Source organism: Crocodylus siamensis, chromosome 4, assembly GCF_052110815.1.
Source record: "Crocodylus siamensis isolate JL-2025a chromosome 4, ASM5211081v1, whole genome shotgun sequence".
Lineage (NCBI taxonomy): Eukaryota > Metazoa > Chordata > Crocodylia > Crocodylidae > Crocodylus > Crocodylus siamensis.
The window spans coordinates 79,201,762-79,273,850 of NC_143398.1; the positions used below are offsets into that span (position 1 = coordinate 79,201,762).

At 43.3% G+C, this 72,089-nt stretch overlaps 1 protein-coding gene across 2 annotated transcripts; it reads right to left on the reverse strand.

Moving 5' to 3' along the window:
- Positions 1 to 22,873: 22,873 nt before the first annotated feature.
- On the reverse strand, positions 22,874 to 31,393 carry LOC149865891 (endogenous retrovirus group 3 member 1 Env polyprotein-like). Of its 2 annotated transcripts, none has more exons than XM_090042633.1 (2): positions 30,550 to 31,393; positions 22,874 to 25,540 (listed from the first exon to the last, which is right to left on the reverse strand). In XM_090042633.1, exon 2 carries the CDS (start codon positions 25,161 to 25,163, stop codon positions 23,517 to 23,519), a length of 1,647 nt encoding a protein of 548 aa, XP_089898759.1. In that variant the 5' UTR covers positions 25,164 to 25,540; positions 30,550 to 31,393; the 3' UTR covers positions 22,874 to 23,516. The 2 variants fall into 2 exon arrangements, with proteins under 2 accessions (XP_089898759.1, XP_089898758.1); XM_090042632.1 differs by having other exon boundaries at positions 30,481 to 31,393.
- Positions 31,394 to 72,089: the final 40,696 nt, after the last annotated feature.

Consider the following 72,089-nt stretch of genomic DNA (forward strand, 5'->3'; position numbering starts at 1 on the left):
AAAATGCTGTTATATGAAGCTCCTTCTTGTTAAATAAGGATCAAACATGGATTGCCTCTGTAGTTTTAAGGGATGTGACTGTAGTATTAATAGATTCATAAAATTATTTTCTTAAAATAAAGTTCATGAATATACATTTACTGAAAGCAAATTTTGAGTAAAGAGCAGTATTTGTGCTGATGTTTGGTAGTTCAACACTAATATCATCAGAAATTCAAAAGAAGTTCTCCAGTATATAGTCTATTCCAGTAAAATCGGAGGCATCATTAGGACTGAATGTACATTTTTATTTCCATTTCAAATTATACATAAAGTCTACTTGACATCACATGATGCAGCCTCCAGGAAAGTCCCAACAAAATCCAAAAAGTTTGCAATAGCACAGTGTTATTGGGAGTGAATCAGACTGTATTGATCTGTATCCAGGTAAATGTTCCCTTTTACTTTAGTGCATAAATATTTGGAAAGACTTTCTCTTGATGTGAATGCTCTAGTTTCATTAACATATACTATTTCAGCGTTTGTTCTACAATACAGTGGATCATTCCCCTGACCCTGCAAACATGAATAGTAATCATTTTATCCTTGTTGAGTAGGGCCCACACATGAATTATCTCATTTGGACTGGTCCCATATATTTGTGGAGTGAGACACATTATCCTACATCTGCTTATGAAGAGATCTCTAATCCATCCATCTTCCTCCAAAAGAATACCATTATTTAAACTAATTCAGAACAGATTTGGAGCCATGCAGAAGGACATGCTTTAGAGAATATGCAAATATACAACCAAGTTGTATCACTTTGTACGTATGTACTGCTATATCATGATGGTATAGCATGTTCTATTGGACAAGTCAGTGTCATTAGTCTAACAGATCATTCCTGTCTCAGCTACTATGATCTTGCTTCTAGGTACCAGATATTTGTAACTGATATCACTTAACTACTTCATGCATTTATTTTATTATTTTTTATGTGGTTCAGTTCAATTAATTGTAAATGAAATTAGAAGTGAATAAGCAATCAGTGACATTTTTGTGATTTATTGTATTCACTGTAAAACTCTTTTCACCAGTATTCTGCTTAGTTACCCCATTCAAAATTTTTCTTGAAATCATTAGGTAGCTAGGACATATACCACAAAGGAGCAACTGAAATCATTGTGACAGACTTCTGTACTTTAACATATATTGTGGTTCAGGGCTGTCCAACTGGTGGCCCATGGGCCACGTGGCTGGTGAAAAGTTAACATGCAATTTATGGGCCCCAGAAAGATGCCATGCATCACCAGCACAACCCATGCAATAGGGCAGGAGTTGGCATCCCCTGGCCCACATGCCAGAAAATGGCACACAAGGCCATTTTACTCAGCATACCACATCTGGCTGGGTTCTGGGTAGCTGCCACCAACCACAGAGCCCGGGCTGCTTGCAGCAGGCAGCAGGGAGGCTGAAAGCCCTGATGCAAGCAGCCCAGGCTCCATGGCCAGCAGCAGATGCCCAGAACCCAGCTGGATATGACAGACAGGTGCTAGCTTGGAAGCAGCTGAACTACAGCCTGGAGTCCCGGGCCAGGTTGTTGCCATGCATGCCTCAGGGACCACTGTGGAGAAGGGCCCAGGGCCATACTCCAATGCTAGGGGCTGCATGCCTGCAAAGCCTGGTATCCCTGTGGGAAGCAGGAAGGGGGTGGAGAGGGGAAGCAAGGGGAGCACATCCCCATCCCTCCAGGCCCAGCTATAAAAGGCAGAGTGAGCTGTTTGAGTGTGGTGGCCCCATGTAGAAGGGCTCCAGCTGGGTGGCTCTGGCCCTGCCACTACCATCCACATCTACTAGGGATAGGCAATGCGGCTGGAGGAAGGTGCTCAGGGGTGGTGGCTGCCCCAGGCAGACCCAGGGAGGCTCCCCTGCCTACACCCAAGCACCAGTGAGCCAGGCCAATCTGTGCTGCCAGCCCCAGGCCCTGTTTTTGCCCCCACTGTGCTGGGCTGGGAGCTGGGCCACTGTTGCTGGGTAGTACAGCCTTTGTCTGTGGCCCCTGTCTCTGTAATGGCCTGGAGGTGTCCCAGTGGGGTCTGTGCATGTACACCCAGAGCCTGGACTACAGTAAGGAAGGGGCCAGCCCCCCTCCCCATGCCCTGTCCCCTTCCCCACGTGTTCCCAGAGACATGTCTGCAGCTGCCACCAACAATAAGTGGGGTCAGGGCTCTGGACCTCAGTGGAGCTGCTTGCAGGCTCGTGGCTGCCTGCTGGGAGCAGCCTGGGTTCCCCAGCAGATGTCAGGGGCTTGTCCAGAGCTGGGGCTGCTGGCGGCAGGCAGCCATGAGCCTGCAAGCAGCTGCACCGGGGTCAGAGACCCAATCTTGCTTGCTGCTGGCAGCAGCTGCACACACGCCTCAGGGCAGATGTCATGGAGAAAACTGGGGCTACACTGGCATAACAAGGATTGGACATCTTGCACCTCCCCTACTGTCCACCCCAGCCATATCTTCAAAGTCCAGGTTGCTGAGGTTTTTGGCATTTGGTCCAGAAACATTGCTAACACCTGCAATAGGGGGTGTGAGGGGCTGTGTGCCACTGGTACTGCCAAGAGGGATTAAAGGCTGTACACTATTGGCACTGCCCACACAGCAGGGGGCTGTGTGCCACTGGTACAGCCCACATGGCATGGAGGGATTCCAGAGGGCCACCCACGCAATGGACAATCCAGGCAGTATGCAGTCCCTAGCCACACCAAAGCTAAACAGCCCTGTCATAGCTCATCCTCAATATTTGTTTCTCTGATTTATGAATATATTGTGCCATGGTGACAAGCTAAGACTGATGTAGTTTAAGGAGTAGGGAAAAAAACATCTATGTCCTCTGCCTCTCCACTGTAGCCCTTTTATGATGCTTGCCCAACTCTACTGCCCTTGGGTCACAAACCCTGTCCTGCATGTGACCTCACTCTTTTTAAAGTTAGGCACATTAACCATGTACCATAGCTACAGTTTTTTGGACCATGACCCCAGAAACTTGGCTTCCCAAGTGAAGTGCAAACATTCTTGAGCACCCACCCATATACCACACGAACGATCTGCATCACAGTTACCTGCTCCACCTAATGCAAGTGAGTGGAGGTCATGTAACTACGGTCTAGGGTTAGGAGAGCATTCAATAGTCCCTCAGGATGAGCCAGCAGAAGCAGACTGTGCATTAATGGATTTGTGGCAAGAGACAGTGGCTCCCAGACACAACCAGACTGAGTTCTAGGTGCCTGTCAAGTTACATACTCTTATGAATGACCCCAATCAGGTAATGATTTCTTCATCATTGACTCTAGACTGGACTGTGAGCAAAAAGACCATGAAGAAGACCCTGGCCAAATCCAGGGACAGGAGAATCCTTCCTCTTTTTAAAGCTTGCCAGGCATGAAATGTTTTGCATTACATAACATCTGTGGCTTTTATGATTAAAACAAGTATCGGTCATATCAGCCAGTCAGTCAATTTACACATTTTATATTAATCAAAATATTAAATTCAAAATTAAATATTAATTCTTCTTTTGATCATTGAAAATGGACGTTTCCAAGATTGGAAGCATGCAAACATATTTCTTCCTGTGAGACTGTTTTGGTATGTGCTGATTATTTCCCCCAAGACTCCCCTGAGAAGTATAAGCTCCATTTTAAGAGATTCTTTTCAAAACACTGGACACTCCTTCTCATTTGTTGTCATCATCACTAGTAAGCCCTAGAAGACTTCTGAGAATAACTGAGTAATTCTGCAATAGTTTACAATTTTCCCAAGCTGATATATTAATACATAACAGTCTCTACGTTTTTTTTCAAATTCTGTAAGCAGCAGAGTTGTAATAGAAAGGGTAGGGATAAAAGAACACAGCTAGTTTTAAATTTGCTTATAAACTGGAAATAGGCATAAACTAGAAATAAAGTAGAATAGGTTCTTTCAGCAAATCCAGCATCTTTTATTAGACCAAAATGCATTTGTAAATGAGTATGTGGGTGTTTGCAGCAAATCATTCTACCAGCTCTTTTCCTCTTCCTTTAGGTTTGCATATATTTTAATTTTCTTAAAAGCACCTATCATCATTAAATATTTAGCACATATGAACCTTATTTTATGGTTATCTGTGTCATTTTGTGATGCATTACTTTTTCCAGTATGGCTTTGCCTGCATTTTGTTTCCCTTATTAACATGCAATATGAACTGAAAAAAGTGCAGTTGATTTGTGAACCCAAAAATTTGTTAAAGTTCTGCTTTCTGTGATTCACTTCAAAATGAAAGGGAAAAGTTCATTAAAAATTCATGAGCTAGATCATCAGCTAGTGTAAATTGATGCAGCTCTGTCTTCTTCACTGAAGCTAAAAATCTGGCCTACTATGCTTTTCGTACTTCAGCTTTCTAATAACAATGATTCTCTGTACTGCAGACACTGTAAATGGAGGTAATTGGCTTTCATGCCATTACATGCCCTCACCTGAGGCTCAGGTTACATAACTCAAATCATAGTCCATTATTTCTATAAAGTGCCTGTCCCATAGGGGATTGCTACTTAGATGGATGACTGTGCTAGCAAAAATTATCTGTGTCATCATTTATGTATAAGCACTTTTAGATAATTAAGATAACAGTGTAGCTTGCTGGGAAGTAGAGGGGATGTGTGTGTATTCACTTCAATTCTGATATTTGTGTTCAATTTGACACTTCTCTTTTCAGTAGTACAGAATTAGCATGGTCTTGTGTTATTTAAACATTTGAATGTATATGTTTTGGCCACTCAGGTGGTGCAGAAGGTTTTTAATTTAAACACTTATTTAAGTGATTTCTTTCTAACACAGAATAAGTAAAATAAAAGTCCAGTCCTTCATTCCTTACATGTGGGGAAAATCTTTATTTGCACATGGAGTCACTGTTAAGCCTGTGAAACCATATGCATTCAAAGAAAGGATAATACAATCCATATATAACTCAGTTACCACTGGTAAGAGAAAAGAATTAGACTGAAGTATATAGGTCAAATTCTGAGGCTCTCAACAGTCATAAAGGAGGGCAACTCTGGACAAACCTATATTGAGAACTGAGATTTTCATATGGCTAGAACTCACAAAGACCCAGAAAAAAATGGATGGAACTCCATTGAGATCAATGGAATTTGATTCTTCCCTTTTCCAACACTTTCTCCCGTATCCTGGAAGGAAGCTCCAGCAGTTTGAAAAAGCATGAAGAAAAAGGGAGAAAGATTATAGGGTCACTATGGACTTCCTGTAGATCAGCTGCTTAAGAGAAATATGGATGGAGCCAATTGTGGGAAGGATTAAATTGTTCCAACTTCTGCTTCTGGCAGAAATAGTGAGTGTCTTCAATCCAGTAGGGTCCTGCTTGAGACACAATAATGCAACCTGTTTTACTAAGGTGCTCGCTAAGCACGGACAGAATCTGACAAAACAGACCTGGTCACAGATACAACTCTGTAATATACAGCCCCTACTTTAATCAATAAACAGTTATGCCAAATCTATTCTAGCCACTATACATATATAATAGATAGATAGATGCTTTTTTTTTGGACATCTACTCCAGGTCTCATCCACTCTCTGAGCATAGTTACATTAGCACAAATAACTAGTTGAATTATTTTTAGGTCTTGATGTACTTTGAGATAAATGATACTACAGAAATCCATTTTGAGATACCAAGTGCGGACTGAGCAGTTATGATATATATTAACAGGAGGCTTTCCCCAGTTAAGTTTTTGCATTTTTTAAATAATATTTTGTGTGTGTGTGTGTGATGTGTATATATATATCATATGAAAACTTAACTGGGGAAAGCCTCCTGTTAACATCAAGACCATGCTTAAGGGTATGTCTACATAGCACACTTCAGTGAAATATAGGGACACCTGATTGTCTTTCATAACATACCTATTAAGATAAGTATGTCTATGTTACAGTGCAATCTGCAGTGTGGACATAGCTTGCATACTGATCAAAATTGGAATCCTTAATCGTAGTCTTACAAAATATCAGGTAGAAATTCATGGAAAGCATTACTCTAAAGATTAATCCTATATTCATAAAACTAAGAATTAATAATACCAACTAATAATACCAACTGGTAAATCAGCCTTTTACGTGATTAGGAATATGCACGTTTCTCATCTAAAAGTGTTTATAAGTATGTATATGCACTGGAGTTCTTCTTTTTCCAGAGTACAAGTAGGAAATCTCTTATATAATTAAAATTAAATAATGCTTGTATACATGTTGTGCCAATTAAATTAGTGAGAGTGTTCTGTTATTTACCAGCTAGATTAAGGACATTATGAGAGTTTTATGAAAATCTTGCACAGGTGCATAGATTTTTATTAATTTCATTCTTTTTCTTAAGCACACCTGACTCCCTACACTGCACCATACACTTTACTAAAATACAGCATCTGTCAGCTACAATGTGTTCTTTACATGGTCACCTCTAAAATTTGCCAGTTAGTCAGAATAACATGAATGGTTACTATATTTCCATTAACCAACCAAAGTCTGTCTAAAGAACTTCTGCCTTTTTTATTTTTCCATTTGGGTTTTGGTTAACTAGAATGTTTTCCCAACCATATATCACCATATAAAGCTCCATTTCTGTCTTGGTTATTTAATACTGGGATTCTCAAACTGTAACCCCTGAAAGCGGGGTCGCAAACTTTGCTTCCATCCTCAATGCACAAATTCTCTGCCTGCTCCCCTCCCCCAGCAGCAACACACACATTCTTGGATTCACCCACATTGGAAGTGTCTCTTTGTGTTTTCTAATCTCAGCATGTACAGGTTAGTGAAGCTCAGTATTTATCTGTCAACAGTTTGATTGATCATGTGTGATTAAGTATGAGTTTTCCCTTCGCAATATCCTACAAGTGTGAATCAGGGTTTCTAGCAGTTGCTGCTATAAAGAGCAAATACCAATCAAAAATAAGTGTGGAGTACAAAATGAAACTGGCAGTCTCAAAAATAAAGCCCAGGTTTGAAAAACTAAGCAGTACCAAGCAAGCTCATCCTTCTTATTGAAAACTATTAACAGTTCTAAATGTGACAGTGTGGGGGTTTTTTAGTGAAACAATTTTGAATTATTAAACTTTATAAAGTGTTTTTTGACAAATATAATTTAATATACAAAGGTAGATGTTCTTTATTTATCTCCTACCTAATCCCAATGAAATCAATAGCTTTAATCATGGGGAGTCGCATAAATGTATATATTATTTTATGGGGTTGCAGTATCACAATGTTTGAGAACCCCTGGATCATTCTATTCAAATAGTTTGTTGAGGCAACTCAAAATTACGCTGTTTAAGGCTTTATTATCATTTTGAGATTGGCATTGTCCTCCTGGATACTAGCTAGAGTTCTGCCTTTCCTTTTATCAGTCCACAACATTGTGTCTCTTATTGAGTCTTCGCAACATTATACTTTTCTTTGTAAGTATGGGGAATAAGCAGGAGGAAGTTGCCCTCCAGATAGCTAGTTCAAACCCGAATGTAGTAGAGCTCACAGAAACCTGGTGGGATTCATCCCATGACTGGACAGTCAACATTAGGGGCTATAGGCTATCCAGGCTCCCTGTATAGATAGAACAGGGAGGAAAGGTGGGGGTGTGGTGTTCTATGTCAAAGAGCAATACACATCCTCAACCAGCAGGATGGGGTCAGAGGAGGGGCAGGCTGAAGTGCTCTGGGTCAGAATACAAGGGGGTCGTGGGGAAAGGGACTTAACAGTGGGGGTCTACTATAGACCTCCCAAACAAGGGGAAGAGCTGGACCATGAATTCTGGGATCAGCTTGCGGAGGCACTTAAGGCAAGGGATGCAGTTGTCATGGGTGATCTAAATTACCCGACATCTGCTGGGAGGAGCAGTCAACCAGGTTTGACTGCTCACAGAGGTTCCTGGCCGAGATACAGGACCTCCACTTAACCCAAGAGGTGCACAGTCCTACAAGGGGGAATGCCCTGCTGGACCTGGTCCTGGCCACAGGCGATGACCTGGTGAGGGGACTCCAGGTCCTCGACCACCTGGGCAATACTGATCATCACTTGCTGGAATTCACCATCCTGTGCACGATGTCAAGGGCCTGCAGCAAGGCAGTAGCCTTAGACTTTAAGAGGACCAACTTCAATAAGCTGAGGAGATTAGTGGGAGAGGCACTAGGGTCCTGGAGAGTAGGGGAACTGGGTACGCAAGATAAGTGGTCGCTCCTTAAGGAGACAATACTCAGAGCCCAAGGGGTGACAATCCCAACAAGAAGCAAAGGAGGCAAGAGTGCCCAAAAGCCTCCCTGGCTCACCAACGGCATTTGTGAATGCCTGATTGCCAAAAAGGAGGTGTACACCCAGTAGAAGGGAGGGGCTATCACCAAAGAGGAGTATACCTCCACCGCTTGGGTCCATAGGGGGGCTGTTAGGAAAGCTAAGGCAGATATGGAACTAGGGCTAGCATCAAGGATCAGGGATAACAAAAAGTCCTTTTTAAAATACACAGGGAGAATGAAGAAGTTCCTGGGTAATGTAGGGTCCCTGTGGGATATGCTTGGCAATCTGGTGGTCACACCAGAGGAGAAAGCAGGCCTCTTTAACAATTTCTTCACCTCTATTTTCTTATACAGTGACCTGGACTCCCCTACCAAGATTCAAGATGGACTCGGGAGAAATGCCAAGCCTAGGGTCAGGGAGGACTGGGTTAGAGAACTCCTGGAGAGGCTGGACATGTTCAAATCAACAGGTCCAGGTGCTCTCCACCCCAGGGTGTTCCTGAAGTGCGGTGCCCAGAACTGGACACAGTACTCCAGCTGCAGCCTGACCAGTGTCATATAGAAGGGGAGGATCACCTCCTTGGCCCTGCTTGTGATGCATCTGTGGATGCAGGACAAGGTATGGTTAGCTCTCGCATTGTCAGCCCATGTTCATCTTGGAGTCAATAATGGCAGTAGAGTAGGGGAACTGGGTACGCAAGATAAGTGGTCGCTCCTTAAGGAGACAATACTCAGAGCCCAAGGGGTGACAATCCCAACAAGAAGCAAAGGAGGCAAGAGTGCCCAAAAGCCTCCCTGGCTCACCAACGGCATTTGTGAATGCCTGATTGCCAAAAAGGAGGTGTACACCCAGTAGAAGGGAGGGGCTATCACCAAAGAGGAGTATACCTCCACCGCTTGGGTCCATAGGGGGGCTGTTAGGAAAGCTAAGGCAGATATGGAACTAGGGCTAGCATCAAGGATCAAGGATAACAAAAAGTCCTTTTTAAAATACACAGGGAGAATGAAGAAGTTCCTGGGTAATGTAGGGTCCCTGTGGGATATGCTTGGCAATCTGGTGGTCACACCAGAGGAGAAAGCAGACCTCTTTAACAATTTCTTCACCTCTATTTGCATATGTTCTGGCCAGGTGCCGGATGACTGGAAGAGGGCCAATGTTGTCCCTATCTTTAAAAAAGGGAGGCGGAACGACCCAGGCAACTATAGGCCCGTTAGTCTTACTTCAATCCTGGGGAAGCTCTTTGAGAAATTTATTCAGGAGCACATCTGTGATAGGCCAGCAGCAGGGATGATGCTCAAGAGCAACCAGCATGGTTTCATTAAGGGCAGGTCCTGTCATACCAACCTGATTGCCTTCTACGATCAGGTCACAAAATCATTGGATGCAGGTGTTGCAGTGGATGTAGTCTTTCTGGACTTCAGGAATGTCTTTGACACTATCTCCCACCCCATTCTCATTAAAAAGCTAGGCGACTGTGGCATTGATGCCTACACAGTCAGATGGATTGCAAATTGGCTGAGGGGCTGTACTCAGAGAGTGGTGGTGGACAGGTTTTTTGACCTGGAGGGAAGTGGGCAGTTTATTAGCGACTTGGACAACAGGCTGAAGAGCAGCCTGTTTAAATTCAGAGATGACACCAAGATGAGGTGGGAACTCTAGAAAGGAAGGACAGATTACAGCAGGACCTGGACAGGTTACAGGGGTGGGCAAATGAAAATAGGATGGGATTCAATAGTGACAAGTGCAAGGTGCTGCACTTGGGCAGTAGGAACCAGCAGCATACTTATAGCCTAGGGACCTCCCTTCTCAAAAGCACAGTGGCAGAAAGAGAAGTCCATTATTGACTCCAAGATGAACATGGGCTGACAATGCGAGAGCTAACCGTACCTTGTCCTGCATCCACAGATGCATCACAAGCAGGGCCAAGGAGGTGATCCTCCCCTTCTATATGACACTGGTCAGGCTGCAGCTGGAGTACTGTGTCCAGTTCTGGGCACCGCACTTCAGGAGGGATGTGGACAGCATTGAGAGGGTCCAAAGGAGGGCCACTCGCATGATCCGGGGACAGCAGGTCAGACCCTATGAAAAGAGGCTATGGGACCTTAACCTGTTCAGCCTTTACAAAAGAAGGCTAAGGGGGGACCTGGTGGCCATCTATAAACTTACGGGGAGGACCAGCGGGGTTTGGGAGAGACCTTGTTCCCTCAAGTGCCTCCCAGAGTAACAAGGAATAACGGCCATAAGTTGCTAGAAAGTAGGTTTAGACTAGACATTAGAAGGCGATACTTCACAGTCAGGGCGGCTAGGATCTGGAACCAACTTCCAAGCGAAGTGGTGCTGGCTTCTACCCTGGGGGTCTTTAAGAGGAGGCTTGACGTTTAACTGAATGGGGTCATTTGAGCCCAGTTTTCTCTCCTGCCCAGGGCAGGGGATCAGACTAGAATATCTACAAGGTCCCTTCTGACCCTACATCTGTGAATCTAAGAATCTATGAATTTTGCTCAAGAAGCATGGGAACTTTCAAGCATTCAGAATTGGACTAAGTGCATACATGTCATGTAAAATAAGAACATAAGAATTGCCATTTACTGGGTCAGACCATAGGTGCATCTTGGTCATAGCTATCTAGTGTAGCTATCTAGTCTAAGAATAATAGTAAAAAAGCAGCTACAATGGGGAGAAACTAGTATTTAATTTACTTTGTTTTAGGAAACTAACACATTCTCACCAGGAGCATATTTTATGCAAATACTTTACTCATATATTTGGGGGGGGGCTGGGTTAGAAGGCTAGTGAACTACTGCTCAAATTCTCTTTGGCTGGGTGAAAGGGAAGAAAAAAACATGAAGCATTTGGACATGAAAGCAAACTGTATTACATATGTTCAGTTTCAGAACTGATATGCCCAAACCAGAAACATACAGTTGTTCTTTCCTCTAGTGTCTTAAATACTCAGGAATTTTGTATTCTGATCCAGATACAAATACTGTGCTTCTCACCTTTCCATATTGTGGGCCCAGTTGAACAACCAAATTCTGGCAAAGTTTTTGAGTAAACTGCAGTGGAGGCAGTCGGGGGTAGGCACAAGGGGCAAATATAGGAAGGACAGGTGCTAGGGTGTAATCTGCCTGCACCCCTCACTTCCTGCCCCCTTACTGTCTCACCCACTGCCCCTCATTGTCCCTCACCACCTGATCTACTGCATAAAGTAACACCATGACCCTTATAATTTATTTTAAGATACGCAACAGTAGACTCAATTTCTACTTCAGGACTCTCAGCATTTCACAAAACCAATTCTGTCACTGCAGAGTTCAAAAGTAGGAAGCTAAACCACTGCAAAAAAAGTCTCTCACAAAGAGCAGCTTTAAACCAACCCAGGAGCATAACAGACCAATCATTTTTTCAACAGTGTGCTTCTATGTAGTTGAATTACTTAGATATTGCGTGAAGTATATAAAGTCAGGTTTGATTTTATCTGTTTAGTCTTTGAATTCTTATACTGGCATTTCCCTCTGACTCCTGAGCATGGCAGGAGACATCACATTTCTAAAATCCAGAATATTTGTCATTGTTTAAATTTAATTGTTCTAGATTTACATACATAAATGACTGTAGTCTGGAGCTCTAAATTAAAATAATACTTCTAATAAATCTGGAGTCTGCTACACTTAAAATAATCTGCTTCTTGAATACAAGAATACATTACAGGCTGATTTTTAAAAAAGGTATTTACTTAAAGCAACCTAATGGGGTGAGGCAAAGGTAGATGACTGCTTAAATAAGTGCTGCCAAGATGAAAAGTCTATGCTTTCAAAAATATATATTATGGAAGGTGAACCCATACTGTTCTCTTTCTTACATTAGTTCAAATCAACAGGAACTCAGTTGCTTCTGATGGAATTATACCAGTGTAAAACCAAGAAAAGAGGAGGATAATCAGCCTGGGTCTGTCACTGAAGTGTTTGCAGAAGGATGTCAGTTTAAAGCAGCAGTACTGACATGCACAAATACTTTCTATTGTAAGGGGACCAGCAAGAACAATGACAAATTCAGGAACCATCTTTGTACTATGAACAGGGGGATGCAGATGGGCCTCAAGAAATGGTTTGGTTAAGAAAAGAAAGGAGGCAGATTGAAAAGTAGGAGAGGACAATAATTAGAAGAGAGTAAACTTCTGGGGATAAAATGGGAGCTCGTTGTTGTCTCCTAGCCAAACTCAGGAAGTAGCTCAGGAATGAAGGAGACAAATGGTTTTATAACTGTACTCATCTAGGGACTTCCGCAAACGGAAATCAAAAACAGCATGAGGAGTCTGGAAAATCTTCCTCTTAGAACATGCCTGCGTATAATTTTGCTTTTTGAAAACCAAATTCAAAAGACACCACAAATGCCATTGTGCCTGGGACACTACACTGAGGGGAAAGTATCCCAAAGAAATGGTAATTTGAAAAGTGTCTTGGGAATCTCCTCCTGTTCTTAATTACTAATGCATTCTAAAATGTTATTCTGGGCAATTCTCCCTCCCATCCCATCCCCAGCCCTCCTCCTACAGCAAGTAACTAGAAAAGCTTTCTATAACAGAGTTGGATGATGGAGGAGGGTCTGAAACTCCTCTTCCCCCACATCTGACCCACAGAATTTCATCTGCGCCAGCTCATTAGACCTGACTCCCAGGCTATTCTTAGAGCAGCTAGACAACAAGACAGGAGCGAAGACCTAAGAAACCATTCTTTGACCTAACGGTTATCTCAGGTCAATGCCGGGTTATTGACACAAGGGTCCTGAGTTGTACTAGGGCCTAAAAGTCCTCTTTAACACTTTCTGTTTCATCTTTGTTAACAGGAAGACTCTTGGAAGGGACGGCAGATACCATCTGGAACAATAAGAGAAGGCAGCCTTAAAAAGAATGATCACAGCAACCTATTCAAGCAACCTATTCAAGCAACCAATCTTTTTTTTTTTTAATCAACTGAGGCATTTTTTTAGTACATATTTTTAACACTCACCCAACCTAAAAACAATTTATTAAAGTGATATTCATATTTTCTTATATGTACCCCTCAAGCCCCATAATTTTTATTGCCCTTTTCTGAATTCTTTCCAATATAGCAGCATTCAAAATGGACCCACCTGAAAGGATAGGAAGGGCTGCCCTGCAGAGGGACAGAGTGTGAAGGGACAGAGTTTGTCCCAGTAGGGACGCTGTTTTACTTGAGGGTGAGTGAAGCTGTTTTAGAGGTAGCTCTCTTTGAAATGGGAGTGGTGATGTAACACCAGCAGGGTTTGAATGAGACACATTAGCAAGGAAGAGCCCTGGCGTGGGATTGGCTGAGAGGCTTGGTTAAAAGAGGGGAGAACAAAGGAGGGGGGAGGGATGAGAGACAGTCTGGAGACCAAGGAAAGGGTCTCCCCATGCCCGTCTCCCCTCAGAGCCCCTGGCAGAGCCCTGCGGAAATAGCAGTGAGAGGCTGCACCAAAGAGAGATACACTGTGCCTGTTCTCCCTCCCTTCCCCTCCAAGCCCTACCGGGGAAGAACAAGCAAAGAGCTGCCTGTGAGGAGACTCGGAGCCTAGAAAGACCCTCCTGCAAGACCCTCCTGTAGATGGGTGAACGCAGCAGTGGAGGGGACATAGGGCCAAGGGAAGAGGCTGGAAATTGCCCTAGTTATTCCCCTGTGAGTGAGAAGGCCCCGGGAAGGGGCAGGCTCAGGCATTGAAGGCAGCCCTGGGCTAGAGGGCCAGAGACTGCTCCAGCCACCGGAAGCCCCAGGCCAGGCAGGGCCCAGGAAGAGTGCTGTGAGGCTGTGCTGGGCAGGGGAAACTGCTACAACCTGCACCCCAGACACCGCTCCCTGCTGAGCCAGGGAAGGGGGCAGGGCAGGAATCAGCTCTCTTGCAGGGACCGCAGGGGAGGAGCCACCGCCTGCCACACCAAGACCCCTGGAGCTCATGAGGGACACCAGTACCCAGGACCACCCACAGATCCTGTGCAGGGGCACAGTCGTAGTCCTGCTCCCTGAGACACCTAGCCAGGGGCTGTGCACACAGTGTCTTCAGAACACACTGTACAAGTTATAGACCGTGTAAATGGTCTTGATGGTTTATTAGATGGAGTATCAATATGTATTGGTTCCTTAATTATCATGGGTAAATTGTGTACCTTCCCCTAATGTAAAGTGTATCCAACAAGCATTAACCCTTAGGACACCATCACCACGTCAATTTGTTCTACTGTATTGGTTATATGTTACTTTGTAAATAATTGAAATCTGTAAATAGTTTTATAATGGTCTGCAAGATTGTTTGATTGTAAGGGGAGGCTCTCTGCTCGGGGACCCTGTAGCAGCTACACAGGGAGCTGGGTGGGGCCACTGGCTACCAGGTACCCCAGGATCTCGCTATTCAGGTGAAGGCACAGGTAGTGTCGTGCCAGGGTTACACCAGTAAGATGACACTTTTTAGGTAAGATTTTGAAAAGAAAATGGAGTAGTTGGGTACAGTTTCACTTGAATCATACAGACAGCAACTATGACACTCCTACTTTATGCTGTTTCATGTCCTCTTCCAATGAGCACCAAGAGTGACTTGGGGATAACCAATTTATTTAACTGAATAGGTAATAAACCATTGTAGAGTGAATTTATATCAGTACCCTAATAACAACATGTTGTATTATCGATTATAAGAATCCTGATTTTCACAGCTACTTTTCCCAAGCAGTTAAGTCATTCAAAGACTTTAATGCTCCCTGCCTTTCTGTCAAAGATATTATGGGCCAGACATCTATGAGCTGTAATACCAGAGTTATGTTCCTTGTTTTAGGGGACAATCCAGGCAATCTCATTCAGGTGCTTGTGGATATGCCCACACTATTAGTCAGGAGCTGAAGACATGAAGACATGTCAAAGTCTAAGTAGGACAATCATCCATGCATTAACCCTCTAATGACATACCTTACCTGCAATTCTGGTTATACCAGTTAGCACTGCTGACTCTTAGAGCTTGAGGCTAATTCAGATTCCTAACATTCCTATCCTCGTGGTGACTGGTCTGACCTACATGTTGTGGGGCACACTATAGAGAAGTCCACCAAACTCATAATTCCTCACCGAGTTCTACTCCATCACATCTATCACTTCTTTCTGAAGTCTGGTTTGGGCTCATTAACTCCTTATTTACTGGGTAAATCCTCATGTTCTGCAAGTAGTACCATCAAGTTTGAAGGCAAGGCTCCAAGAAAAAAAAGATATGATGGCCTTATCTGGGTAGAGTAACACAGCACACCCTAACAACACTGTCAGAGCATGCTGAATTGCATGATTTCATAGAGACCTATAAAATGGGCAGATTTATGTTGATATATCAATGCATTGCATAGATCTGGGAATCCACAGGATTAGAGATCAGAAGAAGAGGCACCACTCAGGAAGTGCCAAAGAGCCACAGGACTAGATAATATCCAGAAGTCCCTTCCAACCCAACTTTTTTATGATTCTGTGTCCTGGTGCCAAATCATGCCTGATTCTTGGCATGATGAAGAATAAACAATAATTGTTCATTGTTATGTTCTCTGTTATTTCCACCAGAATTTTCTACCAGTGGTCTGTCAGAGAGCAAATCTGGAAAATGAGTGGGATGGAATGTCAAATCTGATTAAAATTACTTTGGTTTGTGCTGCAAGAGTACAGTAGAGGAGAAAGTCTAATACACACATCTTTGGACAGGCAGGATAATAGTATCTTTGTGTTTTCCTTTCTAGGGCACTAGAAAGCATTAGCAGGTCAGACACTGCTGAAGTTTCATCTGAGCCTTTCCTCAAGGACCTAGCAATGCAAGGCCAAGTAGATATATGTGGTGGCTGAATTCCTGAGCTCCAGCAGAGATGAGTTCCTTGAAATAGTGGCCAAGTTCAAGGCAACAGAATTACAGGTTCTAGATTAGAAGCAAATAGAGCAAGAGCAGCGAAATAAATTCTGGGAGAGGAAGGAAGCAGAATTGAAATGGGACTGGTTCAGCTTGAGGAAGTTGTGCTCTGTCATGCTTGCCAGGCAAGTCAAACAGAAGCAAAAATATCATTCCAGCAGGGATGCCTGCATCAATATGGGTACTTGTGCATTTCCTCTCCCTACAGTTTGCTACCCTCTCCACACCTGGGGAAAGATACTTGGAAAATGGTGAAACTTCCTGTTTCCAGCATCCCCTGTTCTCCAACAAGAGCAGGAGGGCATGAGGCTAATTGCCATACATGTCTCATTCTGTAGCCCATACATTAAGTTGTCCATAATCCTCCATATTTTTCTTTTTGCTTACAGTGATGCTTTTACAAAGTCCAAACAGCCCATATATGAGCTCAGATCTAATTCATCTCTAATTAGGCCCCAAATAATCTCTTATTGAACTTGACCCAGATGCACTTTTAGCTTCTTTGTCTATTCTGACTTAGTCTAATATTAATATTTATAAGATAAAATACAGGGCCAGCCATGCTAACACACCTCATAATACCCATCTTGGAGTTTTTGTAAGAAAGAAAACAAGCCTCCAAACAAATTGAAGAAATAGAACAGCATAGACCATATGCCCCTCACAATGGGCAACATGAAATCTGGGTACGTGGTACAGAACAATTGAATACTATCCTCATATGACTTAAAATAACAAATATCTAGTGTGGTCAATGAAATTTAAGTGTCAGGGATCATCCTAAGCCTAAGGGCCTGAAGGACTAGCACAATTCAGTAACACCAGCCAACAGCTGGCTTGACTTCCCTAATTGGAACAAACAGTATACCTGTATAGCCAGGCTGACTGGAGGAAGACTTTATCATGAGTCTGGATTAGATGCTGAATTTACATCTTTGGAGCTGTAGCAAGAATCTGCCATTAGGTTACTCAATTTAAATAGTGTAAGATATGGACATTAAGCCATATTATAAAATCATACAAAACAGCTGACACCTAGCTTCAAGTAACATCCTTCAAAATATGGCTATGAAGAACTGAGTAATCTACTGCAACCAGTTTCCTTTGGAGACTCTTCTTTTAACTTCCCAAAGGACCCAAATTTACAAAACAAACAAACAAACAAATACATCCCAGTTTACTACTGTGCTTGCACTTTACCTCTCTCCACGGACATTTTTTTACGCCATTTTGGGATGAAAAATAATTTTTAATTTGTTCCTTTGTTTCCTTTATTAGCTTGCTGTTCTTTTTAGAAATATGGATCAGCATTAGGCAACAATGGTTAGTGAAGAGGTTGGAAAAGTTGAGTAATCACTTGCTTATTTTAATTTACAATGGACATGGCTAAGAGAAAATTCATCCCTGACAGTTTTATATAACAAATACAAAAAAGATACATTCTATCTACCTTTGCTCAACACCCTAACACTGGGTCCTCATGGTGAGTAGTCTGACCTACATGTTGTGGGGCATACTATGGAAAGGAAATAGAAAAATGATTGGAAATATTGTTTTATCCAATGAAGCTCATGGTCACAGTATATCACCAAAGCAAAGACATTAATAGAACACCACAGGGCCAAAAATTCATTCAATTTAGGTGCACAAAGAAAAATCAGATTCCACCCTAAATGTCTTAGCAGGATTTCTCTTTTAATTTTAACATACTAACATAGACATTAGCAACTTTTAAAATTCAGTGCCATTTTTTGGATCAAAACCCCATGACTTTAAAGAAGAAAGCTGACTATGACTTTTGGCACAGCATATTTTACCCATAAACCCAGGTCCCAATGTTTTAATTCCAAATGTTCCATAGCAATGTGAGAATTGAATGAATAATCCAAAAAGGACACAGCGGAGTAGCATTCAAATTAAAAATAGGTCAGAGCAAAATTCCTATTAAAAATATGCTGGGACCTCAAGCATCTCCTGAAAAGCATTTTTCTTCTACCTACCAAGAATGTTAACTTGGATTCTGACTTCTTAATATTGGAAGGAATAGCTTTATGTATTAAAATTTAATCTAATGGCACCGCTTCATAGGGAGACTCAAAAGCTGCCAACTGCTTTGTTTTGTTTCCTTTTAATTTCATTTTGCTCTCTACCATTAAATTTGGAAAAGGGGAAACTTGTTACATATAATGGTGCAGTCAACTCTGCCAGAAGGTGACCTTGTGCTACACTATTCCCTAAATACTCATTTACAATGTTAAGTTTTCTGCCAGCATAAGTAAATGTATTCTAATTTATTTGTACTTGACAGAATGTTTCACATTGATAGACAGCTAGTTGAGAAGTCTAAAACTGTTCTGAAGCAAAACCTCTGAACTTTCCTTTTTTTAATTGCTGAGGGAGTTAAGAATCAAATATATATATTTTTAAAGTAAGTTTGCCTTTTAGTTCAACAAGCTGACAGGATATATAACTCATCTGTCGTGGAAATATACATTTCTAGATCACATCAGAGACTTCAAAAAAAAATTGAAAAGTTTTCTAAGATTATAGAATTTGCAAGGGCCTCATGCAGACCTCAGGAATATAACTTTGTGTTTTTGCCTGGCAGTCAGGGGAATGGAAAACTTTAAGCAAAATAGTGTCTAAATGTCAAGCTTTCAGGCTCCAACCTCTTACATCACAGAATGAAAAAGTTCAACCCCTGTTAAAGAGAACCTTAAGTCTTTTTGTCTGTCTTTCTAAATGGACACCGAAAGGAAGGTCAGCTAAGAGCTCTGAGACCTTCTCCCTGTTTTGTGAGCCATTTTCCTTCTATTGCTTTGGTTTCCCTCCCCCACAGTCTCACTCTTTTTCCACTACAGCCCCTACACTTTTCCTTACTTTTTCCTGCCTTTTTTCACCTTTTTAAAGCCGTTCTCCTACAATAACCCTCTCCCCTCCTCTCCCCCTCCCTCTGGGTTTATTTTGTTTTTCCCCCACCCTCACTGCAGCTGCTCTGCTGCTTATTCTTTTCCCTTCTCCTCCCAAGCACATTGCTCATCTTTTTCACCTCCTCTGGTGTTTGGCTGTTTGTTTTCCAGCTGCTTTGTTCCCTGCCAGCAGAGGGCTGCCCATCCCCCACCTCTCTGGCTTCTTGCAGGGTTAACCCCTTTTTTGCTGGACTGGCTGAAGGCAGCTCCCAGCAGTTTACTGCTGGGGCTTCTGCCCCTCTGGACCAGAGTGTTGGTCTCCAGTTTCATGCCCCTCCCTCATGGGAGGGAAGGAGTGTGCTGCTGCTGGGGGTGCTAGTAGGCTGCAAAAATGACCTTTATGCTGACCAGGTAAGTTTGGTCCCTATTATTTTCCTTAGCTCCCTTGCTTTGGTGCTTGAGGTTGTGGTACAGGTGTGTCTATTGGGGGTATTTTTTGCCTCACAATGCCCTTAGATACAATGGCCATTTGGGTGGTAGCCTCCAGTGTTCCCCCATTTCTCACGACGGACAAGCTCACCAAGTGCCTGAGCCCTCATGGCATAGTGCCAGGTCCTGTCCATAGACTGCTGCTTGGTGGCAAGATCCCTGAGCTCCGGCATGTCCTGGCCTTTAAACAGCAGATGTTCATGCTTCTTGACAGGGAGAGTCAGAGTTTGCCCCACTCTATGTCTTTCCTGATTGGTGGGCAGTAGTATGAGGTTTACCTCACCATTGGGGATACCTCATGCTTTCACTGTGGTAGCAGGTCCCATCTGACTACCCAGTGCCTAAAAACGAATCCAGCCGCAGTAGAGCTCCCTGCAGCTATGCCTGATAGTACCCGATGGCGGCTCATCTGCCCCTGGTGCAACAGCCCCATCCAGTATTTGCAAACGGTTCTCACAACCTGAAATGGCCGTGCTCTCTGCCAAAGCTGCAGCAGAGGTGCTGCACTCCACTCCAGAGATGCAGTGTTATAGTTTTTGCCTGAGCAAGCTTTTGGGCTGTGTTGGGTGCTTGCTGCGTGATGCACAAGCTGGCAGGTTGTAGGCTCCTTTTTTCCCTCTCCTGTGCACTCACCCATCTCTGGTGTTCTTGTCTGCTCTTTTGGCTTGCCTGTCCCTCTTTCTACACCTCTCATACATGCCTGTATGGGCTTTGGCTGTCTCAATGCCACTGGCTACCAAGCCCCTGTGATGCAGATGGCTCTCTTCAATTTCCTGAGCCAGAGCCAAATAGATGTCACCTTTCTGCATAAAATGCATGCTGCTGTAGCAGCTGATCAAGTTAACTGACGTGCGGCCTGGCAGTCTGTTCCTGGGTCATAGCAACTCTCTCAGCACAGGAGTTGTAATCCTCTTGTCACCACATCTGATACCTAAGTCAGCGGTTTCCCAAGAGGTCGTCCCTGACTGCCTGCTGACTGTATTTTGCTGGCACTATATTACCTCCTCCTCATTACCATCACTGCACCTGATGTTGGGTGGGAACAACTCACCCTCTTTTCGACCCTGGCTAATTTTTTACAGAGAGCAACTGATGGCAACAATCTTCTCCTTCTTGGTGGCAACCTTAATTCACACAATCAATGAGCAGACTGACCAGAATGGGCTGGAACCCCATCCATCCTTGACCCAGCAGCTGCAGACTGTTTGGAGAAAGTGGACTTTGTTGCCATCTGTCCATTTCCAAACTGATGTGAAGCAGTACACCTGGCTGATGGTGACCACTGGTACAATTGCCATGGCATGCCATGGCCACTTTTGCATTGCCAAGCTTTACCTGCCAGCCCTTTGGGGTGGCTGCCTCATCTCACCTAGACTCTTGGATTACAGTCCATGGATAGTGACTTGGGCAGTGGGCCCGGTACTTCCTTGACACTTCCTGTGCCTCCTGACAGCAATGCTGGGGCTTTGTCTTGGTGTGCTCTCCTGGAGGGCCCTGTACAAATAGGCAGTTCATGTCCACCACACCCTCATCTTTGCCATTTGTCCTGAATGAGGTGGCAGCAACATGTAGCAGCACCACCCCTTGGCACCTTGCTTGTAGCACCAGACTTGGGCCTCTCGGACGTTGCTTATTGTTTGTGTTCTTTTTCATGCCAGGCAGCTGAGGCAGATGCATCTGCCTGGTCAACTTTGTGTTTGGGTAGGCCAAAATGGCCACTCTTTAGAGCTAAAGGAGTCAGTTCACTGGGGCCAGTACTGATTCTGCCCTGTGAGTCTTCTGTTTTTTGGTCCAGACACGCTTCTCACTGCAATTCTCACATGCGGTTTTCCAGCAGGCAATAACCACTTTCCAGGCATGCTGGGCCATTTAGGGGGCACTCTGAGGTATTGAGGGTGCCCGTTTGGCCCTCCTGCTGTGACACTGCCCTACCACACACTCTTCCTGGGGTACCACCATGGGCCCTAGTGGATTTCTGTGCTACTGGATGTTTTTGGTTTTTTTGTTTTTGCTTGTGAGGTCAGGCCTTGTGGGCCAGCCCCAGGCTCTGTCCTCTGCACCTGGGCTCCTGTGTGGGCTGTCCTTTGTTGTTTTACTGTATTGTTCCCCCCTTTCCCCTAATAAACATTTATAAAAAGTCAAAAGTCTTCCTTCCTTTCTTCCTTTCTTCTGCTTCCCCTGAGGGACGGGTAATTACAGACCCAGGCAAAATAAGTGAGCACAATGTCATCTTCTATTGTGACCTGTTTGTGACTGAGCCGTCCTGCCCCAGGGCCATGTGGGAACTCCACTAGGGCTTCCCACATCTCTGTGCCCTGGAGGCCAGAGAGCTTGAGTGGGAATTGTCTCTAGAGGAGCTGGCAGCCACCACAGCTGGCCTCGCCTCTGGCAAAGCCCCAGGCCTCAATGGGTTACCTGCCAAGTTCTACAAGACCTTCTGGCCTCTCCTCGGCCCCTGTCTCCTGTGCATTTTCCAGGAGAGTCTTGCTGACAAGGTCCTGCTGATCAGCTGCCACTGAGCAGTGCTCACACTGCTGCCCAAGAAGGGAGACCTTGGCTACATTAAGAACCGGTGGCTGGTCTCCCTACTCTGTGCAGACTACAAGATTCTGGCTAAAGCACGGGGGACCCACCTCCACACCATCATGACCTCCATCACTGGGCCTGAGCAGAGCTATTGTGTGCTGGCAGGCCAACTTTTTGTACCCTGAACCCCTGAATAAAGTAGCTAAAAAGTCAAAAGTCCTTTCTTCTGCTTTGGATGCCTTTGACTGGGCTTGCTTGGAGCTGCGTGGGAAGATCCTGAGGGGCCAACTTTTTGTACCCCAAACCCCTGAATAAAGTAGGAAAAATTCGAAGACACACTATACTGAAAGTAAATGATTTAAAATTTTTGACCATAGGGGTTTAATCAAATCAAACTGTTTATTTGATACATGGCAATGCCTATCCAATGAATATGCTGGATGTCTTTATGTGTTCTGTATGTGTTCTGTATGAGCATCTATCACTGGCAACTTATAAAACACTAATTCAATTTAAGCTTTAACTGTGTAGTGTAACATTAACGTTCGTTCCAATCCAAGTAACAGTTTAATTTATCTTGCAGAAAGAATCTTTGTCATTAGAGATGTGGCTTTTGATTGTCCTAGTGAAATAATATTGAATCCATCACACATTTTTTTCTTTTATTGGACAATCTCTAATTATCTTGAAGTAAAAAAAACTCTCTCTCGGTTCGTTTTCTTTGGAGGCTCATTGAATAACAAATCCTTAGGCACACATTGTTGGTGAGACAAAAGGTATATATTTGCAAATAGGGTCAGAGGGAGAAGACAAAAGATCAAAACCCTCTGCCCCTGAGTACAATCATTAGCAGGCTTTTATCCCCTCTTTTCTGGCACGTGTACAGAAACAGGAACTCTTACAACTCATTTCCGGTTCATACAAACATGCATGAGAATACGTCAGATCATGCATCCCATGTGTATTATAATTAGCTACTTAAGTATGCGGGGCGGATAGGCTTAATATGTATTAGGTTATTGCGCTTGCCCAGAAAGCACTGGAGGTTATGGAGGGTTTAACCTCAAGGCTAAAATGGCAATTATTCTTATCTTAGCCTAAAAACCGTGGGAGCCATCAAGGAAAGTGTGATTTAGTGTAACAAAGAGATAGTAAATTTGCAGAACAAAGAGAGCTCTTGGAGTTTTTCCTTCAGTTTCCAACCCCCCCCTTCCCTCTCTCATTAAGGAGACAAGGAGGGCTGGCAGCCTTGCTTATTCAAAGGACAACCCTATTGATGGGAGCTAACAGCTATTGATAATGCATTTTTAATAATATTTCTAACAATATTCCCCCCTCAAGATGCTTTCTGATCTTTACTTCATTTGGGCATATCAAGATAATTACGAGGAATTTTTCTGAGGACCATGACTTTTGCTACAGTCTGTGCTTTTAGAGGGACTGCTGCAACCTGCATTCCTTCTACTGTGGTGGTTATCAATCTAGTAAGACAAGGAATGAGACAAGGGATAAAAATCAAACCAGTTAGAGCACACAAAAGCACAAACCCTACTTTTTTCCACCAGGGTCCTCCAAATAATTGAAACCACCAGTCCTTATTCCATGTGGTTTCCCACGTTTGTATTGGTACATGGGCTATTTTCCTAATCTCTTTGGCAATCTCTAAGACCACCTTCCCGTTATCATCTATTTGGAGGCAACAATTAGAAAGGTTGAACTTTCCACAGACTCCGCCATCCTCTGCGAGTAAATAGTCTAAAGCCATTCGATTTTGGTATATGGCTTCCCTCATCTGAGAACTTTGTCGAGCCAGCAACTCGAGAGCAGTGGCGGTCTGGTTAGTAATTACTTCCAAGACTGCCTGCAACCGGATGATTCTATTCAGCATATATATTGGTGTCCGGTAGCCCCAACTCCCATCATTAGCCCATGTAGCTGGTCCATAATACTCAATAATCCTCTGAGGAGGCCACTCATCCTCCTTCCACTTTTGGGAGCCACCCTGTGTCAAACTTACATCAATACTTCTCTTGGCCCTGTTCCAATCATCATACAAAGAGACTCCCAGCTTATTTCCACCCTCAGATGGTAACAAAAAGAAAGATGGTACAATTACTCCAATATAGCAGGTTCCTGTCCACCCTCGTGGTAGGACCGTATAGGCACGCTTTCCACAAATCCAATAATGTCCTTTTAGGGCCCTGTGTTCCCCTCCCAAGGCTAGGGGGTCACGGCTGTGGAAAAGAAGGGGATAGTATTTGGTGCCCTTATGCCCTAAAGGGCCAGTGTGATAGTTACTCAGTTTAAACTGACATTTCCATACGCCATCTTTATCCCTATACTCGCACTTGGTTATTTCATTTGTGTCATTCAAGGCACTCCAATATGCATTAAACCTTGCCACTGTGCCATTCAGGTGTGCCCATTGCCACTTATAAATGTAGGTAAATCGTTCGCCTCGGGTCTTTTCATATGCCTGACATCTGGTAGGGTCAGGATCGAAAGGTAATATTCTTGTCCTTTTGAGATTTTGCATCTGCGGGGAGATTGGGAGCCTAATGGCAGCAGAATTCCATTGATCAGCATACCTCCTGCATACTCGGGCCCATTTTAATGTCCATGTACACTGACTATGTCCTAACCTCCTTCCTGTACCATTACTGCTAATACAGTACTCTCCCAATGCCACTTGGGAAAGATCCCAGCTGTGGTTCTCATCCCATTCTTGACCAGTACTCTTAACATCTGCTTTGTCACTGACTAACCATTTTGGGGCCAAAGGAAAAGCCCTCCAAGGCCACTGTTCTCCGGCCTCTCGGAGCCCCCCACAGGCCCAGCAGTTGGTAAGATTAAAAGTACTTGCAATTCTCTCCATCATATCAACATACAAATTTGTCCCTGGGGGAGTAATTTGGGAAAGCGGGGGCATAGGCCAGTGGCTAAGGCTATGCAATCCTGCTTCTTTCATTATGCAGATAACAACAAGGCACATTATAATTCCCACCATATTTTCCCTTTTACTTTCCGGACTAATTTTCTGAACTTTGATTAAGCCGTCTCAGGCGCACTTGGAGATCACCAGTAGGTTCACAGCTCCACTTGCTGGCTTCTTGTTCCGAAGACGACTCAGCTTCCGGAGTGAGTTCGTCTTGGGAGTTGTTGTCCTCTGACGCTTGTGGATGTCGTTTCACACGGGTATGGTGTATCCAACGGTCATGGCCAGCAATCTTTACAGCGGTGTGGGTTGTTAGAAGTACCTGGAAAGGGCCACTCCACCTCTCAGTCAGAGGTTCCTTCTTCCACCGCTGCACCAAGACCCAGTCTCCCGGGGAGAAGTCATGTACCGGTACGTCTAAAGGCAGGCGCTGAAAGGAGGCTGCATACCTGTGAAGAGAAAACAAGACAGACTGCAAAGCAATAACGTACATATGAAGCTCACTATTACCTAATTCAAAAGTTACATTCTCTCGCATCCCAGGAGGTAAGACTCGAGGGGGCTTGCCAAACATAATTTCATATGGGGTCAATTTAAGGCCCCGTCGAGGAGTGTTTCGAATGCAAGTAAGGGCGAGCGGTAATGCTTGAGGCCACTTAAGACGTGTTTCAATACAGATTTTGGTGAGCAAAGTCTTTAAAGTCCTATTCATACGTTCCACTTGTCCTGAACTCTGTGGTCTCCATGGTGTGTGTAATTTCCAAGTAACCTTGAGAGTTTGCGCGACTCCTTGAACCACTTTTCCCACGAAGTGTTGTCCCTGATCCGACTCAATGGACTCAGGCAGGGAATACCGTGGAATGATCTCCTGCAACAAATACTTCACTACTGTAGCCGCAGTGGCAGTCCTGGTGGGCCAGGCCTCGACCCAACCAGAGAGCTGGTCTACCATGACAAGTAAAAACCCGTGATGTCCGGACCGTGGGAGCTCGGCAAAATCAATCTGCCATGCCTGTCCAGGGTACGCTGCCCAGGGTCTACCTCCCATTGGCACAGGGGGTTTCCTTCGGGGGTTTACTTTCTGGCATGTGATGCACTTGGTAGCAATGCGCTGAGCTTCTACATATAGCCCTGGAACTACTGCTTGGCGAATCACTAGATCACCCATGGCCAAGCCTCCCATATGGGTTCTTGCATGGAGCTGTTGCAGCACCTCCCGAAGCAATGGCCTGGGTATCATGACTTTCCCTCCTGGTACTATCCACCACCCCTGGGAGTTCTTTTCTGCACAAGCTCTTTGTGCAAATTTATCTTCTTCAGGGGAATACTGTGGGACTAAATCTTGGATGTCTGGCCATATGGCATGGGACATGGCCTGCTTGGATACCTCCTCCGCTTCTCCCCCAATAAATGCAGCTTCCTTTGCTGCTGAATCAGCCTTTGCATTTCCAAGCTTATGCTTTTCCTCAGCAGCCTTCCCATGGGCCCGCACATGAATGACTGCTACCTCTTTAGGCTGGTGGAGTGCCTCTAGTAGCTTGATAATCTGGGGGCCATTAGCAATTTTATTCCCAGAGGCCGTAATAAAACCCCTTTCTTTCCACAATAGTCCGTGTGCATGGACTGTAGAAAAAGCATAGCGAGAGTCAGTGTATATATTAACCCGCTGGTCTGTCCCCAGCTGTAATGCTCGGGTGAGCGCAGTGAGTTCTGCGGCCTGTGCCGACCATGAGCTTGGCAATGACTCCCTCCATACTACCTTATCCAAGGTTACCACTGCACATCCTGTTCGTCTTTTTCCATCGATGACAGAGCTGGAGCCGTCTACGAAGTATTCAACATCTGGGTCCTCAATTGGGTCTTCAGCAAGATCAGGTCGCACCTGTGTGGTTTGATTTAGGACCTCAAGGCAGTCATGCATCGGTTTTCCTGGCTCCGGCAGCAAGGTTGCAGGGTTTAAAGCTGTAGTATGTTTGAAAGTAAGTCCTGGATTAGAGAGCAAAAATATCTCATACCGTGATTGTCTGGAGGGGTTAAGAAATTTCCCTCCCTCAGTCCCTAGGATCTGGGGAACTCCATGAGGAGTGAGTATTTCCATATCCGCACCCATGACTATCTTCTGGGCTTCTTCAACAACCACTGCTGTGGCTGCCACAGCCCGAAGACAGGCTGGCCACCCGAGTGCCACTGGATCTAGAACCTTTGAGTAATATCCCACGGGTCTCCAGGTCGGGCCCGATGGCTGTGTCAGCACCCCTGATGCAACCCCTCGATTCTCATGAACATACAGTCGATATGGCTTTTTACTGTTTGGGATGGCCAGGGCAGGGGGCTGGGTTAATGCTGCTTTAAGCAGATCAAAGGCATGCTGCATTTCTTTATTCCATTTCCATTTAGTGAGACTCTCCTTAGTCAGGGAGTCATACAGTGGTCTAGCCTTCCCACCATAATCTGGTATCCATAGTCGACAGAACCCAGTTAGCCCTAGGAATGCTCGTAGCTCCTTGGGTGACTTAGGTGGGGTTAGACCTTGGATTGCCTGTATGCGATCTGCACTTAGGGCTCTGACTCCTTTTGAGAGCTTATATCCCAAAAATGTGACTTCAGGCTGACATATCTGGGCTTTCTCTCTAGAAACTTTATATCCTTTTTCCCCTAGAGTGTTTAGGAGTGACCTGGTGGCTTCCTCACAGAGCTGCAAGTTTGGGCTTGCAACTAGCAGGTCATCCACATACTGGAGGAGAGTCACTGCAGGGTGTGATCCCTTCCATTCCCCCAAGTCCTTCTGAAGGGCAAGTCCGAAAATATGAGGGGCTGCTACGAATCCTTGTGGGAGAACTGTCCACATGAGTTGGGCTTTATGGAAGGTGTCTGGATCCTCCCATTCAAAAGCAAACAATTTTTGACTGTCTCGGTGAAGGGGAATAGAGAAGAAAGCATCTTTCAAATCTAGCACTGAAAATATTTCAGCTTCCCCCGGTACTTGTGTCAAAATCGTGTGAGGGTTCGGGACTACAGGATGGTCTGAAAGGACCTTCTTATTTACTGCCCGTAAGTCTTGGACCAGTCTGTATGAGACCCCATCTGCCTTTGGCACTCCAAGGATGGGGGTGTTATAGGGTGAAGACCCTTCCACTAGCCATCCGTACCTCTTGTATTTCTCTATTAATGGCTTGAGTCCAGCTCTGGCCGCTCGGCTGAGTGGGTACTGCTTTACCCGAACGGGCCCCTCCCCATCCTTGAGTACGATCCTTACCGGGGAGACGAACTTAGCTCGCGCAGGGGTTCCATCAGCCCATACTGAGGGGTCTACTCCAGTCATGTGATCTTCTGGACTTACTGCAGGGCGTCGGTCCTTCAGGAGAGCCATCTGATAGTTTGAGCTCTGCTTGACAGGTAGCTGGACCACCATCTGATCGTCTCTGAAAAAGATCTCAGCTTGCAATTTTGTGAGTAAGTCCCGCCCAAGGAGTGCAACCGGGCAACTTGGAGAATACACAAAGGAGTGCTCGAGCAAATGGTCTCCCACCTTGGTGAGGAGTGGTTTACAAACAGGGAGTCGGGTTTGCATTCCCTCAATCCCTTCTACAAGTACATGCTGTTCACTAGTTCCTGCACAGGGGGTTTTTTCTGGAATCATTGAAAATGTAGCCCCAGTATCCACCAAGGCTTCAAAGTTTTTGCCACCAACCCTAATGGTTACCATGGGATCTTCTCGGGCTCCAACCCGAAGGGTAGTGGTCTTAGATCCCTGTCCCCTTCATTCTGAATCCTCACCCTTGTCTTCTGCCCGCATGAGGTGACCTCTCGGTTCCCTCTCTCTCTTCTCCTTCAACTTCGGGCATTCCCTTTTCCAGTGTCCTTTCTCTTTGCAATAAGCACAAACGTCTGCTCCCACTCTTTCTCCTTTCCCCTTCTGCATCCCAGCCTTTTCAGAGTTCCCTCCAGTTATAGCAGCTGCTAGTGCTGCCATCTGTCGCTGAGCCTTTTTATCCTCTTTGCGCTCCTGCACTTGCTCACGATTCCCATACACCTTATATGCAATTTCCACCAGCTCTGAAATCGGTTTCCCAGCACCTCCCTCAGTTTTCTGTAACTTCTTACGGATATCAGCAGCAGATTGACCAATAAACATAAGATTTACCATGCGCTGGTTATCTGGGGCTTCTGGATCCAGATCCGAAAACCTGCGAAACGCCTCATACAGCCTCCCAAGGAAAGCTGAGGGATCCTCCTCTTTTCCCTGTCTCACTTCATACAACTTAGACAGATTGGTAACCCGAGGCACTGCCTTTCCCATTGCTTCCACTATAATTCCCAGATACCGTGCACTCAGCTCTCTGCCTTCGGCAGTGTGATTATCCCATCTCGGCTCTTCTACAGGGAAGGTATCACGCAGAGTACGACCAGCAGCACCCTCTAACTCAACTCTGGCTGTCGCAATACGCTCTGCTGTCCCTAACACTAATCTCCTCTCCTCCGGGGTTAGGAGGGTCTGGAGCATCATCTGGACATCAGCCCAAGTGGGTCGATGAGTCTGCCCAATGGATCGAAACAAATCCCTCATCTTTTCAGGGTCTTCACGAAAAGAGGGGCTCTGATTCTTCCAGTTAAATAAATCTGAAGTGCTAAATGGGGTGTAGACAAAAGTTGCAGTGCCTCCTTCCCCAATAACCTCTCGCATCGGACAGTTCAACACCGGCTGTGACTCTACAGGCTTGCGCAAATAATAACCCTTATTTCCTGATTCAGATGAGGCACTTGGCTGAGGCTCACGCTCTAACTCATTAGGTATGCCTTGGTACGTCGGTGGTGGTCTCTCTAAGGGAGGGGGCGGTGGTGCAGAAGGACTGGATGCCGAGGAGGCGTCTGACTCATCTTCGCTACCCGACAGGGCAACCGGAGCACGGGTCCGGTACTCAGCCAATTCAGAATTCCCCCCCTCATTAGACTCAGGAAGTACTGGCGCCCCCCCCCGAGTCTTTTTCTTAACAAGCATCACATGAGACTTTACTAAGTAATTCTTAATCCAAGGTGGCTGATTTTGAACCACCCACAACCAACAATCAATATAAGGAAACTGATTCCAATACCCATTTTGCATAACAATTTCATGGATAGCTATCACTTCTTTTAGCACAAAGGATCCTTTTGGGGTCCAGTGGACCCCAAATGTTGGCCAATCGAGTTGACAAAACTTAATTAAATCACCTTTTTTCATTTTTATTCCGTAATCGGCCGGCCTTGCAAATTTATTAAAATGACGTAATAAGCACCTTAGAGGGGTATCCGTGTTTTCTACACGGGAGCTAACCGTACCCATTTTGCCCACAAAAGTGCACCCAAGGCACACCAAATACCAAAAAGTCCCTTACAGCAGATGATTTACCATGAGAACATGCACACCTCCTGCTCCGGACCCAGAACCAAATTGGGCAAAGGGAATTCGTATACTCACTCAGATACCCCAGAGATCTCGATCCAAAGCCAAAAATGTGTACCTGGAGACTCCAAAAAAAAACAAAATTTGCATAGGAGCTCTTAGTGTTCCGGATGTTCCGGCTCACACCTCAAGCCCCCCCTCAGGGCGAGCCAAAAAGAAAGGCTCGGCGCGCAAACCCCCCGGGGGGCAGAGACGATGTGCCGACGAACTCCGGAGTTATCCAAAGAAAGCCCCACGTTGGGTGCCAGATTGAAGTAAAAAAAACTCTCTCTCGGTTCGTTTTCTTTGGAGGCTCATTGAATAACAAATCCTTAGGCACACATTGTTGGTGAGACAAAAGGTATATATTTGCAAATAGGGTCAGAGGGAGAAGACAAAAGATCAAAACCCTCTGCCCCTGAGTACAATCATTAGCAGGCTTTTATCCCCTCTTTTCTGGCACGTGTACAGAAACAGGAACTCTTACAACTCATTTCCGGTTCATACAAACATGCATGAGAATACGTCAGATCATGCATCCCATGTGTATTATAATTAGCTACTTAAGTATGCGGGGCGGATAGGCTTAATATGTATTAGGTTATTGCGCTTGCCCAGAAAGCACTGGAGGTTATGGAGGGTTTAACCTCAAGGCTAAAATGGCAATTATTCTTATCTTAGCCTAAAAACCGTGGGAGCCATCAAGGAAAGTGTGATTTAGTGTAACAAAGAGATAGTAAATTTGCAGAACAAAGAGAGCTCTTGGAGTTTTTCCTTCAGTTTCCAACCCCCCCCTTCCCTCTCTCATTAAGGAGACAAGGAGGGCTGGCAGCCTTGCTTATTCAAAGGACAACCCTATTGATGGGAGCTAACAGCTATTGATAATGCATTTTTAATAATATTTCTAACAATCTCCCTAACTCATTTAAAAGTAATTAGATTTTTTTCCCCTCTATGTCATATGAAACAAAGAGCCAACTTCAAGATCCTAACTCAATAGGAAGAAAAAAGCCAAATGTGTACGCAATGTATCTTGAAATCTTTTTTTCTTATTTATTTTTCTGATACAATATGCAATTCTAGAAAATAGTTATCAAGACTTGACAATCATTTGGGCCCCAAAACTGTGGATACTTACATATGTGAATAATTTTATGCCTTACATTGAATTCATGTGGATAAGTGTTAAAGGATGAGGGCCTAATTGGATTTGTACTTTGAACCCACCAGTGATTTATAATAAAAAAAGCATGTTTAGGTGGCGCAATGCCATTTGTAAATGTTTATAATTGACCTAGAATGTAAACTGTTCTCATAAAATACACAGGGCCTGGACAAGCAGGGAGTGGTAACACTGAAGGGCAATTCCCCTCCAAGTTTAGATTTCACAGTGATAGCCTGATGATAAGCAGAGTGGAGAGAAAAAGAGCAGACCAACAATGGCCAGAGATAAAGCTATAAAGAAGTAAGCATCTTCCTCTACCAAGCTCCACATTATGAAAAAATATTGCACATTTTTCTTCCCTATTTTATGGGGTTTTCCATGGGAGGAGATTATCTAGGTCACTGTTAATTAAAAGGAAAAAAAACCCAAAAGCAACCTCCCCTGTCCCCCCTTCCAAAAAAGCCCTTAAGATTTACATCCCAATATGTTACATACCATGTGCCATTTCCTAGAGGTGGGGGCATTGAACCGAGAAACCCATTTAAGTGCCTCTGCTCCTTATATAAAAGTACAGGAAAGTTAAGTGCCCAGAACAGCTAGCATGATAAGCAAAGACCTTCTTAAAGTCAGCAAGCTTAGTGTGTAGCTGCCTAAAACCAGCCAAGAGATAAATGATGAACACAGGAGTTAATCCCATCCTTGAGGTGAATTACTCAGGGCTGCAGAGAGAAGCCACAATTCATTGGGACTAACAGCCTGTAAGCAGGGCTGAATTAATGCATAGGCAAATGGCACATGCCTAGGGCCCTAAGTGAAGTAGGAGCCCAGTTGTGCTTATTTTACATGTTATAATTATTGAGTGAAAAAAGTAACATAAATATACAGTGTTATGCAGGGGCCCATGAGTTTGTTTGCCTTGGGCCCACTGAAGGGTTAACTCAGCCATGGGCAACTGGTGCCTCCTGGCTCGGGGAGCACCAGCAGCCAATTGCTGACGGGCAGGGCCCCTCAGCAGCTGAGGGGGAGGGGGGAGCGGTCCCCCAGCAGCCATAGAAGTGGTGCCAGCAAATTGGAACTAACACCAACAAAACTAGAAGTGCACCCAGCACTTCTCAAGGGAGGCACTGGCTGGGGCTCCCCACTCATAGTTTCATAGTTACATAGTTTGTAGGGTTGGAAGGGACCTGAGCAGATCATCAAGTCTGACCCCCTGCCATGGCAGGAAAAAGTACTTGGGTCAAACGACCCCAGCAAGGTGTTCGTCTAACCTTGTCTTAAAGACCCCCAGGGTCATGCACCAGGATAATTCTCTCAAAAATCTTACCCAGGAATGAGGTAAGACTAATTGGCTTATAGTTTCCTGGGTCCTCCTTCCTCCCTTTTTTGAAGAAGGGAACCATGTTGGCGCTCTTCCAGTCCTTTGGCACCACACCAGAGCACCACGAGTGCTCGTAAAGCTGTGCCAGAGGTCCCACAATGACCTCAGCTAATTCCCTCAGCACTCTGGGGTGGGAGATCATCCAGACCAGCTGATTTAAATAAATCCAGTCCCTCCAGAAGTTCCCTGACTAGATCCTCACTGACCCGTGGCCTAGGTGTATCTCCCCTGGGGCCTGAGGGGGTCCCAGTGTGGGGGCTGATCCGGTCCCTGTTCAGGAAAATGGAGGCAAAGAAGTTGTTAAATACGTTAGCTTTGTTGTCTGGTGTGATGACCAGATTTCCTAGCGTGTCTTGCAGGGGCCCCGCGTTACCCGGTACCTTCTTTTTGCCCCCATATGTATTTAAAAAAGGACTTCTTGTTGTCCTTGATCTGGGTAGCTAGTCCCAGTTCCATTTCCGCCTTGGCCTTCCTGACCACCCCCTGCAGCCCTGAGCAACCGCAGTATAGTCCTCCCTGGTGACGGCCCCTCCCTTCCATTGGGTGTATGCCTCCCTTTTAGCTAGGAGACATTCCCTGATGCTTTTGGTGAGACATGGGGGCTTTTGCACCCCCCTGCCCCCTTTTTATCTGTGTTGCAATTACCTCCCTTTGGGCTTGGAGGATCGTCTCCTTAAGGAGCGACCACTCTCCTTGGACACTTGACTCCCCTCCCCTCCAGGACCTCAGTGCCTCCCTGACTATTCTCCTTAGCTCATTGAAGTCCACCCTCTTGATATCTAGGGCTGCTGGCCATCAAGGGCTGATACGCCATGCCTATACATTAGCTGTGCCTGTAAATAGGCATCTATACCCATTCTTTCAAAGACCCAAGCAGGGCTCACCCTTTTCCTTTGAAGGAGGCAAAAAAAAAGGAGGTGTTAATATTCTGTTACAATAATCTACTGGTAACAGCATTCACCCAGAAAAGGGGAAAACCAGTCTGTTTCCCAGGTGCTAAGAATAAAAGTTATTTAGCTAGATCTAACATAGATTGGTATGTTGGTGAAAAAATATTTATTTTTAAAAGAGTTGCCTAGAAAATTGGTCAAGAAATGCCAAATATTGCTATTACCAAACATCCTTTGTGTTGTCAAAAGTACTCCTCTGGATAAATTATGTTTACTATAGTTCAGATGCAGTTTCATACTGTATTGGGACTGTATAGGTATGAGACAAGGCCACCCTGTCTCCTTTCTAACTTGGCTTCCTATTTTGTATTGTCATAGTGCCAAGAGGCCAGGATTCGATTGTTCTAGAGACTCCATACAAACACAGAACAAACAGTTCCTGCCTCAAAGAGCTTTCTGTCAAAGTACAAGACTTTATACAACAAAAGGATACACTACATGAAAGAAGAGTAATAAGAAACAATAAGACAATTTTGGCCAGTATGATGAAAACTGCATAACAGGTGCCCTCACCATCAGTCAAGTTTTTGCTAAGTATTGCACTACAGAAGTGTTGATAGAAGCAATTCAGTGAAGTGAATATCTGCATAAGTATGTTTTTTCTTTTATAAAAGCAGATATCATGGCAACTCTACAAATTTCTTAAATCGTCCATTTTACCCAAGAATCAACAGATACAGCAGATGGTTGACTATTCAAACCGTTCCCTAATAGTTTTTCTCCTCTTTAATTACATCAGTGAGTTAATTTCCTGAAAAGAATGGGGTCATGATCAAACTAAATAATCACATACAAAAATGATAGGGACAAAAATATGACTGGAACAGATGGCATTGGAAGGCATTATGGTTTGAAAATAGCAAAAGAGTTGTCGGTTTACTGTAAGTGAACATTAAAAAATAATAATATTACAGAGATATAAATGAATAGAGTTGAAGAAATCATTGAGTTAGTCAACATTTGCAACAAACTTGTGTTATCATATAATTCAAGGAAGAAGAAGAAACTCCTCATTAAAATAAGAAAGAAAACTTTAAGTTTGTTCTGGTGCTTTTCTCTGTTTCAGTTTCTATGGTTTGTTATAAATATGCTAAATTAAACTCATGCTGCAGTTTGCATGATGTTTCATTTTGCCAACAATGTTGTGATTCCATATGTGCTGGCAACTAATATATTTATCCTTGACTAGCTTGGGAACATTACTACATCTTTCTTGCTTGCTTTCTTGCCTTCTTGCTTACCTAAAATAACAAGTAGTTTAGTATTTAAGGTTTTGTCTAGGGGGGGATATAAAAAGTAACAATCTAAATTCTCTCCATTCTGAAAATATATTTTCATCACTCTATATTCCATAGTCCCAAACCGACTATCTTTTTACGCCCAGAACTCCTGTTAGCTTCACTGGGTGTTCTACCTGCAGGGGCTTGCAACATCATACATGAAAGCTTTTAGATTTGATAACCTGGAACTAAAGTATAATGTTAACATTTCCAATATTATTGTTGCAGGCATAACTGCAGCATTATAAACTGCTGCTTATTTTAGCCAAATGCTGGCTCTGGGCTGAAATTTGGCATGCAGTATCTCAGTTTGAGAGCACATTTGTTAATGCAGTTGAGAGGAGCAAGAGAATCATTTGGCTATGCAAATGAAAGCCAGATTAGGAAATCAATTTTATAGCTGATGTGCCTACAAAACTCTCAGTCACTACAGCAGATCTGTGAGCAAAGTGATCCCCATTTGTGTAACCTCAAAAATAAAAATCAAGCAACTGAAATGTGGTCAAAGGTCTGATTTTTTTCAAGCTAGTCTCCCTTTTGATAGGTACAAATTAGGCCCATGAAGGGCTAGATTCCAATTTGGGTTTTGTGCTAAGGTAAAAAGGGTGGAAGTTACAACCTCCTGTAAACCCTGTGGCGGGGGTAGTCATAACTTTCTGGTTTACTTCCAACCGTAAATATTATAAACAGATTCCAAACCTTTATTACTTAATCATGTCATTCCTTAACATGGCTGTGCAAGGAAGTAAAACTTTCTATCTCTTGAAATTGTGTAGACTGTATAAGATATCCTCCAGCATACTAGGACCAACTAGAATCTTCGGTAGAGGTGGCCATGGCTCAACATCTGCTGAACAACAGCCAATACAATCCTGCATGGGCAGGGAAATGCACTACATCCCAAAGAGGAACAACTGAATATTATTTTACTTTCAACACAACTGTAACTGTTTTATGTTATTTTCTTTTTATATTATTTTTTTTTTCTTTTCTGTATAACTGCCGCACGGCACTATCACATTTATGTAACCTTGAAGCCTTCACTGTTAACCAAAGCAAGTGCCTGGTACTATTCTCTATTGGCAGTAAGCCACACACCTGTATTCTGTAACTTTTATTTCTTATCTAAAAAGTGTCAATTTTGCAGAAACAAAACTTATGTAGGGAATCTGCCTAGTAACTATTATGTAAAAGAAATTATCCTATCCCTGTATTTTTAGCTTATATCATAGTTAGTGTCATAGAGGCAGTCCAACCAACATCTATAAAAGAGGCAAAAAAGCAGGAAGCAGCAGAGACGACAACTGGAAAACTCTGTAGGCCCGATCACCCTGCAGACTGGTTCTCAGCCTCCCCACCTGGGCGTATCCCAGCGAAGACAAAGGCCTCGAAAACCCGACAATTGACAATGACTCACCGTGTTACAGTTTTGTACACTACATCCCATTCATGAGCTGTTGACCAGTTCTGGGACTTAAGGAGCTGGCAGCCGCACCTAGGATTGGACTAGCTTCAGTGTTGGAACGCAAGGGCTGGCTCTGGAACCCCATGAACCAACAGACCCCCTTTGTATCCAGCATACTGTACTCTACATCCCATTTATGAGCTGTTGACCAGTTCTGGGACTTAAGGAGTCGGCAGCCACACCTAGCATTGGACTAGTTCCAGTGTTGGAACGCAAGGGCTGGCTCTGGAACCTCGTGAACCAACGGACATCCTATAGACTTATTACAAAGAAAACTAACAACTTACTCTAAGCCGTCTACTTGTGCCAACTCAGCGAACCTCGAGGGCGGCTATAAAGCTACCTCAATCCCGCCCCACAAGCTGCGCGCTCGCACAGCTTCGCAAAGCCCACGGCTCCCCTAAGCGGTGCCAGAACCGCTAGCCTGGCATACCGCCACAACAACCAGGAGTGTCTGGAGAATCATGGTTACATCTGCAACATGTCTTTTCATACCCTACCTTAAGTGACAAGTAGGGCTGTGTGAACTTTCACTGGCAGTTTCATTTGACACTGTTTCTACTCATTTCAAGCTCAAAACAGCCAGATTGAAACCAAACAGAGGGCTCTGAAACAGCCTCAAAATGAAACGAGGCAAATCAAAAAGTTTCAAAATTTTCTAAACATTTTGAGTGTTGAAGCTCAAGCTGGGCTTGCCTGCAGGGAAACAGAAACTAAAGTAAGGAGAGGAAGAGGGAGGAATGGGGGGGAGGGGAAGGAGCTCTCTCATTATTGACTGTGTAGCTGGCCAGTGACTGTCATCCTCCCCTGAGGTCCCCTCCAATCCCAGTGCTCTGGGGGAGGGATGGAAAAACTGCATACAAGGCAGCATTGTTTGAACTGCCCTGCTTTCTGCCTTGGGGTCAGTTATACTGAGATGTGTTCCAGCAGCTCAGCATCAGACAGCTATGGCTAGCCTAGCAGCACTGATCTTCTAAAGGATTCCCTACTTGCTAGCAAGTGGGATTTCAGATTCAGAATACCTTTTTCTTTGAGGCTCTTTTATTTTATTATTATATTCATTGATTTATTCTTTTGAACTCTATAATTATATTGGATAAGATTTCTATAGAATTAAATTTATATAAAAAGGGAAATACATTTATATTTTATTTCTATACATTTAAAGCTTTGCAGTATATATCATACATTATAGATACAAACAAAGCCATATTTCTATTTACTTTTATACATTTCTTATTTGCATCACACACCTAGTACCAATGCTCTTGCGCCTACATTTTTTAATTTATATAGGGGCAAAGCCATATAATTGCTGTTATACATTTCTTATGTATAACATAGGCCCGGCTCTGAAAAGTGGTTTGTAAATTCAAACAAGCACCTAACCTCATCACCAGAACTCAAGCCAACTTCCTACAGCTCAAAACACAAAACCTGCCAACTATCTCCAGTACCCACATAAACTGCACACCAGAACCTATCAAGGACAACAAAACCCAACTACCTTTTGGGGGCACATTCCTCACCAAAAAAACCACTCTGCCTCCAGTCTCTCAGGCCTGGTCCTGGAAGGGAACAATTTACAAACCACTTTTGTAGAAGAAGCATCTCCTATTTGAGAGGAAAGAGGGGCTCTGTGACAGTTTAGCTAGGCTATCAGAGATGCTGCTGGTGCAACTGTGCTCACTCACTAAGTTATTTTATACCTGTTGTCATGTAAATTGGTGGACCAGACTGAGGATGTAGGGGAGGAGGAGACTTCATTGGGGCACACTACCATGCTGTGTAGATGCCCCAGTGCTAGCAAGGGCACACTTTAACGCACACACAATGTCACCCACCCATGTCACGAGTTTTGCCTGTCAAGAGCCAGAAGTACAGGGCCCCAGAATCCAAAAGCCCCTGCACCTATCTCCTTGAAAGCTGGCAGGCTTTGTGGCCTCACCCTGCTGCACCTTAACACACACATAGTGTCACCCATGTCACAAGTTTTGCTTGTCAGCAGCTTAAGATACAATTTCCCAGGAAGCCCTGCACCTGTCTTCTTGAAGCTTGGCAGGCTTCATGATCTTAGAACGGGCTACCATTCCTAGAAATTTCATCCAAATCAGACCAGAAATGATGTTTCAAGCTTCCCTATAATAGCCTATGAGCAAAACATCAAAACAGCATTGAAACAATGAAACTGTTTTGCCAAAATGAAATGGGACGGAAGGTTTTAATTGAAATGAAATTCAAAACAAAATGCTGTTCTGTTGAAACATTGAAAAACAAGTCGAAACGGAACAGTGCCGTTTCACAGAGCCCTAGTAACAAGGCTTCCCCTTTTGCAAGCTAAGGCCAAATAGCATGATTTTGCCTTTAATAAGAATGTTAGATAAGATCTAATATCAATCTATAATATCACTTATATTCACTTTTGCTTAACATTAATCAGGCAGTTTTCAAATGCACATAATAGCATTCATTACTGAATTAATATACGGACCCTGCCACGTTACACTTAAGACGTCATTAACCAGTTAATTACATCTTAACTTGTAACCCAAACACATGTTAAAGCAATTAATGGAATAATAAAGCAAGGGATAAGCCACAAAATTATTCCTCAAAAAATGTATAACAGCTTAATGGCTGTTTCCTATGAAGCCATGAATTGAACCTGTGGGCATGTGTATCCCTGCAGCTGGGAGCCCTGTCAGCTGCAGACTCCCAGCTATGGGAGTACATGATGCACTTCTAGGGTTGGGAGCTTGGATCACCTAATAGGACTTCCAGCCGTGGGAGTGCTTGGTACACTCCCGTGACTGAGAGTCCTGTCAGCTGCTGGCTCCCAGTCTTGGGAGTGGGTGGTGGAATACCACAGCTGGGAACCCAGATCTGCTGAGGAGATCTCAGCCACAGAAGCCTGCTACTTGCTGATGCAGGAGTAGCCCAGGATTGTAATCCTGGGCTCCCTCTGCACTGGTTATGAGGTGTGATGGGATCTGATATTCAATCCCACAATCACAGCTTCTGCCATATACTTATATCATGGCAGGATTCACAATTGTGTGGATCATGCATCAGATGCTTTTGTGCCTTTATTTACGTGTTTGGCAGGGACCTAAGTGAAATCTAAGCCTAATTCCAGGACACCCTGTATCAAGCATCTTACTAAATTTGTTAGTGTGTACCACATTGATTTATTTTAGCATTGACCTTTTTTTTCCTTCTGGTATTTCATCTTTTGCCTGTTAGAAATAGAGGTTTCAAAAATATAGACATTTTAGCATCACATTTAGCAGCAGAGTTTAAAGTGATGGTAAAAAGAAACAGACAGGGTACCTGAAATGTTCATGTACCTACTGGCATTTCATTGCTAAATATACGGACTCAAACTTTAAATTAACTTTGGCTAAAGTAAAGTAAGGGCTAAAGTAAGTACGCAATGGTCATTTATCCATTTCACTTTACAGGCATGAAGTAGGAGACACATGATAGTTTTGGTGTGGATAAAAGCAAATGCTTAAATAGCAGTAGTAGAGATACTGCAGGCTGTAAATGACAGAAGGTATTTAAATACAGCCTTTAGCCATTACTCATATGACCCTCTGTCTGTAATTTTGGTCACTTTCTAATCATTTTCACTTGTATGAAATTCAAGGAAGCCCTGCCTTTTGGAAACAAGTACAAAGGAAAGTCCAATAGTGATACCACTTATAAATTTACTCCCTTAGGGTTCTCAGGTTATTCTAATCTGTGCTTCAGTATAGATAGGGGAAATATTCTCTGGGCATTGCAGAAAAAAATGTTCAGTAATAATTCTATTGGTTCAGTCATATTCCCTCTGGGTATGTGTATACGTTTATGCACATCTAAACTTAATGCGCCTTTACTTAAGGTGCATTAAGATGAATTAAGCGCACATCTACATGTGCATTAAGGTGCATTAAACTTAGGCACAAATAGCTAAGTCACTGTGATAGTTCTGCTTATAGCCTAGTGTATTATTCTAGCCACTCCTTACTGAGATTGCTTGGTCTTGGACCCCTTGAGGTACAGGGCAACTCTCTCCTGCCACGTCTTGATTACTGAATGATGTTATTAGTCAGGAGGTGTTATTTCTCTTCTACCACAGTAGAACTCGGGCAATGTACGTGGAGATTTTCTTAGGTTACCACCTCCACTGTAACTCTTCAACACGTCACCCAAGTCTTACATCATCAAGTGAAATCACAGTCTTATTTTTTGTGTTAAACAGTTTTCTTTATTTTTCAGGATTTATTTTTATATCTATAGTCAACTCACTGTTTGAAGGGCTGTTGTTACTTCACGCCGTGTCAGGTAAGTCTTAATATTAACTTAGACAGGATTCAACTAGATCCAATCTTGTGGGTTGTACAATTTGGTATAATCTTAATTTAACAGTTCAAATGCCAGCGTAGAATTCCTATTTAGTACCGTCTATAGCCTTCTTTCTCTCTCTCTCTCTCTCTCTCTCTCTCTCTCTCTCTCTCTCTCTCTCTCTCCCCCTCCTTTTCTCAGGTTCCCCAGTCTCCTGACATGTTCTCATTTCTGAAGAACTCTCAAAGTGCTACTGCCTCTTTAAGGGTTTTAGTAAGTAGTCATCACCCAGGCTTCCTCACCCTTCAGCTTCTATAGAGCCCGATTGGCTCAAATCAAAGTCCAAATGAAGAAAAAAACAAAACCACTTTTGCTGTAACTAGAATGATAGCCACTTTCCTCACCATGTGGCTTTCTTGGCTCCCTTTCATACGCAGCTCGGGATATTACCTTTGGAAGAATTTTCGTTGCCGGTGACTCCCGACTTAACAGGATCCATTCAAGCTCTTTTCCCTGCTCTAACCTGGTCCTAGGGGTTTCCTTCTGTCCCTGCGGTCTTCTAGAACTTTCCCCCCAGTGATGTCCTCCACTCCTTTTTCCTTCTGTGCCCCACCCCTCAACTCACAGGGTTGCTGTATCTTCATGAAGCAGCTGCTCCCGAGCATCACCCTCCTTCTGTTTTCACCTCTCTCTCCCACTCAGTCTCATTCCCTAAGGTGAGTATGTTATTTATTGCCTGTTTCTCTTCACAGTCTCATTAGTGCACATGCAGGCATGCTGATTTGCATTAACACAGTGTGTATCCATAGACATACACTGTGCTAATACATTAGCGCATCTACACATGTCCTAATGCAGCTTAGCTATTTGCACCTAAATTTAATACCTACTTTAAAAATGGTAATTTTAAGCTAAGCCTCCTTAAAAGAGGCACATGTAGACACACCCACTTTCTATAATACATGGTAAATGGTAAATAACTTTCAAGGCCTATTTTGCTATAGTTCCATATATTCAATAGTATCTTAATACACAATACATTCAGCAACTCTAGCAAGCAACCACAATAAAACCATTTCTTTTCTATGTAAAATGATGACGTTTTGGAAACTGTATTTTATGTTGGAAAACTTCAATGGAAAATTCCTGAACAGCTGTACCAAAGGCTTTAAGATAGAAACTGGAACCAGGTCCCATTTCATCCCTAGATATTAAACAATCACAATGTGAGACAATAGATCAGTGATTCCACGTTAAAATTTCAGTCTGTTTCAATTACCTGTTTGTTATATCCATCCAAGTTCTGAAATTCTTGACATCTTCAATATATCTGACTTCTCGATTTGAAAAATTGAATACATTACACTAGCATTAGTTGTCTGGTATTGTCTTCATTCCGTAGAAAGAACTCTGCACCATACATATAGGGTTTCCTTATTCCCTTAGCCATGCTGGTTAATTTCTTGTTATGACTTAGACCTACAAGTGGAGATTTTCCACCATGAAAAACTAAGATTTGAAGTCTATACACACACACACACAGACACACGCACAGACACATAGACACTTTACATTTAACATAACAGATTTTTGCCTACACATACTTTTTATGGGTCTATTTTCTTTTTCCCATCATCAGAAAGGACTGTTCAGCAGCTTACACTATGGCTCTCATTTTTCTACATGCAGCATCAAGGGCAGATATTAAAATCCTTTAAGGGTTCTGGTATCCATCTTTACTGTGCACAGTGCGTGCATCTACATGAGATGCTATGTCACCATAGCTCATCGCTAAAGCAACATAGCATCGGCAGTCATGAACCATGATGCCATGGGCTCTTTGCTACTGCACAGTAGGGTCGGAAACAACCCATGCAGTCCTGGGACTGTGCAGTAACTGTGCAGTAACAGCAGCTACTGTGCAATCATTTAGTACTTGCTTGAGCAAGTACTAAATGACTGCGCACTAATAACCATGCAGTCAGGTGCATGTGTAGATGCACCCACTATATTAGAGATAGTCATAAATAATACAGTTATTTTAAAATGGTTTTCATCATTTTATATTGCCACAATTAATTTTTTATTTTTTATTTGAAACAACATTTCAATCTCAGGTTTTCATTGTTTTTAAATGAAGATTAAAAAGTATAAGGAATGAAAAATGAAGGCTAAAAAAGATTTGAATTTGACTGAAATGTTTCATTTTAAGAGATCTAAACTACTTTGAACTCTATCTTCCAGAAAGTTTATTTTTGTTCTTGTTTTTGTTTTAGAGCAGAAAAAAAAATTAAATCAAATGATTTCTTATGAAAAGGAAACATCTGGTTCTGTACTATCCATAATCACTTGCTTTTCATTCTTCACAGCATCAGTATCACCCATATATATAGCTCATAAAATTCATATATTGCACAGTTGCAAATTCACTGATTTTTGGCATCCCGTAAGTCCCATTGGTGATCTTGGCTTTCACCGGGTCTAGCTTTGGGTTACAGAAATCTGTGATTGCTAGTTCCCTCCTCGTTTAACCCAAGAGAACTGTCTCGGAGCTCATGAAGGGCTTTCAGTTCAGCTGCAGACTTATGCCGCCACTGGAGAGGGAATGGGAGTATTAACCAGCCTCTAGCCTTTCCTCAAGTGTCATAGTCCTTCTGTAAGGTTGAGAAGGGAAAATTAAGGTGCCCCAAACAGCAGGAAATGAGAAAATCCATTGACTAAATGAGAAAATCCATTGACTAAAAAGAGGTTGGAAAGAGGCAAAATGTAGGGAAGGATACCTGAGGGGAAGGGAAAAGGCTTTCCCTTCCCGAAGCAGTCTTGAGCCTTACAGTCACAAGAGAGCTATTATATTTCACATGGGAGTGGCAGTCTTCTCATGGATTCATTACAAAAATGCCTTATTATTTTTAATTTAAACTATTACAAATATGCATATTTAAAGTCTAATTTCAGGCCTTAATTATAATTCCTTACTCTTTACTTAAGCACAATTGGCTTGTTTTGATAGTTATTTTTCCCAAGTGAAAATCTTCTGTCATATTTAAGCCCAAACTGATTCTTTACAGATGACTTACATACCCTTCAACATGAAGATTTACTGCATAGTGGAAATACTGGCAGACTATTAATTAGCTGGAGGGGTGTGAAAAATTCAGCAGCTGAAGTACCACAATACTGCCAGACTGTGTATTTCAAAAGGTAACTTAAAGGGCACAAAACTGAAAATGTGTTGTATCTCACCTTATACAACTACTTAATACAAAATCTGTCCGGTTTTGAAATAAATTGTTAAATGCATTTTCTTTTTTTCCGACTGACTGGCATGTGTTGAGCCAAATAAAGTTACTGACAAATGTGTAGGAAGTATAGTTTTCTTGACATGTGTTAGATGCAGTAGAAAATGCTAAAGCCAATACTATAGCATTCTGTCAGAATTGTGGTTTTGGTTGCCCTGTTTGGATTACGTAGGGATTTTCTGTCTACTGAAGCAGAAGTGGCTAGACTGCTTGTAAATGTTTTCTGTGGCAAGCAAAAGAAGGAATTATACCTGTTGGACTTCCTACTGTGTGCCCATCACCCCAGTGGCGCCATCTCTAACCAGTTGTTATTAGTCAAGGAAAAAAGTCATAATATTTATGTCTACAATATGTATTCTGAGGTTTACCACATACTGTAGTGTCATCCCATATGTGGTTGGTTATACTCAAGATCCATAAAGATTTTTCATGACTATGAACAAACAGAAGCAGGATTGTATGGACATTAACAGCAAATAAGTTATTTGACGAATTTAGCTGTTTTTTTTTTTTTTCTGTTTGTGGCCTGTCCAAGAACAGATCAAAATCTCCCGCTAAGCTTATAAACAAAGAAACCTAAATAAATCATTGATGCTTTCATTTTATCCAGCAGCAAAAGATGGGAGACGCTTTAGGCATATAAATAAGGTGACCATATGACCCAGTTTAGCCAGGACAGTCCCAGATTTCAAGGGCTGGTACCAGCCTAGGGGAAAAGGAAAGTAATGTTGTATGTGTTGATAAGAGGCTGCAGAGAGAACATACTGTTCACACAACTTATATAACTTTTCCCTTATGTTGCTAAGCTTCCTAGTATTTAGGGAAATAGACTTCTTTATGGATCTTTGTTCAGAGTAAGGAACCTTGTTTTTGTCAGGCTGTATCCCATCTTTGGCACTTGAGAAGAGGTACGTCATTACCTTTCTCCACGTTATCAAATAAAACTTATAAGGGACACTGTTTCCACTCCAGCTAGTGATTAATTGTGTCTTCACAGCAGTAGCGTAACTGGGGGTAGGTAAGCAGGATACCAAAATAAAGAGGCAATCAAGATTTGCCAGCCATGAACACTTAACCTTTTCCAAATGTTTCTTACTACCAGTGATGCTCCATACAAGCAGTCAGCAACAAACACAGAACTAAGTACAATGCCTGAAAAACAGGCATTCTGGGTGTTACCTCTCCAGGTGTTACCTAAGGAACCGCTGTTTCCTCCACTTCACTGCTTAATCACACTCTAGGACATACCGAGGTGGCCAGACAAATTACTGATATTCTTGTAGGGCAGATGCCCTTTGTCCATTGCTCCTGATGATACTTAGACATTACTGCCATTCATTGTATTTCTTCTTTAATTTGTTCTCCATCTCTCCTACATGAAATGTAATGTTTTTTTCTCTCCCAGCTTTGAATAATTTGAGCAGCCTGAATGACATGCAGAAAGAGGCCCTATTATACTGGAAAGGGAAAAGGGCCAGATAAGATCAGTCCTATTGGGTCTAGGGATTTCTGAGAAGAGTGGTACAGGGGTCATCCCATTCCCTTCCAGCGACAGCAGAATCTAAGAAGCTGCAATCCCACATAGCAGAGGCAATAAGTAATTCCAAGAGTCAATCTTAATGGTCAGCAAACTTAACTAGGAAACAGGAAGAAACATAAGGAGCAAAGGGACAGGAACATCACTGTTGCTGTTGACACTGATATCATTCACTGTTTTCCATAGTTTTCAGATTGGATAATCTATGTCCTATGCAATCAGCTGTCTGTGCAAACCACTCCTTTAAGCCTCTTCACCTCAGCTTCACTCCATCTACCATCCAAGTCTCCTTCCTCACCCCAACCCCTTGTTCCTTTTAAGGTCTTTCCTCTTTTCCTTTATCTTCCCTTTTAGCTAATCCCCATTTAACAAAACACTATGTACTGTATTTAAAGAACCTCAAAATGCCATAGAATTTAGGCTGGAATTCACATGAAGTCCATAAACTCCACTGTGCTGCTTAGTTCCTTACCATCACTCTTTATCTTGTCCATTTAGACAGTCACATTTTGAGGCAGTGGAGGTCTCTTACTTTATGTCTAAACAATGCTTAACATCAGGGTGTTGCCGTCTATTGGCTCCTGTGATGCTACTGCAACTACTAAGAAAAACAGAATCAAGAGCTGTTTCTCAACTCAAATATACATTTATGTTAATAGCTGTGATATTTTTACTTTCTATGAGCATAACTGAATAAAAAGCTCACTCAGACAAATGATCATGAACTAATTAATAAAAGATGTTGTAACTACTGACTGAATGAACCAGTGATTTTTCATTGGGATATTCAAATAAATCCTAGTAGTTGAAGAATTACCTGCCCAAGGTGCCTTGGAAATCTGAGAATTTATTCTCAAGATTGCTTTTTTGCGGTATTTGACTACCCAATATCCATAGAGAATTTTTTTCTGCAGCTATTCATGCAAGCAAGAAAAGAAACGTCTGAGAAAATATGTATTATCCTTTTACTGTATTTAAGGAGAGCATTGGTGAAAAAAGATCCTCTTTAATAAATATTTAAAATGCAGTGTTGGAAAAAAATGAAATATCTTTGAATCTTAAATCCTTTCAGGGACTAGGAATTTATGTTTTAAATTAAGATTCAGTGTTTAGGGTTAGTGGGAAAGCTACTACTTTAGTAAAATATTTAACAAAAACTGGTTGATGGCTGGAAAAAAAACCTTTGCTTTTTAATATTGAATGTTAAGAGGATTTTGGCTATGACAAGGCAACATTTTTAATAATGTTTCACACTTAAAAGACACTTGGCAGTAGAATAGAAATGGCTCATAAAAACATTCAGTATATACAGCTGTACAATAACTGCAAAGCCCACTCCTTCCACACAGCACTCCAGGTCAGAGCAGCTCATTGACTGAAAACTAACACAATATATTTCTAGAATCTAAGACCCTAAGTGGCAATAGCAGAATACCAAGCTGTCAACTTTCTCCTGAACAATACTTCTATCCATATAAAGTACATACAGCCATCTAACACACTTCTTATGTCTACACTCCTACCTATATCAAGAAAAAAAACATTCTGCATCTTAACCATTCTTTGTTTAATATCACTCCTATTTTCTCACCTCTGATTCTTTCTCTCCTCCCAGTCCTTTCAGGATTCAATATTTAAAGGAGGAGTTTTGAGAAAGAAGGGTTTCTCTGAACTCCCCACCCTCTCAAATCAGGGGACATATTAGTGGAACAGCTAATGAGTCCCACATTTTGAGGTTTGGGCATCAGATCTTTAGAGCCAACTGTCCACCAAACTAGGTGGAGTGACATTAAAGCATTCTTACAGGTGCTGTATTTTGCATGGATCATTCAGAATATTTGGGACATGGTGGATGCATCTACATAAGCATGTGGTGCACATTGGGGTTAGGGTGGGGTTTGTTGTTGAGACAGAGGAGGGAAGGAGGTGGGTCTGCTGTTGGGGAGGGTGGGAGGGAATCCGTTGTGTGAGAGGGGGAGGTCAGTTGTTATGTGGTGGAGAAAAATAAAGTTTAGTGTTTCTTGAAAACTGTCCATAGTGTGAGTGTTCTTGGGGTAGCACTGTGGGCCTGGGGTCCATGGATGGCTGCCCCGGTGCCCTATTGCAAAGGCTAGAGGAGGAGAAGCCCAGCAAGCTCCTTGTACATGCAGTGCCTTGGCTGCCTCTGCTGAGTGCCCATGGCACACTAGCCACCAGCCCCAAGGAGAACATCCTCTGCCAGCCCAAGCCTGACTCTGGAGCCCCCTGTTAGCCTGAGGCAGCCCCTGTGCCCCTGCCAGCCCACAGCTCCCTCTGGCTGCTACAGGGAGCAGAGCATGGCAAGAGCAGACCTGGACCTGACTACTCTCATTGGGTGCAAATCTGCAGACTGAAGCTTGAGCCTGAATTTACTGCAATAAGATTTAGGCACATTAATTGCTTATGTAGATGCATCCACCATGTCCCAAATATTCTGAATGATCCATGCAAAATACAGCACCTGTAAGAATGCTTTAATGTCACTCCACCTAGTTTGGTGGACAGTTGGCTCTAAAGATCTGATGCCCAAACCTCAAAATGTGGGACTCATTAGCTGTTCCACTAATATGTCCCCTGATTTGAGAGGGTGGGGAGTTCAGAGAAACCCTTCTTTCTCACACAACGGATTCCCTCCCACCCTCCCCAACAGCAGACCCACCTCCTTCCCTCCTCTGTCTCAACAACAAACCCCACCCTAACCCCAATGTGCACCACCAGTAAAGGACCTGTTTCCCATGCAACTATGTACAGTGCCTGGTTTGTAAACTGACAGGGGAGGGAACAGTGGGATGGAGGTGCCTCCAGTGTGAATCCCAGGGAGGGGCCCCTGGCACCCCAGCCTCTGGCAACACCACCATAGTTGTGGACACCACAGTGAGCCCGATGGGCTGGGGGCTGGCTCGGGGGCAAGGGAGGAGACTGTCCAGCCTGCTCAAGCCACTCGTCCTCCTTCACCACAGGGCCAGGTCCAGTAGAGGCCATGTGTGGAGCTGGCCCAGATGCAACCAGCTCCTGCTGAGGGGCTGTATGGTGGACGGGTGGCAGCCCAGGCAGGGGGGCAAGCTGTAAGTGGAGTAAGCTCAGGATCTGGGGCAGGGAGCCCTAGCCAGCGCAGGCAGTGCTGGCTGCCACTCAATAAAGTCCTGAACTGCCTCCCACTTCCCTGTGTCTTGGGGGTGAGGGAACTCGGGAAGGCAGGAGGGGAACTCAGCTAGCCAGAGTGGGGAGGGGAGAGGTGGCGGGGGTGGGCCCGTGTGCAGGGTCCCTGGCTCCAGGTATTCAGCCCAAAGGTAGGTGGGTGAGCTGGCATAGGCATAAGTAGCCACAACACCCCCTTTTGTCCTAGCTCTCCTCCCTATGTGGGGCTTACCAGAGAGGTGTAGCAGGGACTCCTGGCAGTTGGACATAGTCCCTGGCTATGGTGAAGTAATCCAGTGGCCTGCAGTGTCCCAGAGTATGAAGGCACGGTGTCTGGCTGCCTGGGCAGTGGCCCCCTCTGGGTAGGAGCTGGAGCTACTCACTGCTGGGGCCATCCCTAGCATGTCCTCTTCACTTGGGGTGCACTGTGCTGCTGGAATTGGTAGGGCAGATCCTGGCCCGGGCTGCCCAAGCTGCCAGGTGAGGCCATGGTCAGGAAGTACACCAGAACCTAGCACTGGAGGCCTAAGGGGCTCTCTCTTGGTGAGCCGTCATGGTTGCTGACCTGTGGCACAGGATTCAGCAGTCTGCCCATGCTGGACTAGATGTGGCAGGCTTTGCCAGGGTCTGTTGGGCCCAGGATCCCATCCAGCTGCCGGATGAAGGACATGGACCTGCAGGCTGCCCTGGACCAATGATTATGGTCCCTGACTTGCACCCACTGGACCTGCAGGACCTTGACCTTCATGTATCTGGTGGCAGTATTCCCACATGTGCTCTGCCATGGCCACATATATGTGTGCATGGGCCTTGGGGGCCCAGCCAAACTGCCACCAGACCTCCATGTCACTCCAGGTTGCAATGAGGTCTGCAGTCTCATGCTCCATCCAGTTTGGCTCCGGGGCCACTGTCTCTGGCATGAGGGAGGCTGACATGGCATCTGCTGCCAGGGGTCTCAGGGGGTCAGGCCAAGGCTCTGGGTGCCAGCGTCATCTGGCATGTGCCTGCCAGGGTGGGGCACAGTGCCTGGGAGGCAGACTGTGCCCATGTGGAGTCATGGGGGGAAGTCCCAGGGTCTTCAGGGCTGCAGAGCCCAGCACATGCCCTCAGCAAAGAGGAATGAAACCCAAGGGGCAAGCAGTTGCTGGTACAAGTCCTGGGGGTAGAGCCTGGGTCCATGGGGATGAAGTGCCTAGCATATGCCCACACTGGTGAGGCAAAATAGTCAGGGGACAGAAAGAAGCTCGCTTGGGCCCCAGGGGTTAAGCCAGAGGTCCAGAGGCCAATGAGCTGTCCCTGACGTGGCTACAGAAACTGCCAGCCATGTGGCTTTGCATTAAGTAGGAGGCTGGCCCCCTACTGGTGCAGCTGACAAGGCACAATTTGCACCCAACATCAGCATCTGCATGTGTGCTACTGCACATTACTTAATGAACCATTTTTTCTAGTTCCATGTATGTGTTGGTACTAGCAAATGGCATATTAGACTAATTTAAGCATACTAAGTGCTATGCACATGAAGACAGTGATGCTTTACTACGCATTTAATAATGTGCAGTAAAGGGCCTTATGTAGACACATCCATTGATTCATAAATTAGCTCTCCAGCCTTTCTATCATGCATTTTAATATCTTATTTTTTTACCCTTTATGCAAAATGAAAAACATTACCCAATACCATGTTTACCCACCAAAACCACCATTAAGAAAATATTAGAAGAATATCCAAAGTGTTAATGGTCAAACATCACATAACTGCTTTTACAGCTACATATTTTTATGATAGAAGTGTGTTTTGAAACATTTCAGATTGAATGTGATAAAGCCAGTTTGCTGACTAAATGAATGAAGGTTCTTGCATCTATTACAAGGACAGACTATTCAGTGAATGTCACTTCAAGAGTTATTATGCATTTCTTTTAACATTCTCAACAGTGTTTGCAATTTGCATTGCAAAAATCAACTTGGGTACTGAGAATTTCCTCAGATACTCTGCTTTCCTAAATTAACAACTCCTTCCTGACAAGGGTCACTAGAGAAGGCAAACTCTAGTGATTCATAATGACAGTTTCTAATGATGCACCACCTGTCAGGCAAAAAGAGGGAAGGGGTAAATGACTTGCATGAAGAATACACATACAAACAGTGGCACTTTAAGAAGGATGAAGAAGAACCTGCAATGTTATCACATTAAAAAATACAACCATCAGCCAAGTATGAAAAAAGTGGGAGAAAGAAGTTAAGTGAGTGATTCTCAACCTACTACATGTGATTCACAAGCCCAGAAATTTCAAATTGAAATCTACAGTATTAAAAACATTCTGAACCTGTTGTAGTCTTGTTGAGTTCTTGGCAACATTAGAATTGCTCTATTATTATGTTTTTGTAGTCAAAACAAATGAAAGCTAAAGGCTGGCATTTTCTGGGGGCTGGACAGCTGTGTGGAGCACTGCAGCTGTGTGATTCCCTGCCTCACATAGCCCGGTCGGAGATTCATAGGTGGTAGGGCTAAATAATGAGGCCAGAAATATGGTGGGGTGGAAATCACTCTCAGCGTGGGTCTCCCTACAGCTGCCCAGACTGTAGCTGGATGGACCCCAGATTTGGACAGGGGAAACCCCTAAGGCATGGGGCTCCCCCAATGTGAGTGGATGCCCAGTTTAGGGGCGACCACCTGGATGAGGGCAGATCAGAGACTCACAGGGGTTGCAGCTGACCAGCCAGCCCAGCCATGTGGTGAGGGGAATCCCTTCCTCATAGCTGGGAAGACCAGGCTCACAGGAAGCCCAAGCCAGAGTAGGGAAACCCCCCCCAAGGTATGACCTGCCCCAGTCTGGGCTCCCCCCCAACCACGTTCTGGCCAGCTGCAGGGAGCCCCATAATGGGGCTGATTCCCCCTGCCTCTCCAACACTGCTAGCCTGACTGTTCAACATGTGGGCAGATGCCTGGCTTGGGGAAACCAACACAGGTATGGGAGACTCCTTCCCCCTTCCCCCTGTGAGTCAGAGACTTGCAAGGGGTGAGGCTGAGTAGCCAACCTGGCCACACAGGGCAGGGGGCAAATCTGGTGCCAGCATGGGTACAGGGGACTCCTTCTCCCCCCCACCCCCATGGAAGGGACAGCATTATTCATTATTGGTCTAACTTGCACCTTAGAGAAGCCCACATAGATTGGATGGATTCCATCTCCGGCTTTTGGACTCTCTCTACTTAGCCTTATTTTTGCACATGTGAAAAGATGCCCTATATGCAGATCACAACTCTGCTTTTCACAAATGCTGTTTTTCAGTTTGAAATCTGGAAGAAAAAAAATGAACGTTTACAAGAATTTTTACACAGTGTCTCCATTTTCTTCTGACTTCAAAATCATGAGATGGGGATTAAGCTGCATAACTCTCATAGTTGTCTGCAGAAGTTGTGTGCTGAAGTCCTGGACAGTAAAGTGGAGTTAAAATATTTTAAGCAAAACTTAGAATAAATTCAGCTGCTTGTTGAATTTGGCCAAAACTGCTGGAAAATTCTAAAAGGCCACCAGAAGCAGCAAGTACATCTTGCCAGGCCAAGCATGCAAATCCTGTAAAAATGATATATAATGACTCTACATGGAATACTCTCAGGGAAAAAATGGTACATTTCTATGGATTGTGAGATTGTCCCAGTGCATAATAGGCCAAAAATCACGCCAAAATGTGGTCAATAGAAATGCCCACATAAGCTGGATTTTGTAGGCTGCCACAATCAATTCTATGTTTACCACATCTCCCAGTGCTAAGTGAAGGGCGTTATGTCAATTTATTGTGTTAAACTGACCAAAAGCATTTCAGAACCAAAGTTAAATGATTGGCATAGTAAGTACCATAAGTCAAAGAGACTGTGGATACAAAATCTATTAAAGCAATGGGAAGCAGTTTTGAAGTAGTACATGGTTTTTGAAGTAGTACAAAATATTTACTAAATCAAGAAATACAGATAGCTGTTGTATCCAGAAGGAAAATGGCCAAGCTTCGTTTAATATGAGGTGGCATTGGCTGTGTGATGCGTTAGTTCTCAGGCATTGATTCTGGTGTGTGAGCACATGTGTATGTTAGCCTACCTTGTTATTCCTCTCTCGTGGCATTCACAAATAACTTATATAACTAACCATAAAAGGTAACACTTTGTAAACATTGTTTAGGTACAAGTATGGAAAGTTGAGCAAGACCATTAACAATTCAGAAAAGACAGTGCTTATTTAGAAAGGTAAATGAAGTAGTAGTAGTTTATTCCTTTTGCTATAATGATACAATAGAATTAACAATAAATGAGGATATTGTATAAGAATGAAATGACATGATTTGCAGTTATTAGTAAAGGTGTAAAGTAAAATTACACATTCTACTACTACTACTGATAATGGATATGTCTTTACAAATGGCAAGTAGTTCAACAGTAGACAGCTACTTCATCGGCCTTGGCAACCTCCTCAATTTTATCACAAAATTCAGCTTTAAGTTATTTTTCCAGGAATAGGTAGAGTTAGCTGTGTTAGTCTGAAGTCAGGCAGAAGGCAGGGCAGCCAGCTTTCAAAATCTAACAAGAGGTTACTCCTGGTTGCCCCAGAGGGGCATCATTTGCAACCTCCTGAAAGACATTTCACCTGATACAAGAGCAAGTAAACAGGTGAATACACAAACAGGTTTAGTTGGTTGAATACAGAAAAAATCCTTTTTATAGACTGGACTAGTGCTTTGTTTCTGCATCAAATCAAAGTTGAGTGCAAAGTATTTTTGATAGTATGTGGTGTTTTTTCTTCTTTCAATTTATTAAAATCCCTTGCCACAACCTCACCTGGTCATCTGACCTCAATAAACCCTCTGCTACCTCCCCCTCATAGGGAAGTGCTCTACCACTCAGCCCATGCTTGTCTGCTCTGAGCACCTAGTGCAGGGGCAGGCAATTATTTTGGGCAGAGGGCCACTTACTGAGTTTTGCCAAGCCATTGAGGGCCTCATGACAGGCAGCCCAAGGCAGATAAATATTAATTTTCTAAATTTTTTAGGGGCCCTGCAGGCCAGGTACAATGGCCTGGTGAGCCACATCCAGCCCCTGGGCTGCATTTTGCCCACCCCTGACCCACCCCTAAGCTCTACAGAAAACCATGTACCTTAAATTGATTCCACTTTGGGCTTTTTGAATGTCTGTACTTAGCCGCAGTCTATTCAGGTACTCAATTCAACTCACCTGCCTATAGTGCTAGACAGAGCTTTATTCCAACTGTTTACAAATTATTTTATGTTACAAGTTAATAAAAATACAGGCAACAATGAAACTGAGGTTTATTTGCCTCCACAGGCTCCTGCTTTCTCTGCAGATCAGTCATAATAGAGATTAAGTTTTCACTGCACTGCTCCTAATAACTACTGCATTATGAGAACTGAGCTTCATGCAGCACTTAACATAAACTGTTCTAATCACAAACATTTACATCTCCATGAAAATGTATGATATGGTATTCTCATGATTTACATATCTGAATGCTCATGGGTAAATAATATTTCTTGTGTATTAATATTCTTACTGCCTACTGGTGTTTACAATAAAATGAAGAGCTCTGCAGTATTTAAAACCCTTCAGATGTAATAGCATTATGCTGCACATATTTTGTTTTACGGTTTTCTCTAATGTTAATTACAGGTAATTGATCTTCCTGGAACTCTTGTGATTAATTGCTTGTTGCATTTTTTTCTATCAGTCTTTAAAGTGGAAGCTTCCATTGAGATCAAGGATTGAGATCTAAGTATGGGCCGAGCAGCGCTTTATCTGACAAGCTGCCCTGATTTCAATGGAACAATTTACAGTGTAACTTAGGCATATCAAAGATGTGGCCTCCAGGCTCGATCTGGCCTTCAGGACTGCCTATGGGTGTGGGAGCGACTCACAGACAGCCTGCCGGATGCACCAGATTTCCCCACATGCTGCATGCGGAGCCTGTTCCATCACGTGTCCCAGAGCGGCATAGCAGGGATATGCATAGCAGGCATTAGCAGGGATATGGCTGCATCCAGCACCCACTCTGGATCCAAAAGGTGGGGCTGGTCTGCGTGTCCATTCAGGTCCATGGATTGGCCCCACACTACTCATCCAGCTTGCAGGGACAGGTGGAAATGACACCCCGGTATAAAAATATTCGGCATGATATTCAGCATAAAAATAGTATTGCAATCTGACTCCAAATTCAGATAGTATAATATGACACCATGATATGAGATGAGTTTTATGTAGGAAAGCTCTCACATGGATGTTAGAAAAGAATATGCTATGGCATACACAGAATTGAGTACCTTTTGGTTGTCCACATTTACGGGGGTTTAACTTCCCTTCTCATTAGTTTTACTCAGATTGACTAAAAGTATATTTTCAGTCACTACATACAGGAAACCAAGTGTCCCAGAAAAAGAAAACAGGCAGCGAATGAAATCATTATTCCATTCCCCATCTCCTTCCTCCTCTAGTTTCCCAAATTCTAATAAAATGGAATACTAATTAGTGATCACCATAAAAGTAAAACTTTCCTTCTCGTAAAGCATACATAATTTTTTCCTTTACTGAAAAAATGTCAGCAATCAGCCTGTCCTATATTGCCCAGTGTAGTCACAAGATGGTGCTAGTTTGGTTCCCCAGGACATTTTGGTCCAGTTCCACCAAACATTTTGTTACTGAATCTCTTTTTTTTCCTACTCTATCTCTATTGTTCTGAGGCACAAATTATTTTGTCTGTCCCTTACAGATATCTCATTGTGCCATGAGTTAAACACTCAACTACTATGTTATTCTGCAAAAAAACCCGGATGTGCCAGGAGTCTCATACAGCCACCCAGGTATGACTTTGAGAAGGCCAGATGTCCCTTCTCTGAATACTTTGCAGGATACAAAGTAGCTGTTAAAATTATACTGTGCCTTCACTGAGATTTATCAGGGTTATGAAGACCCAGATTTTCAGGATTGCTTTGTTGGCAGGGAAAGACAATTTCCCCCCTTCTCCAGGTGCTGATCGTGACACACCCTGACCCTGCATGCAGTCAGGTATGCCCTTAGGCATTCCTGGTGTGTTCTTACACCTTCAGGGGTGTCCTTCAGCCCCCCAGGCACCCTCTGCTGTCTTCTGATTGACCATTGGGAACAGACTGAGATGCTCCAAATGTCACCTCCCTGACCCAGCTTTACCCACCTTACTAGCTCTTAGCAGAGGAGATTTTACTAGCTAAGAGAATCACACCCTTGTCGACTCATATGCTCCTAGAGAATAGATTCCCCCTTCTTTGGAGGAAGCCTCCCTGTATGAGATAACACTCTTAAATAACAGTTATCCCTGACAATAAAATATATCAAATTATTTATTACAAAAACAAGAGCAAATATACAAGATCCGTCGCCATATGTTGACATAATCTGTGATATTAAACGAACTAAAGAAAATACCAGAACCACATTCGGATCATACCCTGCATCTTAAAAGCCTAAGAATGCAGCTTCTATTCAGTCCACTAGCTAAAGGCCTCAACAGTTTTCCTATGCCTGCAAAAAAAACCAAAGATAAAACTTACTGTCCTGGAAAGACTTAAGTACTGTTTCTTTATCTGGCCATTTACATACATTATCCTTTGTGTTCCTGAAGCACCCGAACTATGCATATAACTTCCTGTCCCCCAAGGGTGTATGTTTACCAGACAAGAAGTTTTTTCTGATCTAATTATGACCAGGAGAATAGTTGCATCCTTTCAAGCAAGCATAGCCAAAATAGACAATCTCTCCCTTAATTTCTGTATTGTGAGAAATGTCTTTTCCCCGCTCCTAAGTGATACTCATTCTAGGGCCTCTTCTTTTAAAATGTAAATTTGTCCTTGTCTGGAAGAGCCTGGATCATGTGCCTTGGACTATGTCCACAAGGTTCTGTTTGCCTGGCTATTTATGAGCCGCATGTCAGATTTGAATTTTCAATGGTTATTACTCTTTAGCCATTTAGGCTTTGAGCCTCTCTTGGGTGTGGTAATAGAAGTTGTAGCGTGCAGATACTCCTTTATTTAAACTACAGAAGTTGGCAATTGGGAGATCATCCTTCAGTTAAGAAGCCAGTTAGTTAGTTCCAGATGAAGGGTCTTCAGAGTTTGCTCACTGCCCCATGATGAAAGTTGGTTGCTGTTCTTCTTATTCATGTGTACCTGTGCGCTTACTGAACCCATTGATGACCCATCAGATGCCGAAGAAACTCGTTGTTTAGGTAGTGACAGCTGACAATCCATACTATATTATGCAATCCTGGTCCTATTACAACATATAAAAAATACGATATATCAAATACTACAATGCCTATAAGAATAAAAACAAGACAGCTGAATGCAGCTTAATACCACCTATCCATTGAGACTTCACATGCCAGATCAGTAAAACATGATCAGTAAAACATGACATCTCATGAATGCCGTAAGTTATTGTGGGGTCTATGACACTGATCGTGACCGCTTTGAGTGAATCTACAAAATATTTTTCTCCTTATCCTATAATTATAGACGTTAGGGCAAGAAGTGATTGGGTCAGTGATGCAGTTTGATCTCCTATAGAATATAAAAAATAGACTTTTACCTGTCACCTGAATAGTCTTACAACCTGAACACACATAATCTTTAGTATAACTTACATTGCTTTTCTACACTGAAGAATAATATACAGGGATCTGGAGTGGACACACATGAGGCAATCCTGAGGTAGCAGCAGTATAGAAAACTATTTGCCACTAGGTAGAGGGTACAGATGATAGCTTGTATGCTTTTAGGTAATGGGTACCTTAGAAAAGTTACAGACAAACATATTAGTTTGTCTTGGTGTAACTTATATTAATGTAGTTTCACCCCTATTTTTTTCTGGAGTAGTTCTACACTGGACTCAGGTAAGTCACATCAGGGTAGAGTTGTATGCCATGTTTCCACTTCTTTTTTACACAAAAAAGAAACAACAGTGTAAATGTGTTATGCACCTAGACCCTTACACTGAAATCGATGAATTGCTGAGGATACAGGAGATATGTTAGGAACTAGGTAATCTTAATACCACAGCTATAAATTGCAATTTGGTGTTACACATATACACAATATCTTTATCAATCAGCTATGCTTCCCATTCTAGTATTATCTTCCCATCTTCAGAGGGTTGTGCATGCCCCATCTACCATACGTAGCCCTGAAGAAATATGGACAGTTTCATAAAATTCCTGAAACATACCCTATGATTAACTCTCTCAGAAATACAGAATTGTTTATTTGGCACTTCAATTGGGGAAATGTCAACCTTGTAGTGCACATCTACATTATTTCCACAAAAATAACAGCTGGATGACTCTCACTGTATCTTAATTCAAGTGTCTCTCCTTGATGTCCAATGTACCTTAATGCAGTTTTCCATCTCACTTTTGAAAATTAGTGTGAATTGTCAATAGAAATTGCAAGTTATGGAATTTCTGTCTAGGCACCAGACACAGGAATATGTTTCTTTTGGATAGCAAAATGTTTCTGCATTCTGGATATATTCTGATAGCCATTCAGAATGCAGGTGAGATAAACTGTGTTGAAATCACTGTGAAGAATTATTTACCTCCCTTAAATGAAAAGAAATAGGAATGTACATTTTTCAACTCTTCATTTTCTCTCTTTTATCTAAAAAAAAAGGATATGATGAATGAGCAGCTGCACACTGGCTAGTCTTTGGTGATATTCTGCAACTTCTCAGCAAGAAACCACAGAAAACAATCTATATTTTTCCCATGGCAATGAATACTGATGAGAGAAAATTTGATGTAACCTGAAGCATTCCTTTTCTATGCAATTTCCTTAGATGCAGCCAATTAGAATAACTTTGAGTACCTGCAGGTTTGGTTATTTAGTTACCAGCACATAATTTGGCTCTATCAAGTGGTTTCAAGCTGATCAGGTACTGCAGAATTCATCAAACCCTCCAGAAAGGTCTCACTTTTCAGGATATATTTTTATTCCCTATAGCTGGTAAAATCACATTATTTTTCTGGGGTTCATTAGGTAACTTTGCAGCTTCTAGCCATATTCTTTCTTTCCTCTCCTTCTGCCACCTCCACCCAAAAACATATTTATTACACTATTTGCAGTGAATACAGAACTGCTCATATGCTCAAAATATAGCTCCCATTTTATACCATATAAAACTCCATTGCTCTAGTACTGATTACAGAATTCAGCATATGGGAATGAAAAAAATTAATACAAGTTTTCTGAGCTACTAAATACATTTCAACATACCAAAAGATGTTAGGCCATGTAGTTAAGTATTAATTATACAAGTGTCTTGTAATGTTTGGCACCTTATTGCCATAAATGGAATATGCCAGATCATTTGTACACATTTGTTAGTTATTAGTTCATTTTGTTTTCCCCATTTCACTGCCCCGAGAGTCCAAGAACCTGACAAAAGTTATGTTTGCATTAAACATTATTTTGTGTATAAATAATCAAAAAGACAGATTATTAGTAGTATTTAGGCACTGCTCCTGAATTGAAACCCTACGTTGTTGGTATCTGTACATATGTACAAAACAGGAGGCCCCATCCAGAGAACGTATGTTTTAAATATAACATGGGAGGCAACGGATGGGAAAATAAAAACAAAAAAGAGCAAAGTAACAATGAACAAGAATAATTAGAATAAAAAGAAGCTGTCACAGCATACTAGATGACTAGCCATTTGTTAGGTGTTTATAATAGGTAATATAGTTTTAAAGGCAATTTTAAAGAGAAAGAATTAATGTGCAGTGCTTATGGCTCTAAAATTTTAATGGACATTCTTCCCATGCATAATGGGTAGCACAAGATGATAGTTGAGGAAAAACTGGAAATGCCAAATAGGTGCCTAGTCACCTGGATCTAACAACATTCTGAGATGGGGCAGGTATATGCATACCTGTTAAGTGCTCAGATTTGGACCAGGCGAGGTCAGATCCATATTTTAGCCCAAGTAGCTGAACTGTTATGAAGCAAAAGAACCTGCTTCTCTCTGATTCTGTAACATAGTGCTCTAACCACCGGGCCACAGATGAGACATTATCCAGCCCCCTCTTTTGAAGCTGAGCCATTGAGCTTTGCTTTTAATAGTTATTTGATACAATGGATGGAAAACAGAAGGGAAGTGTCTGCCTATTGGGAGAAAGGATCCATACAAGAATTTGGGACCTGCTTCCTGAGCCATACACCTTGTAGGTAGCTCCTGTTGTTACCTATAATCTCACTCATGGGGCTGTCCAAAGGAGCAGGTTAAACAGGAGGGCTGGAGAAGGGGACTGCCTAATTCCTAATCTTTGCTTAGTCAGAGCATGGTGCAAGAAGTCAAACTCCCTCTGCACGAGGGACCTAAAACCTGGGTCAGCCACACCCTGGGCATTAATCATTCAGGTTAAGTAGAGATGTTCAAGGAGCCCAAGGCAGAAGCAGTTTAACTTTTCAGCTTTAAGTGTCCAAAGTTGGGCCAGGAGCAGGCAGAACATGTTAGGCTTTGTGGAGGAGGAGGCTCAGAGCCTTCCTCCATGGGCCAAGTCCAACAGGAAGAGCAGGCTCTCACCAGTCTCCCAGCATGCCCTGAAGGCTCCCTGGGCTTCTGAAGGCTCCAGAGCAGAGCTGTAAGGCCAAGGCACCCCTGATTAGCTGGTGGGGTCATCACAGCTGCACACCTGAACCTGACATGGCAGCAGCTCATCGTGACATTCACCTTCATGGCCTTGAGCCACTAGCCGATCATCCCATGTATGACGACCCAGTTGTGTGTCTGTGTGTGTGTTGGATACCCGAGTTTTGTGTGTGTGTGTGTGTGTGTGTGTGTGTCTGTCTATCTATCTATCCTGGAGGCCTGGGTTCTATGTATGTGTCCCAGGTGCCTCGGGGGGGGGGAGTGCATGCACACATGCCCCAGATGTGTGGCTTCTGTGTGTGTCCTGAATGCCTGTATTCACCACGCCACTGAGGTTGGTGGCCCCAGCCTTTCACATTGGCAGGCTGTCTGGATCTGTGAAACCCTGGTTGAGTAGCTCATCACTCATGTGCACTGGGAGCCCTCCTGGATAAGTAGGGCCAGGGAGCTTTGAATGTCCCCACCCTGGCACAGGGCTATGGGTCTCCAGCCCCATGCTCCTCTGTCCCTCTGTCATGGGCACCACTGCCCACAATCCAGGCTGACCAAGCACCATCCCCTTCCCCTCTCCCTCCCCAGCATCCATCATTCCCTGAGGAAGAATGCTGCCCAAGTAAGAGATATGCCTTGTTTTAATGAAGCTGCCCAACTTGTAGTGTGTTAATTAAACAAAGCCTGTGGAATGTTCCCTGCTCCAAAACTTAGAACCTTTTTCTCAGTTAACATAGAGATATGGGAAAGACCCTAGCTGCACCAAGCAGTTATGACATTGGGGGAGGACAGGCAGGAAGCCATGGGGGCTCAACTTAACAACCACAAAAATCTGGGGTAGCAAGGGGAATGCCACATGTGAAACTAATCTCCCTCTGTATAATTAAGAATTGCAGCTGCCAAATATTTTGTGTGTAGAATAAAGAAAAAAACTGGAATGTGGCCTGCTTGGGAACTTGGGTCCAAGCCCAGGGGGCTGCCCATCCTCACAGAGGCTGCACTGGTACCCCACAGCAGAACTTGGGCCTATGGTGGCTTGGCACAGCAGGCTGGTGGGCCTCACCCCCCCTCCCCATTCTGAGTGCTCCTACACCCTTCCAGGACTGGCCCAGAGCCTCTTTGGGGTCTTGTGCCTACACCAGTAATTGCCAGTGGGTGGGGGTAACAAGTTGGCCCTGGAAGGTGGCCTGCAGGCCCCTGGCATCAGGTCTCAGGCAGCCTGATCACTCTCCCATCCCACAATGCTGTTCCCTGGAGAAGAACCCACTGGAAGCTCTCCTGGCTTTCTGAACCATGGGTCAGTGGTTCCCATGTGTCATATCTCCTGTTCCAGAGTCCACCACCCCAACATCTCTCAATCAATGCACAGTGTGGAGCATTCCCCCTCAGCTGTCATCGCGGGATGGCTCCTGTGGGACCCCTGTTCCTGTTCCACAAGGAAAGAGTCACTGGAGCAGGGTGGAGCATGCCAGGTGGGGCTAGGCAGCACCCTGTCCCATCACTTCTGCCCAGGAGGGCTACAGTCTCTCCACAGGAGATGGTACTGATGCCACTCAGGGGTGTCATAGCTGGTCTTTAGCCATGTACTTAAACTCCATATCCATGGCACTGTGACTTTCTGCTCTGTAACAGCATGGGTGTTCTTCCACAGACAGCAGGTGGCCATCTGTGAATCTCATTCTTGAACCTTTGCAGCATGTCCCTGGGCCTGGATGGCTCATTTAAGTGCCACAGCAGAACAGATACAAGCAGTCATCAACCTGTCAGTTCCAATCCCTCACATCAAGTGTCCCACTTGGCCCTCATTCCACTTGCACCATTTGCATACGTCTCCATCTACACAGTGTAGGTGTCTGGGTGGCCATCTTGGGCTCAGCATCTCAGGCTTCATGGTCAGACCTCCCGCACACAAATGTGGAGTCTGCAGACAAGGGAGACACCAAGAAATGTATGGTGAGTCCCCTGTTCTGACCCTTTTCCACTCCTGGGCCCAGAAGCCATGCAGCTGCTCATAACCCAGCACTGCTCACACTGTGGAATGCCTGTGCTCCACCTCCTAACTGGGAAAACCTGGATGCCTGGGTCCAAACTCCCTGCTATGGAAGCTGGGGGGGTGGGAACCCAAGTGTCTGGGCCCATAGGGATGAGCCTTCTTTGATTCTCTGGGAGGAAATGGAAGGAGGGAGTGGAAAGCTTTTCCTAGGAAGAATTTGTCCCATTCCCACTGCATCTAACCAGCAATGGTGCTCATACATATCTGTTCTTCCAAAAGGTGCCCAGAGGCATGCCAGAGAAAATTCGCAATTGTGAATGTGGGTTACACCTCAGCTGTGGGGCTCAAAAAAAACTTTCAGTTTTTTGGGGTGTGTGTTTGGGCTACGGTTTTCGTTAGGTGGATCCACGCCAACACACTGGCCTCTTAAGAAAGCAATGCAACCTTGAGGGATGGGGTAGTTAGTTGTCTATTAACCAGATTTATGCTCCCTTTCAGTGTAACACAAACTGATAAGCCCCCTAGAAAGAGCAGCTCAGCTTCATTCCAGGCCAGTGGCACAGGGGTTGGGGAGGGGTGTTTGAAAGGCACAAAGTCAACGGGGAGCATCATTAAATCACTATCACCAGTCTTCCACACAGACAATAATCGAGACAAGAGCACACTGACTATCAGAGTAGGCAGGTATATGCTTCAGCATGAGCATACCCCAACCAGCAACAAAGCATATTAAACTATTCCCTCACCTATAAACATCACATTCAGAGGGTCAACAGTAAACTCTTTGACAGGTAGCTACCTTAAGATATTTAACTAGCATGACACGGTGCGCCAACTTCAACCAAAGTGCAACAGCATATGACCCATCAGATTACTGTGCTCCTGTGTGGTCCAGAAGCTGTTCCACTAAAAAGCTTGATATTGTACTTAACAGTAAGCAGAGACTCATAATAGGCTGCACAACTTATATAATGTATTCCCTGCACTCTCAGGCATTAGACAAAGTGACACAAAAAGACAGACCCAAACCACTCTCCTGCTGCCAGGTTTCTGGTCCCATGGAGAGCCCAGAAGGCTGAGTACAGTGGCCTTGTGTGTTGCACTAAATTTAGATAAGCGGTCAAATGAATAGAAGTGAAATGAGCATTCAGAGTAATCTGGTCTGAAATCTATTCCTACAGCATATTATACCAACACCAAATGAGTCCCCCATTGGACACAACCTTGCCAGAAAAGCATGGGCCAGGCTGAATAGACTGAGATCTGGTTACAGATACTTCAAAACAATACTGTAAAAGATGAACATCTTGGACACCCCCCTGTGTGAATGCTGTGTCCAGCAAACAGCAGAGCACTTAATCAAAAGCTGAAATCTTTACATATGCCCATGTGGAATAGATGAAATCCACACACTGATTTCATGTTTACCTGAGATGCTTAGTGCACAGTAGACTGATTGACTGCATTACAGTCACAGCAAAAACCATGCTATTAAGCTAATACACAGTAGTATTAGTCTACTGCACATTAACCATCACAACAAAAGCATGTGATCATGGAAATGTGCAGTAGGGCATCCTACTGTACATTTATTTAGTACTTCCTTTTGCAAGTACTAAATTTAATGACCAGTACATTAATGAATGTGTAGACAATCATGCCCACTGAGTGATAATACCAGACACTGGTTCACAGCTGGCCAGGGGGAACAAGGCAGAGTGGAGGAGGGGAGATGAGCTCAAGCGGAGGAGGTCATCTTTGGCCTAGATTAGATTGCTGCCCCGTGAGGGTGGTGAGCTGGGTGCTGTCATGCTCCATAGGATGATGGTGGAATGAGAATCACAATGGAAAATGGTACAGATGTTCATTATGGTGCTCTAACCTACAGTGCTGAAGACTGATACCCCATCCATCCAGGGTTGTCTTAGAGTAGGATCTGCCATTTTTAAAGCACTCTGTGTGCCCTGACCATCTGTTCAGTTATGGCTATAGTGCACTTTCTGTATGCCTACCATGCAATAAGTGTAACTTTTGAACCTGGCTACAGATACTGGAATTAAAATACAGGAGGGTCTCCTTCCTCTTCCAGTGTCCAACCCCTACTGAACATAGGTTTTTTCCTGAGGACAATGTTGTTGCTTGCATGTTCATGAAGCTGTGTAGCTGGCCAGCCCATATGCATCCTACTGCACATACCCACTTAGCCACATGGACATTAAGTAGAGGAAATAGGATCATAAACTGTGCACCAAGTGCTGATAATGCACCTGGAAAACCATCATTTGGGTGTGCAAAATGAACTAGGATTTTTTCCACAGTGCTTTCAGCATTATGTCCTTGCTATTCTCAAACATTTTTTAAGACAATAACATTCAAGTAAACCATATCCTAGAAGTAAAAACAATTATTTCATCATTGTTCAATAACACTTTGATTTAAAAAAAAATAGTGGTGTTTTTATTGGACAGCCAGACTGTAGATATAAATGGTAGGGGAGCAATCATAAAGATTTTCTTCTGAAGTGGAAAATAAGTGTCTTTATTGTCAGCATGGACTGTGCCCTTTGCAAGCCACTAGGATTGCCCCTTTTTTAAGACAGCTATATAATACCGGATACAGTTTAGCATGGCTGTATCATTTCATTTCTTCTGTGATCCTGGAATACAGCAAATTTGATTTTGTTGTCAGATGGTCATAAACTCTTTTAAGAGGACATCATTAGATTTCATTTAAAATAGATGTACCTTATCTGTCCTGCATTTAAAAAGTTCCCCAGAAATGAACATTAATCTAGAGGCACCTGGCTTTATTGTGAATATCAACTATGGCCTTAATACAGCAATAACCGAAAGAGACTTTGCTGGCATATAAGCTGATGCAGGTGTACAGGCAGATGCATCACTACTGTTAACAACTGGATCCAAGAAGGTATTACTGTGTACTAGCAATTTGATGGTTTGGTTTAAAAGACGTCACTGAAGAATAAAAGAAAGATAAAAAAGAAAACTTGCAATTCCTGCTCTGCTCATCAAAATTGAGTCATAGTTACTTGATTTTATGTTTCAGTGGAAGTAAAAATTGATTAGAAAAAAAAAACCCTTGCTTGTTTCCTTATATTTTTAAATATTGCGTATAATATAAGTATTAAAGTGCTGTTTTTAGCTTTATTTGAAGGGACTTTTTGTTTGTGGGGGAGAGGGGTAGTTAGCCAGTTAGTCTGAAGTCGGGCAGAAGGCATGATAGATTTGGCATCTTATAAACTAACTGAATCAGAGATTTAGCATATAACTAAATCAGAAACTAACTAAATCAGAGGTATGTTTAGAATAATCAGAGAGATATTTAGCATAATTCTGAGAGTCCACACTCTTCCTCAGATGCTGTGAAAGGACATGCACAGCACACCTCTAACAAGTTTGTAAAATGGAGAGAGTGATTTGAATACAAAAAAGGCAAGAAGTAGAGGATGGGGGTAGTGTTGGGTGAAGGAAACAAATATGGAACAAAGGGGTCACAAAAGCTAATAATTATCTTCCCCATAAATTCTAAGTCTAAAACAAAGGAAAGTGCCAATATATATCAGGTTTAACACATACACAGAAATTCTGTAAAAACAATACATTTGGGAGTGGATTTGTGGAAGAAAACTAGTTCCTATGGCATTTTATATTTTATATTTCCAACATCAAAAATTTATCTGTAATGTATGGATTCTACATGTATTTAATGTATATTATTTTTGTAAAGCAAAGAAGTGATAGAATTCTAATTTAGACATAAGTTGTGGAAAGGTTTCAAATGTCTTCTACTTCTACAGGTCCAACCAGGGCCTGCTGAGAATATAAAATTGTAGCATTCAAAATAAATGAACTCTTTAAAAAAAAAAAATCGAACCTTTGTGTCTAGAATTTTTGCCAGGGGAAGAAAGTATAACGCCAACTGTCTTTAACCTATTATATTAATATATTTATTAATGAATGGCAAGTCTAAAAAGGAAAAAGAGAGCTTGCTATAGGCATGTAAGTTCTTATTTGCTCTCATGGCTGATACACCCCATAAGCAGCATAACTACTGCAGATTTAAAGGTAACTACTGCAGACTCTACTGCTAGTTCCTGCAAATAGATCCACTTTGTGACTGCCCTACACCTCCACACAGAGAACTATGGGTTTTAAAAGAGCAAATCTTGGGTTCAAGACTTTATGGTTCAGATTCATATGCACTCTCTAGGTTCCTGGACTTCAGCGGTTTTTACTACCCACGCAAGGGTAACAGGGGACACCATTACAAGCTGTCAAGGTGCATCTGCCTCCCTGGCAGTTTTGGGATTCCTGTCTTTGACCAGGTGTTTAATGTCTCTGGGGCACTTGAAATAGAATTGTTCTAGCACCATGAGTGTGTCCACCTCCCCCACGATGTAAGCTTTGGCCCCCTTCTTCCATGTTAGGTATAAATCCTCCAACTGAGCTGCAAACTCATTTAAGGATTGTCTCAGCAGTGGGTTATTATTACGGAACATTTTCTGGAAATGATCCGGCCCCAACCTATACCTTTCAAATATGCCTCTTTAAAGGCATTATCGTCATTCACTGACTTGGAGGGTAGGCTGTTCAGGATGGCAGACATGGTGCCAGTTACCTGCCCAGCAATGCATCTTATGTACCCCTCTTCTGCCAAGTTCCATCAATGTGCTTGGTTATCAAAATTACCCAGAAACACCTCTGGATCGTCCCCATCTTTGAACTGCGGAAAGGTCAGGGTTTTCAATTTGAGTGGTGCTGTTGGAGTTGAATCAATCCAGCTTCTGATTTCATGCTGCTTCTGAAGCAGTTCAAGTGCACGCTCATGCTTGAGCCTTGCCTCTTTGGCCTCCGCCTTGTGCTGGGCCTCCCTTTCTTCATGCTGATGCTGGGCCTCTCCAGCCTCATGCTCGTGCTGGTCCTTCTCATGCTGGCACTGTGCTGCCCTGTCTGCTAGAACCATCTTTTTTAACTTGAGCTCAAGCTTTAGCCTGCCCTGGCCTTCCTGAGCTTCCAGCTGCAGCCTGTATGTCTGGAGATCCAACGCACTGGATGAAGTGGGTTGCTCCTCAGGCATTTCAAGCTCAGGGAAGGCTCACTCCCATCAGCTCATCTACATGATCTCTGTTAGAGACTTCCAGGGTCTTTGCTGGCTGTAGAATTCGATGGACTGACTGAGCAGTGCGCTATGAGTAAATGTGATTTGTAGCCCTCCGAGTTCATTTGGAAGTAGCTATAAGGATTATAGAGCTGGGACTTTGGAAGGTAATGTACAGAAGAAAATAGTTACAATACTGCCACAACACATTATTCTACCCCTGACTGAGTTGATTGATCGAAATATAAAATATTTGTGACTTCATTGTGTTCTGTTCTACTATTTAGTTTTGATGAACAAAAATAGCAACACTGAAAAAGAATTCAGGTAGGGAAATCATTAAAAGGTCAATAAACAAATGAAAAGGCTGACACTCAATAAAGGAGGGTGGGAAATTCCAGAAATTAGCAGCAAATTAGAAATGGGTTCAGAAAACATACCTTGATTATACTTCATCAAAAGTAAGTTTACTTGGTCTGCTAGCCAGTTAAACATAGCTCTAAATCTTAAAGTACAATTTTCGTTGTTCCTTTCCCTAAACTGGGAATAGTTTTGGTTACTGTGTTACCTCTGACACTGTTAAAAGATGAATATTTAAATCAAAATCAAAATTGAACAATAATAAAATGAATAGACAGAAAGTTGATGGGGCTTAGGCAAGAATTTACAAGCCCTTCTCTGTATTTGAACTGGAAGCCAGAAATTTTGGGCCAACACACTGTGCTTGTAAACAATATTTCCAGTGAAAGTAATAAATCCAGAGGTTAAGTGTTAAAGCTGAACCTCTGAATTTATTCTTTTTTGAACAAGTAGTAGTATCTTAAACCGTCAACCAGAACATATATGATAGCACTGCCCTGTTTGTAAGGGACAGCCTGAAAAAATATGATAGAGAAGTAAAAAGGATTTTAACATGTAATGTTACCAAACCAACTCAGTGAGGCAGGCTACTTTTATATTTTAGAAAGCTAGCTTCCAATTGGATTTTAACTCCTTATCTTTTAGAATATTCTATGTGTGTGCTTAATTTATATTTTATGCATATTATTAATTATCTCATATATATATATATATATATACATATGAGATAATAATATGCATAAAATGTAAATCCTGATACATATAGATAGGTAGATAGATAGATAGATTAGATAAATAGATTAGATAGATATCTTAGATTAGATAGATAGCTAGATAGAGTAATGTATCTATCTAGTCAGAAACCCATGACTAGTGGATGTTAGATAGAGGGGGGAGGAAAATGACTGCCTTGTCGTTTAGCCCAAATAGCCAAGTGCTTAGGCTACTCATCCAAGAATCAGAGCTCTGGGTTCAAGGTTATCTCTTCCAGAGAAGGCTTGATGCAATGTGCCCTTAATTTTCCAACATGACGACAAGTTAGGTAATATTCTGGCCCCTGTCCAACACTCCTGTTGAAGCTGAGCCACTTTTCCTTGAATTTTAATAGTAACTGGATAAAAATAAATGGAGAGTAGTGCAGTGATGACATTTCCACCCTAGTGGGGCAAGATTCAAGGCCCAAGCATATGGCCTACTCCTTTTTAAGTCAGCATTCATCTCAGTGAGCCACACACTTCCAGCTCCCCTTACGTCTTAAAGCTAGTCCCCTGAAATGCTCTGTTGGAAAGAGAGTATTGGATTCCTGGGTGTGCACTTTGCATGAAATGATCACTAGGAAACTTGCCTAACCAACTGCCACTAGCAGCAGAGACATAGCACCATTTCTCCAGAAAGGCACCCCCCCCCCACTTGGCTACAGGGTCAGGCTTCCTCTTGCTTATCCTCTCTGGCCTCATGATTTGCATACCTTTCTGCACAGTGCACCACCTATAACAGAAGGGATGGAGGGTGCCCTTAGCTGTATTTAGCCCACAGCCTGGGAAGTGGTACATGAGAGTTTGAACTGTTGGGCTGAGGAGGAATCTAAATCAGGAATCTCATATCCAGGGTGACTACCCTATTACACATTGATGACCATCCCTCTTCCCCATTTCTTGAAGTTATAGTTTCATAGTTGGTAGGGGCTGAGAGAGACCTTACAAAACATTGGGTCCAGCCTCCTTGCACTTGGGCAGATGACCCCAACAAGGTGGGTGTCAAGACACTTTTTGAAGATCATGAGGGTGGGTGACTGCACCACCTCTGGGGGAGCCTATGCCAAACCCTCAGCACTTGGCTTGTAAAGAAGTTTTTCCTTATGTCCAGTCTGAAGCAATCTTTTATCAGTTTGTGCCCATTGTTTCTTGTCCTCCCCTGGGGGGCCTTAGTGAACAAATGCTCCCCCAGGCCTTGATGTACACCCCTAATGTACTTATAGGACATCACAAAGTCCCTTCTGAGTCTTCATGAAAAGAGTGAGCTAATTTAATAGATTTTATAGACACTAGGGCTGGAAAGGACCTCAAAAGATCATCAGGTCCAGCCCCCTGCCCCAGGGGCAGGAAGTCAGCTAGGGCCAAAGGATCCCAGCAAGACAAGCATCCAAATGTTTCTTAAAAGAGTTCACAGTAGATGCTTGCTCTACCTCTGGAGGGAGTCTGTTCCAGGCCTTGGGGGCTCAGACAATAAAGATGTTTTTCCTTAGGTGCAGCCTAAAGCAGTCTTGGAGGAGTTTGTGACCTTTGGTCCTTGTTATCTCTTGAGGCACTGTGGTGAACAGGCATTCCCCCAGATTCTGATGCAAACTCCTTATGTACTTACAGGCTGCCACCAGGTCACCCCTGAGCCTGCACTTTTCCAAGCTGATGAGTCTGATGGCTCTCAGCCTCTCTTCATAAGACCTATTCTCTTGCCCTCTGATCATGTGTGTGGCTCTCCTCTGGACTCTCTCAAGCTTCTCCACATCCTTCTTGAATTGTAGAGCCCATAATTGGATGCAGTACTCTAGTTGCAGCTTCACCAAGGCTGAGTACAATGGGAGGATGACATCCTGAGATTTACTTGAGAAGCATCCATGGATGCAAGCCAGAGTTTTGTTTGCTTTACCAGCTGCAACATAGCATTGGTGGCTCATGTGCATCTTGTGGTCAGTGATGACCCACAAGTTCCTTTTGGCCATGGTGCTACCGAGTGTAGCACTGCCAAGCCTATAAGTGTTCTGCAGGGTTTCTTCCCCAAGGTGGAGTACCTTGCATTTTTCAGTATTGAACAGCATCAGGTTTATATCCACCCACTTTCTAAGCCTATCCAAGTCAGCCTGGATCACCAGCCTATCCTCAGGTGTGGATGCTCTACTTCAAGGTTTAGTGTCATTGGCGAACTTGGCCAGTACACTTCTGACACCAGTGTCCACATCATTGATAAAGACGTTAATTGTTCAAACATGAAAGATAAAATAAGCACCCACATCTAGGCAGTTTTCAAGTTATGATTCGTGGTCTCAGGCACATACCTTAGAACTGCAGGGATGCAGATAAATCAGGAAGAGTAACAGGATTTCAGACACATGACCCTTTTCAGCATTTTCTATTGGCTAGTTCAAGCATTATTTCCCCCCACCCTTCCAATTCAGGATGCTTAGCATTGCAAATTCCTACTAGCAAAAAAGTATCCCTAAAATTTAAGGATCTTAAGCATCTTACCCAAGTTTTTAGATTTCACTCCCAGAGCTAGGCACCTACAAGTTAGGTACAGGAATGCTCACCATTGCCACCCTAACTCCCTTTTTGGATCTGGCACTTTAGTGTGGTTCATCTGACAACTTCAAAATCCTCTGCAAACATTAATAGTATAAGCTTCATAATGAACAGTAGGGAAAAAAGTAGCATTGCCCACATTTGAAGTTGGTGGAGCTAATGACAGAACCAAACACAAGGCAGAAGTACTAGCTAATCACTAAATTACACATTTCCAAATGCATTCAAATTTAGCAGCCCAATCTCATTTACATACATCTTTAGCAAGGAACAAAATCCACATATGAGAATGATGGACTAGCATGTCCTTGTACTGGATTGAAGGTCAGACTTACATGTGGATATAAGCAGTTGTACCAAGAAATGAATCAATTAACTAACTAAAAAAAAACTTCTGCTTTTGAAATTGAAGTTTTTTAACAAGATTCCTGATGTCTCATACAGCCAGATGTTAAGGTGTAATAAACTACTATTTTCATGTATTTATACAGTGATACATATATTGTACTGAATGTGACCTTCAGTACGAAACAGAAATTGAGAATACCCTGTTTATTATATGCACAGATTTCAAGTGAA

What these genes read in the sequence shown, in the direction of transcription:
- LOC149865891 (XM_090042633.1), bottom strand. Translation starts at nt 25,163, where the DNA reads ATGGTGGGAATTATAATGTGCCTTGTTGTTATCTGCATAATGAAAGAA.